The 68,932-nt window shown below is 46.7% G+C and overlaps 4 protein-coding genes across 5 annotated transcripts; 3 read left to right on the top strand and 1 right to left on the bottom strand.

Moving 5' to 3' along the window:
- The first annotated feature begins 12,095 nt into the window (after nucleotides 1-12,095).
- GTPBP8 (GTP binding protein 8) lies at nucleotides 12,096-17,288 on the top strand. Its single transcript, XM_068417491.1, has 7 exons — nucleotides 12,096-12,409; nucleotides 12,841-12,939; nucleotides 13,453-13,583; nucleotides 13,935-14,034; nucleotides 14,460-14,578; nucleotides 15,041-15,167; nucleotides 15,788-17,288. The coding sequence occupies exons 1-6, from the start codon at nucleotides 12,119-12,121 to the stop codon at nucleotides 15,123-15,125; spliced, it is 825 nt and encodes a 274-aa protein (XP_068273592.1). The 5' UTR covers nucleotides 12,096-12,118; the 3' UTR covers nucleotides 15,126-15,167; nucleotides 15,788-17,288.
- Nucleotides 17,289-19,499: 2,211 nt separating this feature from the next.
- On the top strand, nucleotides 19,500-22,149 carry TAF13 (TATA-box binding protein associated factor 13). Its single transcript, XM_068417476.1, has 4 exons — nucleotides 19,500-19,652; nucleotides 19,932-20,010; nucleotides 20,546-20,643; nucleotides 21,553-22,149. Exons 1-4 carry the CDS (start codon nucleotides 19,626-19,628, stop codon nucleotides 21,721-21,723), a joined length of 375 nt encoding a protein of 124 aa, XP_068273577.1. The 5' UTR covers nucleotides 19,500-19,625; the 3' UTR covers nucleotides 21,724-22,149.
- Nucleotides 22,150-22,547: 398 nt separating this feature from the next.
- Nucleotides 22,548-28,646, bottom strand: NEPRO (nucleolus and neural progenitor protein). Of its 2 annotated transcripts, XM_068417421.1 has the most exons (9): nucleotides 28,543-28,646; nucleotides 28,201-28,355; nucleotides 27,412-27,488; nucleotides 27,172-27,303; nucleotides 26,750-26,827; nucleotides 25,474-25,835; nucleotides 24,654-24,712; nucleotides 24,001-24,251; nucleotides 22,548-23,541 (listed from the first exon to the last, which is right to left on the bottom strand). In XM_068417421.1, the coding sequence occupies exons 1-9, from the start codon at nucleotides 28,631-28,633 to the stop codon at nucleotides 23,145-23,147; spliced, it is 1,602 nt and encodes a 533-aa protein (XP_068273522.1). In that variant the 5' UTR covers nucleotides 28,634-28,646; the 3' UTR covers nucleotides 22,548-23,144. The 2 variants fall into 2 exon arrangements, with proteins under 2 accessions (XP_068273522.1, XP_068273523.1); XM_068417422.1 differs by lacking the exon at nucleotides 28,201-28,355 and having other exon boundaries at nucleotides 28,543-28,618.
- Nucleotides 28,647-30,416: 1,770 nt separating this feature from the next.
- Nucleotides 30,417-46,245, top strand: LOC137673038 (protein spire homolog 1-like). Its single transcript, XM_068417525.1, has 15 exons — nucleotides 30,417-30,657; nucleotides 31,465-31,496; nucleotides 31,970-32,134; nucleotides 32,864-32,989; nucleotides 33,275-33,340; nucleotides 36,241-36,402; nucleotides 38,512-38,580; nucleotides 39,057-39,186; nucleotides 39,633-39,757; nucleotides 41,099-41,174; nucleotides 41,715-41,866; nucleotides 43,058-43,189; nucleotides 44,538-44,602; nucleotides 45,449-45,497; nucleotides 46,228-46,245. The coding sequence occupies exons 1-15, from the start codon at nucleotides 30,417-30,419 to the stop codon at nucleotides 46,243-46,245; spliced, it is 1,608 nt and encodes a 535-aa protein (XP_068273626.1).
- Nucleotides 46,246-68,932: the final 22,687 nt, after the last annotated feature.

The following is a 68,932-nucleotide window of genomic DNA, read 5'->3' as shown; positions in this document are numbered from 1 at the left end:
AAACACTAGATGTTAAAGGATCCTGTCTTCTGTGTGAAAGGTATGCTGCCCATTAATGGCTGGAAGGCATAGCCAAACAAATTCAAACAGAAAAGCAGGCACACATTTATTTTTCTCTTTAATTCTAAAGTAAGGCTAAAGTTAGTTCTAGTATTAGTGTTTTCCAACAGTCCTGCTGGTGAGGACTGTTCCCATAGAAACTCTGAAGAGGACACATTTGGTCTCTTCTGTCATGAAGGAAAATATCTACTATCCCTACTCCAGGAGGATCTGTGGCAAAATCCATACTTTTCTTTCAGTAAAACGTTTCTAAAAGACACGCTAACAAAGAATTGTAGTTAAAATACATTGAACTAGGGGAAATTTACTTGCTTTCTAGAATATGAGCCATTGTTTTATTTCTGCAAATAAGGATGAGGTAAAACCTGGGTTCATGTTTGAAGAAGAAGAAACAAAAGCAAAGATCTGATTAAAATAAACTCCCAGATTCTAGAGTTACATTGCAATTTCTGTTGCCTCAAGTCTCAGAGGCTGTACTGCTCTTCAGAGCAGTATAGGGAATGACTGTAAAAATAGAGGAGTAATTCACCCAGGACTGCATTCACCAGCATAATGCCTAATGCTACGTTAATACAATATTTTGCTGCTATGTCATGAGCAGATGTGAAGAATAATTGGGCATCTAGGTGAATGTGAGGGGAGAACTGCTCTTCTCTTCACCTCCAGCCTTTGCTCTGATTCAAATGTGGACTGAAAATGCTGTTTTGCATACATTCCCATGGGAGTACATTTATTGATATGCCTCCAGATATTTTTTAATCTGGTTATTTATATCTTGGTGCATGAGACTTCATAGACTTGCTAATGTTCTTTCTGATGTGTTTGTTGTGTGTGAAACCAAGGTAACAGTTCTGAAATATACTATCTTCTCTTTAATCTCCATTTTATGTGTCAAGTAGGTAATAAAATTTACCTTTTAGGGTGGAATGAGAGTTTTACCTGAGCCAAAACAGCACTTGATCATTGTGGGGATTTTCTGTGCATTTTTTATTTTTGTTAAGACTTCAGGGAAGACTTAAAGGTTTCTAGATGTTTCTAGAATGTTTCTGAAAGAATCTCAATGTTTCATTCTAAGGCTTTTTTGGCTGAAGTAAACTGAGGCATTCAGAAATTCAACATCCATCATAACTATATTCTCAGCTCTGCCTTTGGTACAGGATTCTTGTCTGGTCTCCTCTGCACTGCATTTTCAGTTGTAACCCTGAGTGGGTTTGAAGTGGGTGAATATCTGCTTTATCTGGTACCCTGAATTTTTTGTGCAAGGATGGAGCATTGCAACAGACATATAAGCATTGCTGTGGAAACCACAGTGCACACAACTTCTTTTTAGCCAGTCTCCTCAAAACACAGGAATAATCCAGCTCCTAAATATGTGGGGTTTGGTGGTGGATTCTTTTGTTTTGTTGTTGTTTGGAAATCATGGTGACAGGTAATGTTTTAAGTGCTTCAAGGAAGATAATGAGATACTTCTCTGGATTTTTGTGGCTAGCTGCTCCAAAGGGTGAAGGAGAAATATGGCAGAAGGCATACATTTAGCTGCTGTGAGAGGCAGTGGCAATTAGCATCCTCAGCTGATCAAAGCTAAAATGCAGCTTCTTTCCCGTGAACCAGAGAAGTGCTATGGAGATGAGCCATAAAGGCCTTTCTTACATGTGTTCCCTTTCCTAAATACCCTGTTCAGTGCTTTTGGGGAGCTGTTCTTATTCTGAAAACAGGGAAAAGAATCATAGAATTGTTTTGGTTGGAAATGACCTTTAAGATCATCAAGTCCAACCATTAACCTAGCACTGCCAAGCCCACCACTTAACCGTGTCCCAAAGCACCACATCTATACACCTTTTCAATAGCTCCAGGGATGGTGACTCCACCACTTCCCTGGGCAGCCTGTTCCAATGCTTCACAACCCTTTCGGTGAAGAAATTTTTCCTGATATCCAATCTAAACCTCCCCTGGTGCAACTTAAGGCTGTTTACTCTCGTCCTATCGCTTGTTACATGGGAGAAGAGACCAACCCCCACCCCGCTACCACCTCCTTTCAGGTAGTTGTAGAGAGCCATAAGGTCTCCCCTGACCCTCCTTTTCTCCAGACCAAACAACCCCAGTTCCCTCAGCTGCTCCTCACAAGGCTTGTGCTCTAGACCCTTCAGCAGCTTTGTTGCCCTTCTTTGGACTCTCTCCAGCACCTCAGTGTCTTTCTTGTAGTGGGGGGCCCAAAACTGAACACAGTATTTGAGGTGTTTACTCCTGTTTCTCTCAGTGCTGGATAACTGGCTGCTGAAGCTGAGGTTATTCCTAACCTCCTGGGCAAAATTTTACTTCCACTCTCTGACTGGTCACATTGGTACTTTCTTTTCCAATTATATTGTAGCTTCTGCAGGGAATTTTCTTCCTTCATTTTTCCATGCCTAGCCTGATGCCTAGCCATGGGTACAACAAAGTTAAGAAGCAATTGGTGTGTGTTGCCATGACCTCCAGCTTTGACAGCTACTTGCTCCTAAAGGGTAGTCTGTCTTGGCCATTGCTCCAACAGCGAGCAGCATGAAGGATCATGCAGTCCTTCCAACAAAACTCTTGCCAACAACACTTGTTTTTACTGCTCAAGTGGCTGTCTTCCTTGGCTGAGGAGGACCTTGTCACTGTGCTCTCAGTAGTCAGCATTGCTATTTGCTTGTGCCAGTTCACCCTGGCCTGCCTATTCCTGAATGATTAGCTTCTGGAGCTGGAGATCGCCCCCTCCACAGCACCAGGCTTCCTCTGCTGTCAGTCTGGGAAGGCATGTGGAAATAGATAGAGTGACTATGCCCTCTGTTTTTTACTTCTCACACAGCTGGGTGAAGCTAAATTTTACATTAGATGTTAGGGAACTGGAGGAAACATGTTCTACCTCCAGTACTGCCAGGGTGTTAGCACTGTCTGGGCATGACCTCAGCTTTTCCCCAAAGCAAACTAATAACCTGTTCTCATGGTTTAAAGCTGGGCCGGCTATTAAACCTGTGGCAGATGCTCTCTGTTAACCCTCGCCCCGCCCCCCGAAAGGAAAGGGAAAGGGAAAAGGGAGAGAGACATATGGGTTGGAAAGTTAAAACAGTTTTAATAAACTATAATAATGAAAAAGAGAATAATAATAATATTGGAATAATTAAATATATACAAAACCAAGAGCGAGCTCCCCCGATGTTGGCCATGTCAGCACCGGCACTGCAGGGCAGGCTCCAGGAAGGCCCAGGCTGGGCCCAGCGACGGCTGAGAGCTGGATTCAGGGATGCACGGATCGGGATCGGGGGCAGCAGGAAAATGGACAGAGTCCTCCTTGGACACTGGCCAAAGTCTCAAGCCAGTGCTCTGCCAATTTGGGCACTTTAGCACACGTGTTACTTCATGGACATCAGGGGACATAGAAGCAAAAAGATGCAAATCCTTCATAAGGGTTTCTGAAGTAATCCAGTCTTATTCTACCTAGAGCAGGTAGATTTAGAGAAACAAATATGTGCCACTTTCTGCATCTTTGTTCATGTGTTTATACACATGAAATAAGAAATCACTGTGAGAAACACATTTTCCTGTTCATTTTCTCTTGCTGTTTCCACTTGTATGAATCATAGCATGTAGAAGAAAAGCTGGATGCTCTACACGTTGGTGTGATAGCTTGTCAGTGGGATGACATGGGTTTTGTATCCTTGTACCAAGCTTCAGAAATACTCTGTGAAGTGAGAGCATCTTTCAGTCTCACAGTGTTCCTGTTCACCATACTCAAACAGCAGTAGTAGGGATATGAGGAGACTTGTACTAGGGACTTGTAACACTGAAATAGTGGTAATGTGGAAGAGACACAGCTGGTGATGCTGGAGCATCTCTGAGATCATTCTGCAAGTGAACAGGATGTGAGAGGAGTTTTGTGTAACCCTTTGGGGCAGGCTCACCAAGTGACAAAGTCTGTGGTCAGTCTGCGGTCTCCCAGTTGTGCGTGCATGCTGGGGAAGGACTGAAACTTAGAAAAGTCAGTTCTTATTTAGGGATGGAGGGGAAGAGAAAAGTTAGTGCAGTCTCTGAATTTGTTAGAATGTTTTTGCCCTACTAGTGGTTGGTAATTTTTTTTTTTCTTTGAGAAGGAGAAAAATAGTTTAGAACCGGTATATTAAAAAAAAAAATCCTGTAGAAAGGCAAGCAATCTTTTCCTGCTGTCATGGTTTAATCCTGGCCAGCAACTAAGTCCCCCCATCTGCTCACTGCCCCCCTCGGTGGGGTAGGGGAGAGAATTGGAAGGGTAAAAGTGAGAAGACTCATGGGCTGAGATAAAGACAGTTTAATAGGTAAAGCAAAAGCTGTGCACATAAGCAAAGCAAAATAAGGAATTAACTTGCTAATTCTCATGGCAGGCAGGTGTTCAGCCACCTCCAGGAAAGCAGGGCTCCATCATGTGTAACAGTTACTTGGGAAGACAAGCACCACAACTCTAAAGTTTCCCCCCTTCCTTCCTGCCCCAGTTTTATTGCTGAGCGTGATGCCATGTGGTGTGGGATATCCCTTTGACCAGTTGAGGTCAGCTGTCCTGACTGTGTCCCTTCTCAGCTTCTGGTGCACCCTGAGCCTGCTCGCGGGTGGGGCAGGGTGAGAAACAAAAAAGGCCTTTACACTGTGTAAGCACTGCTCAGCAGTAATTAAAACATTGCCCTGTTATCAAGTGTTTTCAGCACAAGTCCAAAACATAGCCCCATACCAGTGACTACAAAGAAAATTAACTCTATACTAGCACATTCTCCACCCCTTTTATTCCCTACCATTTACGTCATGCTCAGGACACACACATCGAATACATCCTTATTAACCACCACCCCTCTTCACATCCTTTGATATATACACACAGATATCATTCCCCTAGTTTGTTGACCAACCCCCTGTAAAATGTCCATAAAATGTTCACTGAGGTCATTTAGTCCATGACTTTGGGCTCCATCTGTTATGGTGGTCACTCAGGAGAGGTAGTGTGCTGCCTGGAGTTACTGGGCACCAAAGCCAGCTCAGGTCGGGTCACTGCTGCACGTGCTCTGCTTCTTGTAAGGCTCATCCTCCGTTGGTTCGGGTGGTTCCTGCTGTAGTACTTCCTATAACATGCAACTCAAATCGTGGGTTAGAACAATTTAAATGTATATCCATTGCAATCTCCACCACTGGTATCTTTAGACCAGACCATAGGGTTTAACACTGCAATGAGCTCCTTCCCATTACCCTGCTCTGTCTTGGACTTATCCACAGACTGCAGTCCCCTAGGGGTATACCTGCTCCAAGTGGAGCCTTATCTAGGAGTTACAGTCTCTTCAGGTGTATACATGCTGCAACATAGACTTATCCACAGCCACAGTTGCTTTGAGGTGCACCTGTTCCAGCGTGGCCTTATCCATGGGCCACAATCCCTTCAGGAGTGTACTGTACCCATGGCCACGGTCCCTTCAGGGGTGTACCTGCTCTGTCATGGACTTATCCACGCCCACAGACGCTTTGAGGTGTTCCAGTATAGCCTTATGCACAGCCACTGATGCTTCAAGGTGTACCTTCTCCAGCATGGACTTATCCATGGACCACAATCCCTTCAGAGGTATACCTGCTGTGTCATGGACATAACCACAGCCACAGATGCTATGAGGTATACATGTTCTGCCATGGACTTATATATGGTCACAGATGCTTTGGGATGTCCTGCTCCCATGTGAACTCATCCACAGGTTCCAGCCTGTCCAGTACAGCAGCACAGAAACAGCAGCGATGCCCTGGCCATCTGCCAGCCCAGGCGCACGGCCGTTGCTGCTATCAAAATATTCCCAGGCACAGCAGAGTACGATGATCAGCAGTACAGCAAGCAGCGAAAGCAAAAAGCAGCCACTAATGAGCACTAGACTCTAATATACAGTAAGGCAAGCAAGCCCCATGGCAAGCACAGAAGCCTGCCGATTAATACCTAAACAGCTATAAATTCCATCTAGCACATTCCAATCAAATCTGTCATTATCATGTGGTGAACATGCCAGTAAGAAGATGACGGTCCAGTGAGAGAAAGGAAGAAATGTTCTTATTTGCTCCAGTAGTTGCCCAGGAGAGTGGGCTGAAACTCCAACTGTAGAAAGCTTGGATTGCTTTATCCTCCCTCCTGCAGAAGGATCTGTGGTGGCTTTAAGAGCAAATAGACCAAGGAGTAGGGGCAAGGCTGGTTACAGAACCCTGGGGACTCTGGTATGTGAGTCTGATCTCTTTTATCCCTGATGGAGGATAGAGAGACCCTGAACCATGAATGGGAACTACAACAAAGGACATGAGATATTTTTCTTTCTGGCTGGAGACCTAACCAATATGGAGAAAAGAAACACAGAAAGCAGAGCTCAACAAGAACATGTCCTGAATACTGCCGACACCGGTGGGCTGTTGCTAACCTAGGGCACATCTTTGTTGGCATCTCTGAAATTTTGACTTGCCCTGCAGTTTGTGAAGAGAGGAAAGGAAGATGAGTATTCTTTGTGTACTCCCTTTGTAACATACTTAGTAAGAGCCAAGCAGAGTTGCAGCTTTGCAGATGGTCTTAACGTAAAATGAGACTGCTGGTGGAGAAGCTGTGTGTTTGCATGTAGGTTTGTACGTGCAGGTGCTCAGTGCTTGCTTAGCTGCTGCAGAGATGAGATGTAGCTGAGTATGGCTTGCGTGCAGTCAGTTGACGTGCATTGTGGAAACTCACTTACCAGGACAGCTACAAATACCAGCTAAAGTCAGTGTGGTTTTCTGCTTGCTGGCCTTTTGATAAAGCAGTTAGGTTACCACAAAGAATTAGCGGTAATTTTGTTACCCTCGGGATTGTTTATTCTTCTAGCTCTTGTCTCTGAGGTCATTAGTGTTGTGTGTCAGCTCTGCAGAGTTCAGACTCTGTTGTGACCCATCAGCCACATGTGACAGCAGATGGATGGGATGGGGCTGTGGCTGTAACCGTGAGAGGAGCAGTTGCACAGTGCTGTGCCAGCAGAACCATCGCCTGCATCCTGCGGGTGTCATTCTGCAGAAACTGCCCCAGGCAGTGATTTACACCAGCTCATCTGCTGCACCAGGAAAGGGTGAGGGGAGCTGGTTGTCCTGCATCCACCTCTGGCACAGCCCTGGAGCTGGTTTTAAGTGTCCTTCAGTGTTAGGTTGTTTCCTCCTCAGCTCAGAAGACTCCTGTGTTTTGAGTGGCTGTTTTACTTGGAAGTCATAGAGCACCATGAACAACTGCACGATATTCTGTTTCCTTTGTGTCGTGTCTCACTTGCCACCTTACTTTTTTTAGCCACTCTGCAAGGGCCCTGGTAAGGGGCTCTGGATGTACATCACACCTCTAGCAGAGGGACTTAGCCTCCCCCTCCTGCCCCCCAGTCACTGATGTACTAAATGCTGGTTCTAGCTGCCTTTCCTGGGTGTTTCAGAGCACGCAACTACGTGGTTGCTCAATGGTTATTAGTGGCTCAGCCCTCGGAGAGCACAGTTTTGCAAACGTTGGCTTCATGCTGCTGTGCAGTCCCTCTGCGAGGGCTCCTGCCAGCGGCCAGGCTCTGGCTGCGCTTTCCTCCCCATCTCCCGGTCACAGCAAGCAACAACACTCACCTTGAAAAGGTTTGGTTTTTTTTTTTGAATGATTGTATCACGTTCAAAACAAAACATTTTATTTTCAGGGATGTTCATTGTTGCTTTCTAGTATTGATGTGGTAAGTTTTGGTTAACTTTTAAGTAGAGCATTTGTGATTCCTGAACTAGGGCATTTCCTTTTGGGAGCTGAGAGGAAGGTGTTTGCTGAAGCTATTTCTGGATTTAAAAATTATCAAATGAACACTTTGCCTGCACTGGAAATGCTTTTGGGCCAAATCATTAGAGAGTATTGTAATCTCAGCAAACATGTTGTAGATCTGCAAGGGACGGAACAAGACAATCACTACCAGCCCTTGCAATGGGAAACTCAGGACTGTGCCCTACGTGAGCCATCACTACCCCTGAATTGTGTCGCGTGATGGTCTTTGGATGCTATGCCCACAAAAACTAAGGTATGCTAAAAAGGGCACCCTCAAACTGATGAGCTAATAAGATTACATTTCTAGGTGATTATTTTAAACAAAACAAAGGTATGTGGTGGGATCTCAGCCACGTGACACTAGGTTCTTGCATAAGATGGTACTTTGCTTGGAAATTTGTAGCGGGAATTATATTGTCTGAGCCTTTTTTTTTCATGCCACTGCACTGTTTTAGCACAGATACGGATTGTACGAAGGCAGGAGTTTGCTGATAAACCTGGTTAAGGATGTGGAGTACAGAAGTGTCCTCACATAGCTTTGTCTGATATTCTGAATGTCTCTGCAATAAAATCACTGTATGACGTGAGGCACAGCAAGACTGGGGAGGAAACACATGAGACTGTCTTCCTTCTTTGCCAATTCCTTTATTTCAAGATTTACCTGCTGCTGCTGTGGTCCTGGTCATGGCCATAGCAACCAGTGTTAAGGAAACAAAAGTTTATCTCAAACCAGTTCTTGTGGGATGGAGAACCATATAATCTTCACCGATCATGGGGAGCTTTTCCGTTTCTCAGTGTCCTTTCCCATTAATGAGTATTTAAGGTTTGGGTTTTTTTTACTTTTAAATTTGTTTTTGTCTCAGAATGTCCATCCCTTGAGAGGTTTGTGGCTTTGAATTCCTTCTTGAGGAAAGAGACACTCCCCCACTCCCCCAATAGAATAGTTTGCATAGAGGAAAACACAGTGCTTCTTAGTATTTTATACAAGTAATTTAGCCTTTTAAACTGTCTATTCTAGTAACTCCAGTTCCTAAACCACCTTCCAAGTAGAAAGAATGTAGGCTGTATTTTAGGAGAAAACACAGATTTGGACACAGTCAGTAGTGCTCTTCATGTCACAAAGAAAGCAGAAAGGTTGGTGCAGCCACTCACGTCTTTTCTGGCATGCTTCCTCATGGCAATATTTTGTCTCAGTTCCTCTTCTTGGAAATGAAGCTCAAAAACCCAGTTGGCTTTGGCTCACAGGACCAGAACTGATGGCCCCAAACGCACAAGGAGCCCTCACTGCTCTTCCAGAACTCCATCTCCAGCTGGTCTCACAGCTACTCTTCTCCGAGAGGTATCTGAAATGAAGGATGGTTTGACCTGTTGCACAGTGCTGGGGTAGACAAGACCAGACCAGACTAGACAACTGCTGTCACTACTTCCTTCCAGCTCCACGCGCTTGACCATTCTTTGGGATTTAGGTCAGTGTCAATGGTTATAGATCCCTCTTTCATACTCCAGAGGAATGATTGTCAGAGTTTTTAATCTGGACTGAATTATTTTTGTAGTCATTCCCTAACATCTGAACTACTTAACCCACAACCAAAAAGAGACATCTGCTGCAACAGACATAAGCCACGGACAATTTCAGTCTGAGTGCCTAATGTTTGGCAATAATATACAGAATAGAAAGTAAAGTCTTTCAGGGGAGATACAAAGCAGGCTTAAATGTTGATATTTTACCAGCTCTGCCCACAACAACCTGCCATTTCCAGTCTCTGTTCGGTCTGCCCACAGAGAACCTAGACTGCAGGTTGGTCCAGGAAAAAAAAAAAACACACCTTCCACTGAAATGCACAGTTCTGATCTTGAGGCTTTAGATGTGGGTCTACTGGATGCTCTTGTTTATCCAGCCCTTTGCTAAAATTAGAAGCATTCAGAAAGCCCTATGCCATTTCAATTTGTTCCTGTCACCTATGTAGGTACTGTCACATTAAAAAGGGAGACTTAATTAGTGGCTAGGGCACAAGCCTGTGAACGGGGCACCTTTGTTCACATCATCACGCCTGCAGATGTACTGTTAAATGGGCCCATCGGTTTCTCTGCTCCCTTCCCTCCTGTCTCTGGCCATCTGCCCTGGAGAGTAATGTGCTGGAGAACATGTGCCCAGTAAGGGTAACTACTGTAGGGTAATTTCAAGCAGGCAAGACTGCTGCCAGCAGCGGTGAGCTGTGTGGGATGCTGAGGCAAAAATACCTAAGAGCACTTGCTTTGTTTTGCGTGTCACAGTTTGGCACAGAAATGTGGAAATCTGCCTACTGGAGTGGTTACGAGCATCATCTCTGGCCAGTGTGGGTTTTCTGTTGCTAGATTCACCACAGATTTCAATTAAATTAGGTTGCTGCATTGCCACCAAAAAAAATTAGCAGTGTTCCTCAAGTAATTCTTGAGATGTTTATTCTTCTGCTTTTTTCCTCTGCATTTACCTACGGTTATTTGCACCACTGGGGGTGACAGGAGAGGCCTGCTCTGTAGGCTTCAAACTGGTTTGCAACAAAATAATGGTCGTAGATGTATTTGGGAGCACTCTTCTAAGCTTGCACCTAGCAGCCAGTGATTGTGGTCTGTCTTGGGCTATGTGCATTTGAGCTCTGTCTTGCTGCGAAACAAAGCAGATTTTAAGAGGACTTCATTTACGGGACAAAGGTAGAATACAGGCTTTTTTCCCTACGTTTTCACTGTTAGCCTAGCTCTCACCAGTAACTGCTTTCACTGATCATAAATTTGAGAAGCAGCTTATGCATTTCAGTAGAAGCTTGTCAAAAGATCTGAAGATGTCTCTGAGAAATACGTAGGTTGCTGGCTGGCCTTTTCTTAGGGGATAGAAGTTCCCTCCTTATAGTTTCGTAACTGGGCTCAACACAAGGCAAGTAGGATATAGCCTGTGTTATCTTTTAATGGTCCTTCCTGGCCTTAAAATCTGTTAATTGTAATAATAAAACTTTCCAGGTTTGCAGGGCTTTAAACAGAGGACTGTGACTGAAGAAGAAAAATGGGTCTCTGTCTCAAAGTGTTACCGGAAAATAGTAACCAAGAAAACTCTGTAACCCAAATGATAAATTTAGAAAGCCGACATTGGTTTATTGCAGCGCTGGGTGCATGGGGGATCTCTCCTCCTGGCATGCACACCTAGGAACAAAAGCACACTCATTATATACATTATAGAAAAATGAATATTCATACAATTCCAAGAAAAGCCCACCTATTCCAAGAAACTTATCCATATGCTAATACATTATTTAATTGTCTTTGCACATGTGTATTAAATTGGGGTCTGGGGTGGTCTCTGGGGGTCTCTAGTGGTCGGAATCCCCCCATAGTGATGCTGTCACTGTATAACCCCGCTTCAGCCCAAGCGTGGTTGAGGCCTTTCTGTTATCACAGGCAGGTAGCTCCGAGGAGAAGATCCTGTTCTGATTCTTACAGGATTTATCTCTATTCCTGGCGCCAGAGCTGTGAATCAAGTCAGTTAAGGCACTACAAAGATGTTGTTCACAGTCTTGTTTATCTTTGGCCCTTCTTTGTAATTAGTGAGGAATTTAACAGAGACCTTGGATTCTCTAAGACTGAGTGCAAGCAAGAGTCAGTGATGACTATAACTCTAAGTGTTGTCAGTCCCAGAAGCAGACCCTGTGTTCAAAACATGCCGTTAGCTTCAGAACGTGCTGTTATTTTAGCTGAAAGGAAAATTGCTGAAAGAAAAGTTGATTCTGTCTAAAGGTTTCACAGAGTCGGCCTTTTAGGGCCTGCTTTGAGGCCTGCTTTTACTAAACCGTCTGGTATCAAAAGGAAGGGCAGCTTTCCCCAGGACCCTCACGCTTGCCTGGGCGTAAGGTCGAGCACCAGAACAGCCCTTGGAAAACCGATGGTCACAGCAGAGGGACCGAGTGTGCCGAAGGACGCTGCTGCTTCGCCCCGTTTCGTGGCCAAACGTAGGCACACAGAGCCCTGGGCAGCGCAGCCATGGCCCCGGGCTTGCTTCTAGTCCACGGAGAACACAAGGTGAGCGGGAACGGAAAATACAGAGCCGGGGCTCGGCAAAACTCGCCGCGCCCCCGCGGCCCGGTGCAGGCTGGCGGCGGGCGGGCAGCGCACCGGGCACGGCCGGGCCTGCGCCAGCGCCGGCCGCGCGGGGGCAGCAGGGGGCGCCCCTCTCCGCCCCGCCCCCGCCGCCCTCCGGGGCCGCGCCGGGCCTGCGCCGCCACCGCCGGGGTGATGCTGCCGCGGGCGGCCGGCGCGGCGGGCCGGTTACCGCCGCCGCTGGCCGCGCTGTCCCAGGTGCTGCGGCTGGAGCGGAGCCGCCGCACCGGCGTCGTGTTCCCGCTGCAGCGGCTGGAGCGTCACCTGGCTCCGGGCACCGACACGGCGCGGTTCCGCCTGTTCCAGCCCGGCCTGGCCGCTCTGCAGCGGGCCGAGGCGCTCTTCAGGTCCGGCCGCCACCACGCCATCGACTACGTGAGCTCCGCCGTCCGCATGGACCATGCCCCGCCGCCGGCGCTGCCCGAGGTCAGGGCGAGCCCGGCCCCCCGCGCCCCCCCGCCGGCGGGGCTCTCCGTGCCCTTCCGCTGCAGGCCGCGGCCGTGCTGCGACAGCGGCTTCCCCCGCCGGGGCCGGCCCCGGCCCGGCCTGAGCTGCCGGGGATAAAGGGGTGCTGGCAGCGTTTGCGTAGCCCCGGGGGCGGCGGTGGCTGAGCGCTGCACAACGCGTGGCGCGGTTGTTGTTGCTTTTTAAAAACCATTTGTTTGCTGTTGCTGCCCCCGTTGTGCAAGTCGGCGAGCCGGTGTGTCCGGCGGCACGGGGCATCGCTGTCCTCAGGCGTGGGCACCGAAGGCAGGCTGACTGCAGCAGGAGGGGCTACCCCCTCCCCAGACGCGTTGGATGCGGGGAGACGGGTGGGTGTAGGAATACTAAACCCCCCTCTGCCTCTGCTGCTGCAGGTGTGCTTCATCGGCCGAAGCAATGTGGGGAAATCATCTTTAATCCGGGCCCTGTTTTCACTGTCCCCAGAAGTGGAGGTCAGAGTGTCAAAAACTCCGGTAAGTGACATTTTTAACTTCCCTCCCTCTTGGTCAGGAGCTGGTGCTAGCCCAGACTGAGAAGGGCGGGAGGAAACAAGCTCTTGGGTAATTTGAAGCAGCAGGAGAGCATGCCAGCCATGGTGGCCACCAGCTGACTGCTGGCGCAGGCCTTGCTCTAGCAAAGGAGAAGGTGGAAAGAGCCCAGCTTAGCTCTTCAGCCAGAGCTGGCACATGCGCCAGATAGAAGAATCGTACAATCTGAGCAGACGTGTTGTAAAGTCCTTTGGGAAGAAGCACACACAGAGACGCGGGAAGGCATTTTTAGTCGGTTTTAAGGATAGAGCCAGATAGGATTGCCCCAAGGGTAGGAGAGGAGGCAGCTTAAAGCAAGAGTAGTACTTGTGCAGCCTTCTCTGGGGGGGGGGCAGGGTATGGTACAGAGGTGTTTTGTGGCGCATGTCCTAGTCCACTGCTTAAAGCAGCTTTGTAAAACCACCCCCTTCCTTCCTCTTACCTAAATCCTCTCCTCAGGGCCACACCAAGAAGATGAATTTCTTCAAAGTAGGGAAGTACTTTACTCTGGTGGATATGCCAGGATACGGCTACCGTGCCCCGCAAGACTTTGTGGAGATGGTGGAGGCCTATCTGCAGGAACGGTGCAAGTAAGGGACTTCACTGTACCTCCACAGAGCAGTGAAAGCCGGACATTTACATACAGCATCGTGCAATTAGGTGAAAAAATGCGGGAGGGGTAGCTACTTCCAGTGGTAGCATTGATTAGGTCTGACGTCATTTCCCTGGGAACCTCTGTGGTGTCACTCATTCGTGCTTAGATTAAAAGAGCAGAAGAGACTGAGGTGCTGCTCCATACTGACCCTCAGCTCCCATGCATGGTGTTTCTTGGCTCTTCCTATCCCCAGATCTCTTGTGACTTGTTCTTGCTTATGAATTTGGAAGTAGCAGAGCAGGCATGAAATAATGGTGGTGATCACTGTTGCTTGTATTTCTGGCAGCCTGAAGAGGACTTTTCTGTTAGTCGATGGTGTAGTTGGACTCCAGAAAACAGATCATACTGCAGTAGAGATGCTGGAAGAGTTTGGGATTCCTTATGTGGTAGGTAACGCTTCGTTCTTGTGATGGTTATAAACTACAGATAATCTGTAAAGGTGTGTACCCTCTACCTGAGTTTATGCAAGTTGTCCTACCTAAGTAGTAACCCCCCCTCCCCTTTATTGTTAATAAAATAGGCCTAAAATGTGTTGAGGGGTGCGGGTGGGATTTAAGAGATTTTTTGCTTGATTTATTAAATGGACACTTTTTTTTTCAGTGCTCAGCTTGAGGAGCTTGAAAAGGTCCACTCCTTATGCAGGCTGGAGAAGTGTTTTGGTGCACTGTATTACACCATTTTGCCCCCTAGATACGACCCAGAGCTTTCAGCCTGCCTTGCAAGATGGTCCAGGACTCTTACAGATGCCACAGGCTAGCAGCAAAATAATCTTCTTTTGCTCTTCTAATCCTCCTTTTCTGGATCCATGCAGATGGTGTTAACAAAAATTGACCGAGTTTCCAGGGGACTGTTGTTAAAGAACGTACTGGAGATCCAGGAGTTTGTAAAGGAGAAAACTCAGGGCTGCTTTCCTCAGCTATTCCTGGTCAGGTAAAGCTCTTCTCCATTGCTGCCGTTTCCTTTCAGGTGATGATTTGCAATAAGGCAAACTCCCTGACATGGGTCTGTCTCCTCTAGAGGTGGCACTTATCTGTGCCCTGAAGATGGAGGGTGGGCTGCTGATGGGGAAACGCCCCTTTCCTTCTTCCCCCTCCTCTGCAAGTGAGTGGAGTTCGGTTTTCAAGGCTGCTCTTCCTTTGGTCTTTCTCCGAGGGGGGCAGCAGTCCTTGTGCTGCATGCTAGTGGGCTTTTCCCACTATTTTTTATTTTATTTGGAGTAGTGTTAACAGTAGCAAGCTGTAGGTGTTTTACATAGCTGAAGGGCTTACTCTTACCAAGGTTGTACTGCGCAGTGGGAAATGTAACTTAGTACAGCCCGTTGCTGAGCTCACTTGTGTTGCTCCAAGACGCAGCAGCGTCCGGCACTGAACATCCATACCTTTGTTTCCACAGTTCTCTGGAATTCTCAGGGGTTCACTTGCTAAGGTGTTTTGTAGCCCATGTTACTGGAAACCTGCCTGCTGTAGAGGCCAGCTGAAAAGTGTGGCTCCTGATCTGCTTGGCTCATCCAGAACAAAAGGTATCATCAAAACTAGAGGTCTGGATTTTTGTTGTAAATAACCCAAGGTACTAGAATTTATTTTTGGATAACCTTGTATAAATTTTTGGATAAATTAATGCTTGTAAGGGTAAGTTTTTTTGTTTAATAAATTCATCAGTTCAGGAAGTTTGCACTATGAATGAATCCAGGTTATTATAAAACTGTTTTATAAAACCTATATGATTGTGCTAAGGAGAAGAAAGCAAAGAGAACCTCCAAAGAGAATCGAAGCGTTAATACAGTATTTCTTCTCCCTCCAGCTAAATGTTCAAAAAGCTACCGCTGCATGCCTAAGCTCTGCTGTATTTAGGATACTAGAGATGGTCTAGTAATCGCATTAATAAAAAGGCATTTAGTTTAGAAAAGAAGAACTGTAGCCCTAACATTAAGCAAATTGTACTTGCTCAGCTGAACTGAGCGATACACAGAGGTTTACTCCTCTCAGTTTACGTAGCGGGGGCCAAAAACTAGCACCTGTGCAACCTGCCTGCTCTAAGGTGATCGACAGTGGAAATAGCCAACACGTTGTCTGTGAAGGTGTGTTTAGGAATTCTTGCGTATTTTCCTTTTCTAACTCTCCTGCATCGTGCGTTCCATAGGTGCAGCGTGATAGCACGCCTTGCTTGCATACATCCAGTTGTCCCTGTACCAGGAGGATGAAGGAAAGGACACATCTGTAATGGGGTCTACTTTTTGATCACTGTTGGCTTGAAAGAGAGTGGAATAAAAGACTGACACCTAGGGGAACTCTTCATCTGCGCTTTATCACCAGTCAGTGCTGCATCTACCTTCTGTTTCAAATCCAGCATCAAGTTCTGCAGCTGCGCCTGGATGAACTGCCAGAGATGAGACACATTGTCCATTATCTGCATCTGAAGCGCAATACTGATGTCCCGTGCTCTTTAGGGGCACTGTAGCAGCTCGCAGAACCTTGTCCCACAGCAGCTGTGTCTGGCTCAGAGCACCTGAAGCTGTCCAGTTACAAGGTACAGAATGGGACACAAGGACTGCCATCAACAGCAGTAGTTGTACAGGAGAACTTAGGCCAAAGCTATTAAGTTGCCTATGTCAAACTCACTCAATCTTGTCACATCTTAACATTGCTAAAGGCAGGTTTGCAGTTGTCAAGTTACCTACGTGAAGTGTTTAAACCTCAAGAAAGGGCAGTTCTTTTGTGAACCACTCTGAGGGTGAGAAGGTGGTATTTCTAGTGTTTTCTTTCATGATGGAATTTCTTGTAACTCTCAGACTAGACATGAGGTGAGGTCTGTTTTCAGCATAGCTGTAAGAAGTGGGAGGTGTGAGGAATGCAGGAGAAAGATGCGGATCTCTAGCTTCCATATCTTAGCAGAGATCAAACCTGTAATTCTCTAGTATTTTACCTCTAATCCCAAAATTCTCCAGACCAAACCAGCCCATGGGATGCTTGATCCTAGAGGAAAGTGCAGTAGCATCTAGACAGGTGGAACAGGTGTAAGTGAACACTTCAGGAATAATCTTTTCTTAGTATCTTAAAACCAGGATCTTCCAAAAGCATCAATCTCATCCAGGCTGTCATTTTCAAGGCCTCAGCCTTGACTGAAGAGCCTCTGAAAATACGCCTGTATACGTAATAAAAGTGAAGTTCTGTTTTCGGTCCCTCTTCAGAACAAAACCCCTTACAGTGCTAGGAAGTCTTTTATTAACCACTTAAATAGATTAAGTATGTCTGGTAAATCCATTTGTATAAGAAGTGCTTTGAAATGGCAGCAGACTGTGAATTGGACCCCATGATCCTTGTGTGTGTGTGTGTACAGTTGCCTTGTGGTGTCCTTAGTGGAAGCCAGGTGGAACTAGGCCATATGTTTTCTTACAGCTGTACTAGAAACAGTAGTAGAGTCTTATCCTGAAGAACCAGCTTTACCTCTGGCCGTATCTGGGTTTTCTGCTCTGTTGGCCAAAAGATCTTCATTCACAAATGCTTCAAATACGGAATAACTCTTGCATTTTGCTTAGTCATCTGTGGGAGAAAACACCACAGTTTGTTACACGCAAGAATCAGTGCCCCTGTGACAGGTTAAGACAGTAAATAAAATCCTCTCCTTCACTTAAACATTAAAACTTAGATCTAAGTGCCTTCCTGGGAACGTGCTTTGGGTAAACGGGTGTCTGACACACCAGCAGACTTCCTTGCCAAGTTCTTAAGGAACACGCTGTGTTGCTGAGTGAGGAACTGTGCTTTCTCAGGCCGGGGACACATGAGCTCTCCCTTTCTTTTCCCCACGCATTGCTCAGTGCTGGGCCTGGCAGCAGGCTGAAGTGGTAGAGATCACTTCAGTTTTAAATGCTTTTGATGTCCTAAATTGTTTGCAGTGCAGACACCACACTGCAGCCACCCAGCATTACCTTGTAAGGCTTTGCCTCTTCTGCACCAGCCATTTACAGAAGTGTTGTTGAGTACAGGCTTTTACGGAAAAGGATTTCACCTTGTGCATCCTCTCCGGTCTTTCAGCAGTACTTTCTCCTTTTTCTTCCTCTAATGTGTGTGGTTTAGTCTGTCACCGTAACCCTGGCACTACACAGCCAGTATTTTGAGCTTATTCTTGCAGTGTAGAATGCATTTTAGTAGGCACCTTGACCAGATACAACATCAATAATTCTATTAATATTAGTGAAGTGACCTAAACATGTTTCTTGCGTGATTTTCAGAAGCGGAGGCTTTTTTTAGCAGGTAGACGTTTCAGATTTAGCCTTTCTGAGGCATTTACACAGAGAGGCAACATGCACTAAGGCAGAAAGAGCTGTGGTTTGCTGTCACTTTGAAGGTTGTTTCAGTGTTGCCTTCTTTCACTCTTGTCTGAAGTCCTGCTGCTTGGGCTTAGCATTGTTTTTATACTGTGCTCAGAGCTAGGATGTAGTAGTAGCTCTTTGGTACAGCATGAAACAAATTTTGGATGCCAGATGGAACATACCAAGAGTTGAATACAGACAATTCATTTTACATTAAGTGGGGTGGCTGCCCATGAGAAGCAAGATACTGCTACCTCAGCTATCAAAGTTTCTAGCAAGAGAGGTGTCCCATGCTACAAAACTGGGCACATTATGAGGGGAAAGGAACAGAACTAAGAAAAGGCAAACTGATCTTACATTACATCCCAAAATAACAATTTATGAAGGATGTAAGCTATTGTACAATTCAGAAGTATTCTTTAACAGGGCAAAACAAATGCACTCAGATCAAGGCCCACGTAGATTCAGTAGGGCTTCAGCACCACAGCTGTCTTTGTGCTCACACTTGATAAAAAACATCGCGCTGATATTTAGAGATTCTTTTTTCTTCAAAAAAAAATAGCTGTAGGAAACCTGGTACTCAGCCCCCAATTAAGAGAGACATGTCAGAAATTCTAGAAACTGATGATCAAAAAAATAAACTAAGGAATAATACCAATCCCTTGCAAACCTTGGGGAAGAGTTGACAGGTAGATCTGTAAATAAGCCAAACACGATGACAGTGTGCACGCTGGCAGAAGGTACTGCTGACTGCATTGGCCCATAACAGCCAGGGTTCAGGTGGCCAAAGTATTTACAACCTTTGGGATAAAGGAATAGTTTTGGATGATTTTAAAAGACCACTCTCGTAGAAAAATATTTCTTTTATTCCCTCCTTAGTGGGTCCCCAGTGTGACTCCCAAGGCATAACTAAGACATTTGTTCTAAACCTAGTACTCCAAAGGAGTAGTTCTAAGAACTTCACCAACAATTTTAAGACTACAGTAAGCAACTTAAAAATAATGCTATAAAATAACAAGAAACTATTTTTTACAGTATAAAACATTTCAGTGCTAGAAGTTGCGTTAAGATGTTAAGAAACACTAACGGGTGTCCAAGCTGATGAGGATAAATCTTGTCCAAGCCTTATTAAAAAAGAAATTACAAGAAGAAAAGGATGCTCATAGCATCCCTGCTTCTACAGGGACAGGATTTTACAGGATTTTGTGTCATGGGCAAAGATGCTTTACAGTTAGTTATGCAGTCACTAGCGATAGTTATCGATTCAAGGTGAACCATCCCTGCTCCGGCTTCTCCTTGCAGTCCCCAAACTGCCCCTTTCTGGGCCAAGGCAAGTGCCTGTCCAGCCCAACGCCAAGCTGTGCTGGCGGGGACGCGTCGCCATGGCCGAGCGAGCGGTAACGCGGCCCGGCAGCCCGCAGCCCCGGCAACCGCCGCCGCGCTGTGCGGGAGCGCCGGGCGCGGGCCCAGCGAGGCGGCGACGGCCGCAGGCCCTGAGCTGACACCGGGAACGTACCGAGGAGAGCAGCCGCGGGCGGAGGGGAGGAGCGGGGCCGGCCCAGCAGCGCCGGCCCCGCCCGCACCACAACATGCCGGCCCCCGCCGGGGCGGGGCGAGAAGCGGAAGCGCTCCCGGCGGCGAGGAAGCGGCTGGCTGGCTCCGGCGGCCATGGCGGATGAGGAGGAGGATGTGCCGGTGAGAGCCGGATCGGGGATGCTGGGCGGGACGGTCCGGCCCGCATCCCCACCGCAGCTGGGCAGCCCTCGTGTGCTGCGGGGGCGGCTGGTGGCCGGGGCGGGAGGGGAGAGGGAAGGGGGAAGGGAAGGGGGAAGGGAAGGGAAGGGAAGGGAAGGGAAGGGAAGGGAAGGGAAGGGAAGGGAAGGGAAGGGAAGGGAAGGGAAGGGAAGGGAAGGGAAGGGGTCCCCTGCCGCCCTCTTCGCTGACGGCGGCCTCTCCTCTGCTGTGCCCGTCTAGTTTGAAGAAGACGCGGAAGAAGCCGGCGGGGGCCTGGACGGCGGGCAAGGCAAGAGGAAGAGGCTGTTCTCCAAAGAACGTGAGTCCAGCCGGGCTAGAAACCCCTGCCCGGCGCTGAGGGGTCCCTGGCTGCAGGGAGCCCCGCAGTGTTGGTGCTCCCCGCGGCTCTTAAGGACGATGTCCTTCCCCCAAACACGGCTGAAACTCTGAGTTCCAAAACTCAAGTTTTTCCTTAGCAAAAAAGCGGCTTTCATTCTGTGCCCTGGCTGGAAGTGCAAAAAGCCATCATGTAGACCCCCAAAAATACTGCTAATGCGTGATCTGAACCTAACTGTGCCAGAAGCCAGTCACACTGTCAGTCAGTGATCAGTACTTGTGCATATTTAAAGAGTCTGTCATCAGAGATGCTTTCCTGTATATACAGCACCAGGCTTTTGTTGGCTTCTGTCTGCCTGCTTATTTCCTCTCTGTTTGCTCAAGAATTGTCCTGCCCAGCAGACGAGTGTGCCATCCTGGTGCATGAATGCGTAGGCTGGTGAGCTCTGACTAGGTGTGTGCTGCTGACAGTGCTGAATGGACGAAAGAAGCCTCACGCTGAGTGTTTCTTTCTGCAGTAAGATGCATGATGTACGGATTCGGGGATGACCAGAACCCTTACACAGAATCAGTGGACATTCTTGAGGACCTGGTAATAGAGTTTATCACAGAAATGGTAAGTCAGCTCTAGACAGCATGGTCAAAACATGCTCACTAACACTTCAGTCTTCTGAAGGTTAATGCTTCTGACTCAAATACTGCATTATCCCAGGCCAAAAACTCTGACGCTAGTAGGAAAAAGCTAAACTTAAGACTTTGCTCTTCCAAGATTAAGGCAAAATTCATGCATCTTGCTCCAATGTGGATTTAGAACACTGTCTGAAGTCCTTAAGTAGCAGTTAGATTAGTATTGGTGGGGGGGGAAATACATAGGTGACTTTAAGATTCACTGTGGCATCACTGTATGTGCAGCTGACTAAAGACAAGGCTCAGCTTTGAAAGTTTATTGACTTTTTGTCATCTCTCAGTGTCTTTACATGGATGGGAATATAGCTCTGCCCTACAAAAGAAATGCAAGCTTCTGGGGCCTGAAGCTGTCGCTCTTCCAGATATTTGAACACTGTTTGAAAGGGGTTTTTTTGAAAAAAAAGTTATTCCTACTGTTTGTGGATCCCCTTTCCTTTGAAAGGTTGCCCTTGCCTTGCCTCATCAAAATGCCCTAAACCATCCTATGATACAGGGACTTCATATTGCTTCCAAGATCTGCCTCATGCTGTTTATCTTCAAGCACTTTGCAGGCTGGGGGTCCTACATGTAATCTGGCTTTAGTTTTGATGTCATTACTGTTACATGTATACCCAGGGGTATGTGCTGGGTGTAAGTGACAGGCAGCTGGGGACAAGCAGAGCAACAGTAAGTCCATGGTTTACTGGGAAGTTCTCTTGTGACTAGGATGATGGTGCCCGGATCCTGCAATTGCTTACTTTTTGGTTATAAAATGACAGAAAATAAAGTGGAATGGAGAGCTTAAAAAAAAATTATGGGGTAAAGGAACCCCGCTGACTTTCCTCTTTTCCTCCAACAGACGCACAAGGCCATGTCAATCGGGCGGCAGGGTCGTGTACAGGTTGAGGACATTGTCTTTCTAATCCGCAAGGACCCCCGGAAGTTTGCCAGAGTTAAAGACCTCCTGACTATGAACGAAGAGCTGAAACGAGCCAGAAAGGCCTTCGATGAAGCAAACTACGGATCTTGATTCCGTGCACAGGGGCATTACTTGGGCACTTGCTGCCCAAATGGAAGGAACGTCATGTGTGTTGTTTGGGGGGGTTATTTAGGATGGAGGTCGCTGCCGGGATGTCTGCCCTTGCTCCAGCCTTTTCTGAAAAGCATTCAGAAAAGTCATCTGACTGTATGTGGTATACTTATGTATTTTTATACCAAAGTTCCTTGTAATGGCAGGCAGCCTGTTTGAAGTAGGACTACGTTGAATCGGGTATCTAGAGGGCTAATGATGGGTGATTCTCTACAACTGTTTCAGTTATCACTAGGTATTCTTGTGACAGGAAACGTAGAACATGGCTCTTGGTTCACTGGACAATGTCTTCAGGGCCAAACTCCTATAGAGGTTTCTGCTCTTTGCTCCGTCTGTGCTCTTTGAATAAAACATTTTAAGTTTGTGCCCCTCCTCGTAACTAAACTTACATTGAACAATTCAAACAAGGTGCATAATACAGATGTTTTAGCACTTAATTGGTTATTTTTTCTTCTGTCCCAGTAGGCACAGCTCTTTTGTTTTCTACCAATATTAAGCCTAGGAAATTGAAGCTAACCTGTTCCAGATTTACTTGCACTTACAGCCTTTCCTTACCCCTACTAGGCAAGCGCTCTACAATGAAGCAGATTTCAGTCTGAGACAATTTTTTCTTAGTATTTCCTGGTGATCCTGATCTTGGGACTTAGTTACAAGCAAGAGCCTGGCAGAAAGCACTAACCACATTGCTTGTTCTAACTTATTTCATTAATACATGTTGGAGTAGCTGTGCCTTGCATTGCCAAGCAGGCAGAAATCGCACTTACATTAAAAAGATTTCAGGACAGTGAGAAACATATTCACCAGTCAGGAGTTTACTGTGTGACAGAGTTTGTATGCCTTAAACAACTTGTTTGACAACGCTGGCTGGAGGAGGGGATGGGTGCTACAGAGGCCTGCAAGTCTGGCAAGAGATAAGTCAAAGCTGTCCCCTGTGCAAGCAGCACAGAAGGAAGGGTATAAGACTACTTCCTTGGAAAAGTGGCAGCAAGTCTTTTGTCCTAAGCAGCAGTAAGTGATCAGCTGCAGCCCTCCACTGTGGATGGTAACTATTTGCACTGTGGATTTGACAGCAGCACTTAACATGTGGTCCAGCAATAGAGAAGGGACACAGAGTAAGGGTAACTCAAAGTCACTGTTCCTGGACAAGGCTAAGTGAAAGGATGAAGACTATGCAGCTGTTTGGAACACCCTTCCATAAAAAAAAAAAGAAAATAAAAGCTGTTACAGAAATAAAATAGTTGCTACTTTCATAGCAGAATTCAGGGTGTAAATTACAAAGACACCATTAGGGTTTTGAGGGTTTTACTTAAGAAAAAAATAACTGGAATGACTTGACCTCTTTCCTCCTTGCGAGTCCAGGGTCAGACACCCATTGCTGCAAAAACAGAATCAATATCCATGTTCTCAGTAGCTTCTTTCCACACAGGGCCAGGGCTTCCTTCCAGCAGCAGCTGCTTAGGGGTCCCTGCTGTGCTTAGTTTGACAGAGGCTGTACCACCATTGGAACGTCCTTCCCGACTCGGAGGCCCATCCTGGTAAGCTGGGAGGATGAGTGATGCACTGTTCTCACAGACCCCAAAAAGCTGAGAAGGTTTTTGCTGAACAGCCTCCAGAGCTCTCTTTGCACGTGTGGATGATTTGATCCTCCTTCGACAGAACCGTCGCCTGAGGTACTGCTTTGGCCAGCGTGCACCATGTGACCCGTACAGGAGGTATTTACGGACAGATGTTTTGACACAGCACAGTTTTTTCTTCAAGCTTAAGGGGAGGAAGGTGCACAAAACAAAACTTTATCAGCTGCTAAAGTGTTATTTTATTTGGGGTTTGGAAAGATCTGGTTATTAGCCTTCTCTACCGTTTTCTTTGTCGCACCAAGGAGACACAACAGCACCTTGTACAATAGTAGCCAGGGCATTCTGAAGAATGATGCCACCCCTTGCATCATATAATTGTTACCATTGAACATGTACATGATTTAAGGTGCGTTTTCATCCTCCTCCTTAAGTATCTGTGCATTTGTTAGCCTTTTAAATCCTTTCACAAATGACTGATGCTAAACAGACTGTTCATGTCAGAGCATCCAATGACCTGAACTAGTGTTGCCATTTGACTTTAAAAAGAACGGGTTAGACCACTGCGTTTCTTTACACCAGGAAAAGACCTAATATTAAAATGTAAAGTGTCAGATCCAGAAACCCCACACCTGTGCAAAATTACCTGCATCCTTGAGCCTCCACGTGGTGCAGCCGGTTGCTTTTCAACAACTTGTGACGCAGAAAATAAGCTGCTGATTTGAATTTGTTGCCTTTGCACCACAGAATAGCTTTTCTGAGTGCCTCTGACAGCTCCCCAAATGACGTAGCTGTTTGGACCATCTGGACAAGAGATCCAGCATGCTGCGATTTTGCTATGTGAGAAGAAAGTGATGCTGATTTTGGTTTAAAAGGTGTTGATGCAATGCTTATACCCTGAAACAATAACAGAAATATAGTTAGTCTTTTAAAAGCGTGACACTCCTGATCCCCTCTGCTGGAGGCAAGCAGAGCACTGAGGTTTTTGTGAGAATGATCCTTATTTCCTAAGAAGAAAGTGGAAGAGCAGTCTTGCTTTGTGCAATACAAAAAGAGGCAGCAGATAATTAGAATTTGTATTCCTGCCTGGTCATTTCACTTGACATACCAACAAATGCTCAAATTTGTAAGCAGAAATTAATAGTGATTTTCAGTGCAAAGCTTCCATGCCAACTTGGGTTGTTAGACAAGCAAAAATAAGGCAGGGAAAGGGGACATTTTCAATCAAGGATATCATATTTTGAGTGTTAGGGTCTTTAAAGTTAAAAAAAAAAAAGTGTAAAATGGTGCCATACAAACCTGTTGTGTTAGAGGTCTGGATGGTCTAAGTAAACTCTTCACATCAAACCCCAGGTTCCCTACAAGGAGAGAGGAGAGTTCCTATTATGAAGTAAAGACAGTTTTAAGTCTTTGCACAGAGACACTGCAATGCTTTGCCCTGCTGAGCTCTCAGATCTCCTGCCGCCTCAGCAGGATCACACCTGTACTCAGCATTTCCAGGCAAACTCAAGGGGGCTACACTCATCTCACATGGCAGCTGGCAAGGGATGAAGAGGATGCAGAGATTTACACATGGCTGCAAAGGAGAACTTCATGGGTAAAAGCTTCATGCAAACACCTGGATGCCTGCAGTCACTGGCCATAGCCTTGACTGCAGGGGAAGACTTGGGCACAGGCCAGAACCAGCGAGCACAGGAAAGTTCCATCCTGTACTTACAACCTTATCTGCTCTTGTACAGACTGCAGACAGTGCTCTTAGCTTCCCTCCCTATCCTTGGGCCCCATCTACACAGTGGCAGGAAAATACAAATGACTATTTACAGGACCTGTATACCACATTCATTACCTGCTTCTCTTCAGGCTGTATCATGTTTAAAAAACAAAACAAAACAAAACAAAACAAAAATACTGACATTTTCCTCACAATACTGACATTATCCACAGCTTTATAAAGGCAACAGTACATGCAGCATTCACCTCCTCTTCCAAGGCCAGGAGAGGGGAGCTTGTACTAGAACCGCACTCTCTGGGTATCAGAAGTGCTTGGCTCTGTTAGACAGAAGCTGTGGTCAGTCTCTGGGATATCAGAGATCAGTAGCACTGTGGCACAAGGCTTTACCTCTGCTGGCTCTGGTCACCAGAACTGGCTCTCCGATGTCTGCAGGGCATGGGATGCTACAGTTTTTCACAGCACTCATGCAGGTCGCAAACTTTCTCTTTTTCCCCACCTCTGACACTGCTTCTGGCATTGTTGGGAAGAGCTTCTTCAGCCAGCTGGTAGGTTTTTTTGTTGTAAGCATTCTAGCCTTTTGCTTCTTCACCTCAGAAGAAACATTAACTCCAAGGAAGTTACTGATATCAGAAGGGAAGGTAAACCCCTTGATATAAGGCATCTGTTGGGTCTCAGATACCAGATGAAGTGATGTCGACAACACGCCATACAAAGAAATGAGGCTCTGCAATACACACCTGTACTGAATCCTGAAGAGAGAAGACAGAAAGGTACGGAGTCTCCTCTAGCAAAACCTTGTGCCTTCCACTCAAGCAGAAGAGCTGATGGAACAGATTCCAAGCTGCCCTTTCCCTATTTGCCCTCAATACAAGTTTATCTTTTTACACTCCATCACCGTGCTTTCCTTAGTATTAGTCTAAGCGTTAAGGAACTGTTCAAGATCAGAGCACAGGAGTGACTTGATTAGTAAATCCCTGATCAGGAGCCCCTCCACTTCCTTAGAGCTTTGTGGAGTGCCACACCTGGGACTCGGCATGTTCCCAGGTCACATTCAAATCATTTGACAAGAGGTCTTCCCCCAAAAGCAACCTGTACCAACTCAGGACAATGGTACTAGCACTGCTGCCGTAAAATCGCCTGCTCTGCGTTTACTGGGGAGACAGATTCCTCGTGCCAAATAACGTTTTACCGAGTTCTATGCGATGCTGTTACTCCTTCAGCTACAGACAGCAGTTACTTTCTCGGTGTTGCTCTGAGAGAGACTAGAACAATGATCCCCCTGGAAAACTCAGCAGTATGATAGAACAACTTTATCCCAGCCTTTCCATTTCAGCATGAGGCAGGACTTACTGCTTGCTGCAAGGAGTTCCAGATGTTAGCGTTTGTTGCAGGCTGGCATTAACACTGTGATTTTATTAGTCTTACATGAAATTACATGAAGTTTGTTATGAACCAAGAACAAAGCCTTCCAAAACAGCATGTAAGAAGTCTCTCTCCACTTACACAACTCTTCAGGTGCTAGAATCAAGTCCAAAGGGATGGAGGGACCCCCCTGCTCCTCCTCTCAACTGAATAAAGCTCACTCAGCAGCAAGGCCTAATTAGAAGCCCTTCTCCCTGACAGGCATGTCAAACAGACAAGACAGACTTTTGAATACACAAACCATAGCCGGCTCAACAACCCCGAAGCCACCGTGTTCAAAAGTATGAATTCTTCTGAGCAGAGATGTCTAACGGACAAACTGAAGATTACACCAGTTAAGGACAAAAAATAAACACCACGTAATGAGACTTGCTGAAAACACCAACTAGAGGCAATTCACAAGGCGATATCCAGGATAATTGGGGAGATGAGTATCCAAACTTTGGGTTGCTCAAGGCTGGAACAGCAGCCAGCCAACAGCCTCAGGTTCCTACATAATAACTTGAAAATAAGATGTCTGGCTATCAAAGAAACTTCAAGCTGCACGTATGAACTGCACAGTGAAGTCCTTCAGCAATACAGGGCCTACAGCAGACTTAGTTTTGGTCTCATGAGGTGCTGCTGGTGAACTGTACGGATGTTTTCATGGTGAAAAAAGGATACAGAAAAGCTTTACAGCAACAGTCCAGCAGACGCAGTATGAGCTTGCAACCTCCCAACACCTTCAGAGCTACTGTTTCCAGCATAGGCTGGCTGGGAACTAAGCACTCTGCAGGGGCTTGGGATGTATCTTTCCTGTGTTGATACAAGGATGAGGAGATGGTTATGATCTAGCATTTCCCCTCTTTTAGCTCTGCAGACTGAGTTAAAGGATAGCATAACATATGGGATCATGACACTTACTTGGGAATCAGTCCTGCCAGAGTTTCAATGCAGCCCACCAAGTTCATTTTCCATAGGCGCTTCAAGCATTGCTCTACCTAGAAAAAAAGAAAACTCCTTTGACTGGTGTTTTGAGAGACAGCAGTGCCTTGGTTTAAGAACTGTCACTATATTAAATGACACCTTCTCCTTATCAGTTTGACAGCACAAATTGCAGGTTTGCGTGATGGAATGTTCTGCTATGTTTCTATATCTGCACTATGATGAAAAAGATCCCTTTACACAGAATCACAGAATGTCAGGGATTGGAAGGGACCTTGAAAGATCATCTAGTCCAATCCCCCTGCCGGAGCAGGATTACCTAGATCATGTCACACAGGAACGCGTCCAGGCGGGTTTTGAATGTCTCCAGAGAAGGAGACTCCACAACCTCTCTGGGCAGCCTGTGCCAGTGTTCAGTTACCCTCACTGTAAAGAAGTTTTTCCTCATATTTATGTGGAACCTCCTGTGTTCCAGCTTGCACCCGTTGCCCCTAGTCCTGTCAATGGATGTCACTGAGAAGAGCCTGGCTCCATCCTCATGACTTACCACACTCCTGTGAATATTTAGAATTAAGTGAAGGGCTGGAGTAGGCCATTGTTAATTGGTGCTGCACGGTTTCTCCTGCACTATATAATGGCCTTTGCTGTTGGCTTTCAAGAAGAAAATGTACAAACAAATCAAGAAGGTAAGAATGATTCCTGTTCTATTTCAAAGCAGTTATTGGGGCTGGGGCCGGGGTGCAGAGACCAGTCGGGGCCGCTCCTCACCTGCTGCAGGGCCAGGTAGGGCCGGTGCCGCAGCAGCCTGCTGTGGTAGACGTAGAGCACGGCCCGCAGGACGCGTCCCTCGGCGGCCAGGCCTGTCCCCGACAGCCGCTTCCCGGCCACGTCGCACCGCCGCCGCAGCGCCGGCAGCCCCCGCACTGCGGGGGGGACACACCGCCTCAGCGCCCGCCGCCGGGCCCCACCTCCCGCGGCCGGCGAGCACCGACCGACCGCCGCCACCGTCCCGCACGGCGCCCGGGAGCGCCTTAAAACGCCCCCCAGCCCCACCCCCGAGCCCGCACCGCGCCCCAGCCCAGCCCGGCCCGGCCGCACGGCCTGGGGGACCTGCAGGGTGTTTAGCCGCCAGGGCCACCGTCGCGCTGGCCGCGGGCCACGGCACGTCCAGCCGGTTCCACGCCGCCTCGGGCGCCGCCATCTTCCCGGTGCCGGGGCGGTGCTGCGCAGGGCAGGACGGCGGCCGGACGCGGGCGGGACCATGTTGGCGGGCTGAGGCGGGGGGGCGCGGGCCGGACCAAGTCACCCAGGTGGGGGTGGGCTGTTCCCCGCGGCGGGGCCTCCGGCCGGCAGGCCAGGCGGAGGTGGGCAGGAGGCGCAGGGCTCCTCGCCCTGGGGCTCGCAGCTGGGGTCCGCAGTGCCTGGGTGCCTTCACCCCTTCCCCACACAACTCACCCCACCACACGGTCCGGTGACGCCAAGGAACACCGGCCCGGACGCCTCTCCAAGGCCCGGGGCCTGAGTCTGGTGCGCTGCGTTCCCAAAATGTCGTGAGAAGGGAAAGAAATACGAGTGTTATTCACACTTTTTAAACCTTGCAGTTCTTCGGTGTCTGCCTCGGGAGGTTAGGCTGCTCAGAGCCAGCACAGCAGGGGCTGAAGACCCCTGCGATGGGCTGCAGGTGCTGCGGCAGCAATAGAGTTCTTCAGGGGATGGCCCCAGTCACAAGGTGTGCGACGTTCCAATGTCTAATGACCCTTTCTGAGAAGAAATTCTTCCTAATGTCCAACCTGAACCTCCCCTGGAGCAGCTTGAGGCTGTGTCCTCTTGTCCTATCGCTAGTTGCCTGGGAAAAGAGGCCGACCCCCACCTCGCAGCAACCTCCCTTCAGGTTGTAGAGAGTGAAAAGGTCTCCCCTCAGCCTCCTTTTCTCCAGGCTAAACAATCCCAGTTCCCCCAGCCGCTCCTCATAGGACATATCCTCTAGACCCTTCCCCAGCTTTGTTGCCCTCCTCTGGACTCGCTCCAGCACCTTGATATCTTTCTTGAAGTGAGGGGCCCAGAACTGGACACAGTATTCAATGTGTGGCCTCACCAGTGCCGAGTACAGGGGGACAATCACTTCCCTAGTCCTGCTGGCCACACTATTCCTGACACAAGCCAGGATGCTCTTGGCCTTCTTGGCCACCTGGGCACACTGCTGGCTCATGTTCAGCCAGCTGTCCACCAATACCCCCAGCTCGTTTTCCACCGTGCCGCTTTCCAACCACTCTTCCCCCAGCCTGTAGCACTGGGGGAAACACACAGCCCAAAGCAGAAACAAAGCTGGGAAACTTACTTCACATCAGCAGCAATTCATATCAGGTGGCCTTGCTGCCCTTTCCCTGGGTGCCCACCCGGCCTGCCTGGTCCCTGCATGCCCCAGCTGTGGGGATCGACTGTGGCAGGGCCAAATGGTCAAGGCCAGGCAGGAGCAGGGTCTGTGGTGGATGCAGGTACCCCTGCTGTAATGTATTAGTGATCCCAGAATGGTGTCCTATCAAATGAATTGATTTTTTGCGGCCTTCTGTGAGTTCTACCCTGAGTATAAGACATTACTTCCTGCCTCCTTCCCTCTCTGCCTGAACTTGAATGTACTCTTTTCTTACCTGCCAACGTTAGTATTCCCCCTCATATATTTATTAGAAACAATGGAGTTCAATTGAGCATGAATGTTGTACAGTCTTACCATCTCTTTAGATTCCCTTTTGTTGCATACTTCCTCTTTTCTTTGAAGGAGTCTCATGCAAATAACAGGTTCAAGTGGTGTCCCTTTAAAAAAGTAGAGCAAAATTGGCATTAATGGTTGCACCTGTAGGGAAGAGAGGTGTGAGAGCAAACCAGGAGGCAGACTGATAAAAGGCTGCTATGAGCACTTGCCTGCCCTGGGAAGCGGGGTGTTAAGCTTCCTAGGTTAAGAGTAGAGATAAGAGGTAAAAGTGAAAATGGAGTCTCCACAGTGTGAGCAGAGAATCCCAAAGGCCTCTCTAGTTGAGATTCTGAGGTGTTTTGAACATCCTATAAGTGAGGAGCAAGCCTGGGCTATCTGCTTTCAGTGTTGCTGTAAGATGGAACAGTTGGCTCAGGGGCTGTACCCACCACTCCATTCTGCATTCATAAAAGGTCCTGGAAGCATCTTCATCCATGCTGATGGTACTGCTTCCTTCAAGGTGTACCACAAGTCTGGTAAGAGCATAAGTAGCTGTGCTTGCCAAGGGCTGTTCCTGTAACAGGATGAAATATGGGGGGGAAAAGTGGGGAAATTAATTTTTTTTCCTGCCTTTTTTTCTCCTCTCTTTGTATGTTGTTATGAGGCTATTCTGCTGCATATACTTAATTTCAAAGGACTGTAGATGAGTGGTAATATACACATACAGCCTACTAATTTTTCTAATAGTGCTCTAAGGAGTCATTTGGTTCTAGGGAATAGCTTGGATGAAAGTTTGTTACCTGTTATGTTATTTGAAATAAATACTCTGAGGCTTTGTTATATGTCCTGCTCTGTTCATCTTCCAATGTATAGTTCCTTTGTTATAGTAACTCTCACGACAGATCTATGACTGATGGTTTCCCTTTTTTGTCACTATGTGTAGCCAGCAAGTGGCAATAAGCTTTGTTTTTCGCACTGCTTAGTTGCACTGCTGCAGAGGTCAATGCTAGGCTGACTCTTCAGGGACAAAAGTGGGTAATAAAGAATGAAGACAAAGATCTAGTGCCTTCCTGGTGGTTAGACACCTATTAACAAACAAAAAAAGTACCCAGCAGCAGTTAGCTTGGGGATAATGCTCCCAGTAAGAAGAGTATCCTGTGTTGCTTTCCAGGAGTCCCCAAATACAGGCCTACTTTCCCCAAGTGGGACTGACCTTAGTCAGAGGGGTTTGTTTCCTTATTACCAAGAATTCTTCCTGTTTCTTTCTAGACAGGGATTCTAAAAGCTGTTTATCAATGCCTATGCAGTTATCTTTCTCCCCATCCCCTCTTTTTCCCTTTTAGATGCTGGCAGCATTCAGCAGTCAGAGGACAAGGTAAGCCTGTGTCTTCACCTTCATATGTGTGCAGATATAATCCTGCTGTAGTAAAAGGCCAGCTCGGGAGATGCAGATGTCTTTGGAAACTAGCAAGGTTGTTAAATTTGCTGTTCCCTGTGAGAGCGACCCTGTTCCCTGCAATCTGGAAAAAGAACCAAAATGCTAGGACTGAACAATGGGATTGGGAAACAATGTGCACAGATGCTGCCTTCTGTGCAATAGCCCACAGTCTTTTATTCTTAATAACAGGTAACTTAGAGGTGCTAAATAAGGCCATTTAAAAATCTTAAAACAGCTTGTTTAGGGATTATCTCAGGCAATGAGCATCTAGCTGCCTTTTGGGCCCTTCTCATCCTGAGAGATGTGCTCACTGAGGGGCAGTGGAGGGTATGCGCGTGGCTGAGAAGTGAGAGCTGGGAAGTTCTCCATAACACTTTGTGCTGCACTGCTTCCTTGGTCTCTGTCTGCAGCTGCTGGAGTACTTGGGAATGGTGATCTATGAAGCCCTGGACTGGGGTATCGACAGCCAAGTGGAGCGAGAACTGAGTGATCCTTTGGAGAAACTGCTGTGCCTTATGTTGAAACTGGATGATGAGGCAAAGAAACCAGCAGTCACCCCACAGGATGTTATCAAGGTTTCCTTCTTCCCACTTAGTAAATACAGCAGCTTTAGAGGAGTTGGTGGAACAATGCTGTCAACCAAGGGGCAAGATCATTTCTGGGAAAAAGCTGGGTAGCTTGTTGGAGGACATAGAGGGAGCACATGGCTTTCCCATCAGAGGGAAAAGGCAAAACTGTATTAGGTGTGCACAAGTGCCTGTGGAAAAGAATTAAGAAGGCAGACTGAGCATGGCTCTCAGACAGCTGTGTCTATGAAGTCCTTCTCTACCTAGCCTCCAAATTTGATTTTGAAAAAAAAGTCACTTGTCCATAGTATTCAGTTTCTGCAAGAGCTGAGATTTGGACATCTTAACTCAAACATTTTCCTCTCAACCATAATTTAAAGGTATGAGAAACTTCCCATCCCTCAGTCTGATCAGGGCAGGGGAAAAGAACAGGACAAGTGACTCCACCTGCTGTGTTTTGTTGTGCTTTTTCTGCAATGGACGCTTTCCTTTCCAGGTACTTATTTCAAAGCACACCTTATGGACAATGAGATATATGAATTACACATTGTACATATAAGATTGAACATGTTGCTTCTTTGATCCTCTTCATCTGCAATAGAAAAAAAAAAAGGATAAAAAGGGGCTGTGAGGAAGATGTTTTTTAACCATGGATTGAGAAAACTGAATCTTGCTTTATTCTATCCTACCATGTTCTTTCATTTCAAGATCTCTTTTAAATAGCTGCACTTCTTTCAGGCCTGTGAGGAGCACTTGTCCAGGCCTTCTGAGGCTACCAGCCATTATGAAATGACCTGTAGGAGTCTGTTTACTGAATATATGGAACTTCAGAAGCTTATGACCATCATCCAGACCTCCAAAGAGGTACATTTGGGATCACCCCTTAGCTGCTATTCCTTCTACCTTCAACACTCACTGTGTTCTAAAGTAACATTCCCATTGCACTAGAAATGGAGTATGTAGCTGAAAGTCTATTTTCACAATGTGAAAGGCTACTGTCTCTGCACTGTATTAGTAATTTATTGTAGCTTTTGAAAGTTTGTGTGTTTGGGGCTTCTAGGTTTTCAGATTAGCATTAGGAATTTATACTGGATAGATAGGGAATTACTGAACAGTGCAAGGTAATGACTTCATGTGCTTGCTTCTCAGAGTCTGAGAAGAATGAATGTGGAAGATTTGGTAGAAAATCCCCTTCAGAAGAAGGAAAAACTCTGGGTAAGGGATTTAATTCCTTCATTATTGGGGGGGGGGGGAGGAGGTGTCTGTCTTGGCTCTCTGAGACTTTCCATTGACTGCTCTATGAGAAGTAGAGCTTGAACACAAACAAAACTTCTTAGGTTGTTCAAGAGCTTAAGTAGTTAAAGACTTTGCAAAACAAGCTGGGGAGTGAACTTGAAGTTAAACTATTTCATGTGTTAACCTCACGTGGCCATTTATTCTACACAAAGAGTGTCTTTGTGGTTCAACTTAAACCATTTCTAAAAATGAAGTTGGAGGCAGTCTTTGGAATATGTGTCCACAAGTAGTTACTCAGGCTGTTTCTTCCTGCAAATAAGCCCCAAACTCCAGCTCTTGGCAGGAACTGACACCTGCCAAAAGCAATCTGTTTCTTGTAGCTGGACTGAAAACTGCAAGAAAACTCTTCTGTTGGTGGTAGTACTGGAATGGACTAGTTCACTGTTATTATGTGGGGTCTGTGCTGGTTCAGGGCTGGAGGAGACTGAAGGTCAGTAGTTCTGTTTATCTTTGTGGTTGCGTAGCTCCAGCAGCTCAAACAAAGGGGTAAGGAGGGTGAGGTTGGAGATGTAGCTCCTACCTTCTGCTCACTGCCTTTCTTGTCCTTCCATAGATCTTGGACTGTGTGCTTGGGGCACAGAGAAAGCAACTTATTCTGTTCTTTTCAAGGCCCTACACAGTGAGGGCTCAATCGGAAACAAATAGCTCTTCTGGCTGGAGCTCTGCCCAGCATAAACAAATGCACTGTAGTCTGGAGTCTGTGGAGACAAACGGCAAGCCCCGAGAGACTCGTGGACTCGCTCCCTTTGTCTAAATAGCACTCGCTTTGAAGCGTGCTCAAACTATTCGTATGAAAATGTTTGTGAAATGTGTGTTTGGGCATATTCTCAATTTTGTGATCTATTAAAATAAACTGGCAAGCTATCTCAAACCACAAACTCATCAACTGCTATAGCTCTTTCCTGCAGGGAATACATGAATAAATACATGGGCTTTGCCGTGTGGCCTGAAGACCAGTGTATTTGGCCTCTGCTCCTTCAGGAGTCATTAATTCCAAAAGCAGGATGTCTGTTGCAAATCCTCTGCCTCTAGTTTCCAGGTCCCTGAGCACCAGTTGACTGCATTGCTCTGACAAACTCTTGAGTTTAAAATAACCAGGATGCCAACTTCACTGGGATCCAACAGATTAGAGCTGACGCCTTGAGTGGTGCCAAGCTGCCAATGCTCTCTATGGACCGTGTTTTTTCATGTTGACTGCTATGAAACAGGCCGCCTGAAACACAGACCACAGTCTGATGGTGTGCAGGGTTGTACAGTTTTAGCAGAGCTTATTTGTACATGTCACAAGACAATCTTCACTTGGAAATCTAAGTGGTGAGACCCCTTAGGAACACAGCTGTCTTACCACTCATCTGTTGAACTGAATGCAATGGGTTTGGAGTGCTGTAGCATCTTGTGTTGTATTGCACAGGTGTGTGAAGTTTATGTGGAATTTGACAATACAGGGGATGGCCCTAGCTGAATAATTGCAGTGAGCCAGTCAGTAGGGAAAGAAAAGTATGAGTGATAATGATATTGCTTACATCTGAAAAATGTTTTGGGTGTACAAGTTGCTCTGAAATGGCCAGCTGAAGGCAATTCTTGTCCTGAAACTAACGTGGCAATATTACAGTACAGAAGTCTCTCTTCAGGTCGTATCTTTCAGTCAAGTTCTGTCACTATGTGAGATGCAACTCTAGAAAGTGCAAATGGCTCAGGATAAGCTATTAAAGGTTTCTAATACTGACCAGTTTGCCCAGAGACTTTTGTGTGTTCTCCAACGCAATAAATATAGCCCAGGAGATACAGCTAGTACATGGTCACTCTCTGACAGTTCTAGTTTTCTGGAGTTGAGGTATGACTGTACCAAAGCCACGCTAAAACAATCCAACAAAAAAAAAAAATATCTGTCTCCTTGAAGGCAGCCATCAGTCAGAGCTTGCATAAGACTCTTCTGATATTATACCAAGATATCTGAAGGGATAAGTTGAGAGAAGATGCTTCATATTGTAAGTGGAAAAGGAAGAGGAGCCAAAGTCAGAAGCTTTGTTCTGCAGCAGTTTTCTGAAATGTTTTGCTTCCCTTTCTCTGTTTATAATACAATCACTTGTTCTTACCCAATTTGCCTTTGGGATCCAGATAAGCTGTTGACTTAGCACTTCCATTACAATGTTGTCTAAACGTGCTATTGAGCTGATTATTTTTTTTTCCTGTATGTAACTTTTGTTGGGTTATACTGCATGCCTGAGCATCCTCAGATATTAATACAGGAACAAGATGAGCAGATGTCAGTTATCAGCTTGCGTCTCCAGGCTGAAACTGCTAATGTACGCTGCTGTGAAGGTTAAAGTATGAGGTCCCTTTCCCTTTGTATTCCTTTTTTGTCTGTGGGCCCTTCAACCCTTGGTTTCTGAAAATTCAGAGGATTTTAATGGTAAGATTTGGGATTTCATTCCCAGTGTTTCCTAGGGTCCAGTAATATGAAAAAACTCTGGCACCTGGAGCACTTGCAGGAAGTAGGTATTCAAGAAAATGGGTCTAGCTACCTGGCAGCAGAAGCTGTGTTTTGCTGAAGTACATTTATAAAGTTAATGACAAAATTTGGGAATGAACCTGGCGAGCCAGATCCCTCATTGTAAATTAACTTCTGCAAAGAGAAGCAATTCTCTGTTCTGGTGCTGTGCCCTGATCTGCAAGTGAGTTGAAGGGGGTGTTAAGGACACACTTCTGTGTTTCTGAATGACTTCAGTTGCTAAGTGTGCCCTGTTACATGGAGGGAGGGAATGCTGCTCCATGCATCCTAGCTAGCTGTTGACCTGGCCCTCACTGGTTTCTCCTAGTCACCCCTGTGGCCCAACGTTATCCGTGAACTGCAGAATGGTGTGAGGCTGCGCAAGGCCTCTGAGCGACCACAGCGTCATGCGCCTCCAGCAAAAAGGATCCGCTCTCCCTATGAATTACTTTTGGATGATATTCAGCACAAGAGGTATAACCTTCGGAAGGTGAGTGACCAGTCAATGGACAACTCTGAAACCACGTGTTCTACCTCATTTCTAAGCAATATCTGTTGAGACCTCTTCTCCAAAAGCCTGTCTTTCTCAAAGGTACTTTGAAGTCCAGAAGTATCTGGTCTCCCTCTCAGCTGCAGCTCAACATTAGATCACTGTGTTTGTCCATCCAAGTGCTTCATTTCCAGTAACACTTTAATTCAGGGATAGCAACACTTTCATGAAGCTGGAAGGTAAACTTTTCCCCCCCTCCAGGGGTCAGCCACTCCCTTCCCTGGAACAATTACACTTCCTTGCACACAACAGTTTTATGAAACAGACCCTTGCCTGCTTGTGCTTTCCACCTTGGATGCTTGTGACCTCTCAGGCCGCTTAAGCTGAGCTGTGCCTGGCATTTCTTACTAGTTTCCTTGCCTTCCCAGATGTTGTGGGATGTGTGCAAGTGCAAAAGCACTTTTGAGCAAGTCCTTTGCTCAAGCCTCAGGCGGAGGCCCCTAAGCAGTGTATACAAGCTACTGCAGGAGTTCAGTCAGGGTCAAAAAAGCTGAGCCCCTTCCAGGGGCAGCTGCTGTGCTGACTCAAGTGGTGGGGGCTTCGAACAACATGGATGGTTGGTGAAGATGACCAGACACAAAAATGTCTGGGGTGCCTCTAAAGGTTTGTGACGCTGTTCGCTTGCTGCAGCTTGAGCCGGGAATGATGAGCAGATCTTAAACGTTGGCATAAGGCTTTGTGGCATTGGCGTGCTTTGCAAACAGACATCTTGGCAGAAGATGAGACACAATTCTACTTGTAATAAAGAGCGATATTTTTAAAAGTGAAAACTTTGCATACCACACAAGACATCAGCCTTTTTCTGCTTGATGGTGCTGCTAGAGTGCAGGGGGTTTAAAAGCCTCAGCTAAACCATGCACCTCTATAAAACCCCAGCTCTTGCTTTTCTTAACTGTGGCTCCAACCTTCAGATAAGGCTATGGCATTTATTTGGAGATGATATCTTGATTGATATATAAATTAATAGTAGTGGAAAGGAGGTAATACATCATAACTACTTGTGTTCCTTGCAATGTACTGTGTATTAACGCACTGTGCAGTACAGAACCGTAACTCAAGGTGGCAGGATGAACTGTGTCTTGATTTTAGTTTTTTTCTTTCTTTTTTTAAAATTTTTTTTTTGGTGGTCGACAAGAAGCACAAACATGTTGGAAGAGTAGTAGTTAGAAATGCTAGAAGAAAGCATAGGGCGCTACTGCTCAGGTCTTTGTGAAGGCTCTTAAATGAGGATTTCCCCATCTGCAAAGCTATTTTAAAGCTCCTCTATCAAACAGTGGTCTAATTTGCAAATGAATGAAAGCACAGCTATTGTGAGAAGCTGTAGTGTTGTTCTACCTGCACTCCCACCTGTTCAGAAGTTGTACTCACAGGGAAAGTAAATGGCATAGCCTCAAAGTAAGAATAAGTGAACAAGGCAGCTGAAGACATGCATGTGCAACTTGACTTTTGTTACTTCTCCCCTATGCAGCAAGCACAGGGCTCGATGAGGGAGGCAGTCTGCCTCACATGAATACCTGCCCTGCAATTCTGTCTTGCTATTGTTCCTAGTTTATGTAGGGCTGTAAGCCAGTCTCTGGGACTCTAGCTTATGCATACAGCTGCCTGCTGCTACTGTTCTTGTTACAGTCTTGTTAACCCATTCAATTACTCTCCTCCCTGGAGCTGAGTTCTCAGTGATGAATGTGATGTGACCATGGTGCTTGTCAGGATCACTCCTGACATTAAAATCATAGTGCAATGTTTTCCAGTGGCTCCTCACAGCAGTTCATGTGCTGCTGGGGCTAGAAGGCTGTGTGCTTCTTGTGCAAGCCCCAAAGGGCTGTGCAGTGCTTCTGATTGCCACTTGGTTGCCACAGGCAAATTTGTCTCTACCAAAAACCCATGTAAGTAAACCTCATCATTCTGTACTTCCCAACTCAATTTTGTTATGCCTTCCCCACCTCTCCCATTCCCAATCCTGACTTGAGTTATTCACTGTGCCGCTGAAAGGGAGGGTGTACCAGGAGTAGAGAAAGAACTATTGCTTAAGCATCATTTCTGCTCTTTCAGGTGATCATCGAGCAAAAACACAGGACCCCCAAAGTGGACGTAGCTGTGCCCAAGCCTCATCTAAAACCTGTAGGTGACCTGGTGCTGCATCTAGTGATAGCAAAACAAGATGATTCTGAAGTTGACAGGACAGTTTCTAGAAATATAAAGATACTGGTTTGGATTTGGGAGGGGCATATATTAACTATTCTTAACCTTTGGGCAGACCCTCCTGCCAAAACATAGGGTTAGGAAAATAGAAGGTGACATCTTTGTAGGATAGAGATGAGCAATCTCCCTACTTCCTCTGCTGCTTCTTCCATTTGGAACGTTTTGCGGTCCTGAAAGTACTCCTGGAGTTCTCTGTTTCAAATTTCGGAGCTGCTAAAGTATTCTACTGTGCATGAGCTAAAGGTTCTCTCATGTGTCTCTTGTGTGCAAGGCCCACTGCCCTCTTGAGTGAGAGGCACTTGTAAAACAGTGCCATTGCTGAAGGAGTAGTTCTGTCACTGGTGGTCTCCTTGCTATATCCACTGGCTCTTTCTGGTGCTGTGCTTTGTCTGCAGGTGCTGGAAAGGAAGCTGAAAGACTGTGTGCCATGGGAGTCCAGCTGGCATGAACAGCTCATGGCAGAAATAAAACAGCCACAGAAGCTTCTGTCATCAGCAGCAAGGGAAAATGGGAGCAGGCACAAAGGTACCTGCTACAAAGTAACCTATCAAGTGTGCAAATGAAGTCAGCATTAAGTAAAAATATTGGATGGCCTTTGAAATGAAAGCCCACTTATCTCTTTCATAGCATATATAATGCAAAGGAGGTGGGAATGCAAGTTTTGTGTTGATAGAGCTGGTATGGCATAAGAATAGTTCTTTCTAGAAAATCTTTGTGGCTTATTAAGACTAAAAAGATATCTCAACTTACCCTTTTTTTTTAGGGATGTTCAAATTTGTCTGTCTACTTAAGTGAAAGAACAGGATTTTGACCATCACCTAAAACTAAAAGATTATGTAACTACCAGGACAAAGTCTAGCCAAATCTCAAATTCTGATGTGTGGGTATCAAATTTGTCATTTTCTTGTTGCAGCACAATATCTTATCTTGTCTGTGTGTATGGGATGTTTTGTTCTCCCTCTCCCCTGTAGAAATGCTTGTGACACCAAATATAGCCTTGAAATCTCCGAGCGATAGTTTCTTAGCTCTCCAAGATGCCAGTACTGCGTTTAAAATTGTCAACAATACAACACAGCAGCTGGGACCAGGAGTTCAGGTAAGGCTTTAAATGAAAGGACCCTGGAGAGGCACAAGTACTTCAGGCCTTAGATCTGCAAATGCACATGGCCTGGAACGTCAGGTTCAAGTCCTAGTGTGGGCAATCTTGTCTCTCAAAAGTGAATGAATGTGGTACTATTAGGTTCACTGAAGTCCTTTCCTCTATGGAAGCTCTTACTGTATTTAAACACTTATTTTTGTGGCATGACTGCAGCCTATAGAACTAAGGTCTGCTCTGGTCTCTTAAAACTAGATTCTGAAGAAGTTTTAATATGCATAGGAGTTTGGTCAATACGGGCCAGAACTATTCCCACTCTTACCTCACAGTGAAGCATTTGGTGCTAGATGTATTTGCATTTCATGTGGTATGTGAGCTTGTGGAAAGAAAACTTCATGATTTATTTTCAGGAAGCCACTTTACTGGTGAATTCCCACTCTTCTGCCTGTGGAGTAATTTCAGGAGCACCATTCTTCAATAAACCATGATACCTAGTCTTCAGGTTCTTTAACTCCTGGCTTGATCAAGAAAAGCTTGACTGCTTGGTTCTGGGATTCAATCTGAGCATATTCAGAAATTCTGTGGAACAGAACTCAAGCCCTAACACATCATGTCTAGCACAGATGTGCTGGCATACAAACAGGAATCTGTTTTCTGTAAACATTTCTGTCTGAAATGCAGTTGCTTAACTGAGGAAAACGGATATGAATTAATAAAAGCAGAAAATCTTAGCTATATTTACACAAGTCTGTTCCACTTGTAAGAATGTTCAGCATTTGAGAACCTTGTGGTTGATGTATTACTGCTCAACTAGAAGGACCTTCATATGGAGACTAATATAATCAAATTTGTGTTCTGGTTTTCTAGAGAAGCTAGAAACAATGCTGTCAGCATTGGGTTTGAGTTGGGTTAGTGGGGCACAGTCTCTTGAACTGTTCTCCAGTGTTGCTACATGTGAGGTAGAGCCAAGAAAATGGTTCCAATGTACTCTGAGAGTTGTGTAGGGAGGATTTTGTGAAGTTGGTTCCTGAACAGATGAAACTTTGGGACTAGTATCTGCATGGAACTTGAGTGAGAGAGAGAACAGATGAATTTGAAATTTCACTAGCTTGGCTGGAGCTTCCTGGTTGCAGGAGGAATAAACTTGCTGTTACTTCTTGGAATATAAAGTTGCTAAATGTACCACATTGATTTCTCTCTCCACTCCACTTTTGGCTGAGCCTTGAATATTTCTGATCAGTCCTGGGTATCCTGGGTTTTGTTTAGCAGCAGCACTCCTGAGGAAGTGGGCTTGGTGTCTCTTGTATGCAGCTTAAGAATATCCTGTCCTCTGGTCTACAGGAAACCACTCCCAAGCTGCCTTCCAGCGTCTGGCTTGCCTCAACCAAGTCATCGGTAGTATCCTGCAACAGCACAGGTCAGTGTACTTCTAGCTGCACATCTAAACCAGGTGACAAAGTACAGTCAGTGGCCTGCTGTGTTCCAAAAGCCTTAGGTTGGGCTCCCTGTACACATTCTCTCTGGTCACCTGAAGACACTTTACAGGAGAAGCTCCAACACTAAGTAATGAGTCTGGGAAGGTGCCCTTAGAAAATCATTCCTCAGCAATTGACTGAAGCTTGTATAGCTCCTGCAACTTCAAAACAATGATAGTATGTCCACAAAGGCCGAACTGGAATTCACAGTAAAAGCTAAATGGTGTTTTGGGTGTTCAAGTAGAAAGTGCACCACTTGATTTTATTAAACTAAATGGTGCTAATGAAGCCTCATCACTGCCTACTGACAAGATTACTGTAACCTCTGCTTTTTGTGATCTGAGCTGATGGGATTGAGAGGTAGCACTGCCTTGTTACCTTCAGAAGGCAGTGTAGTGCTCTTGAATATTCAGCTTTTGGGGTGGATACTTAGAAGATGCCACCTAGTTTTCTGCACCCTAAAACTCTCTCTTCCTATCCAGGTCTCGCTGCAAATTGCACGTGTCCTCCCATGAGTGCACCCATACTAGGAGACATTAAACCTAATGGTTTCCTGAATGCTGGCCAACAGCAGCTGCCTCCTTACAGAGGAAGGTCGAAATCTTTAGAGAAAGGCCTTCAAAGCAAGGAATTTGTAAGTCTGGCATGTCAGCTAGCAAGCCTGGTCTGATACATCTGGTAATGACCAGAGCTTGCACCTTCGTCCTTGTGCAAGCAGTAAGCATGTTTGTGGTTTTTATCTTAGGCCATATTGTATACTGATCTTAAGTTGGGATATTATTGTCTCCTTGGAGACAGCTTAAGAGAAGACTGGATGCTGTAGTGTCCTTGTAGAGGCTTTCCAGTTTGAATGATATGAAATAAAATTTTTCCCCATAAAAGAAGAGAAAAATACCGCTGCATTACTTGAAACTATCTGTCAAAGCTTCCTCAAGCAGACTGTAGCTGGCAGTGGGACTGTCCTGCTTTCTCCAGTTCCCCTCATTCTTTCTAGACTCTGATAGGTTCACAAACCTCTTTTAAGCTGCAGCAAAGGGAACAAGTGGTTGACAAAATGTAGATAGCACAGCATCAGTGCATCAGACTTCTACATGTATGCAGTACTGAAGTCATCGGGCTCTGAATGACTGTTGTGGGAGAAATGCTGGGCTTTGTGCACTTCTGTGCAACCTTCTGAATCATGGCCTTGCCTTGTTCTGCCCTGACAAGGTGTGCTATGCCCTTGCCTCCTTTCCTTCTGCATCCCTCCCTGCTGCACCCCTGGCAAATCTCTAAACCAATCACAACTTTGTGACCTCTTTGTTCAGCAGTGTGGTGGGGGATGCAGATGGGTTTGGCTCCCCACCTGGGGGTAAAAGCACTGCTGTCTCTCCTGGTTGACCACCAGACCATAGCTGCCATTTGTGTGGGGCCAGGGGGTCTTGGGAGAAAGAAGGCAAGAGAGTGTTGTGCTGTGGAAAGGGATCCTGTAGCTAGGAGGGGCCAGGGTGCCATGTGTGCGGTGGCCTGTACCAAAGGGCAGAATTCCCCAGAGACTGGCTCTGGAGACCGTGTTAACTACTGTGGTGACCGAGGGACCTGTTTCCCTAATGAGGTGTCGGGAAGCTGCTTGAAAACTGTGGCAGCCACTAAAAGCCTTGTAGTTTCTCTGCTAGCATTGTCAAGGAGTCGACTGATACTCCCTATCACTGGCAAAACTGAGTTTTGGGGACAAATGCTCCTGAGCCTTTTGGGATCCAATTTTGAGGATGACACCCCCCCCCCCCCCCCCCAAATATTTGCTTCCTTTAGCTTTCTCTGATGCTTAACTTCTGTCTTTCAATAGGGCTGTCCCTTTCCTACCAAGAGGCCATCACCAACCATCGCTGAGCTGATTGGAACCAGATATGCAATGGTGGTGCTGGAAGGGCAAGGCTTCTTTGAAGGAAGTAGTGATGGTGTCTTTCCAAGAGCAAAAGTATGTTTCCTCTCCTTCTCTCTGAGCTGTCTTTGCCTTTTCAAAAGCTGGCTGGCTGCATGGCCCTCAGTGCTGAACTGCTGAGGTGCTCTTTGCCTCAGCTCATGTTCATACAGCTGATCTGAGATTGACCCTGGGCTGTAAATATCTTGTAATACTTGTGTGGTGATGGCTTCTAATCAAGCTTAAACTGTGTAAGTTGCCTAGAAAGTAACCCAGCCTTTGCTTGGTACTTCTTGTCTGTTGTTTCCACACTAGGAGAGCTGACTACCGTGATTGTTGGCCAGCTCTGAAATCATGAAGTAATTGACTGGGACTTGGTACTGCTAAACAGTGAAGCAAAGGCTCTTAACTCAGACACCCACACCTGAATTGTGCTGACTCAAACCACTCTTGAGTGGACACAAAGGTCGGGGAGATGATGGGGACAGGGAATGACCAGCAGCACAGGACTGTTGGCTGTGCACTCTGCTTAACTGCTGGCCTATTCACCAAGTGTCCTTTAGAGGGGCTGTTGCAACCAGCCCCTCTAGAGCAGATGCGAGTGAGTCTTGTGAATACAAGCCCTTTGCAATACAGATGTGAGGAAGACTGTGCTACTTGGCTTAGGGGTCAGCTTCTTGCCCTCACTTATTTAGCAGTACAGACAGAGCCAAAGGGTTCTGCTAGCAGAGTTATGCTACTTTCACAATCTGTCTGATGCTCCTGAGACTGAATCCTTGTTTTTTTCTCACCTTGCTTCCTACCTTGCTTTAACTTGCCTGCTCTCTGCCTATTCTAAAATGGTTCTCTTACCCCCTTTGTGTTCTTGCTGCTGAAGTTTTTTTAGCTTTCTCAAGCTCTCCTTCTCAAGATAATATCACTTCTGGCTGCCAGCTGTGTATGAATGTGTTCTTTTTTATAAAGTTCAAGCGACTCATCAGCTTCCTTATGACTCATTTTTTGCTTCAGGATTGGATTCAAATTTGCCCTGACTTAATCTCTTTGGGATTGCTGCAGTCTACCTCAAAGAATGTCTCTCTTCTTCCCTCTCTCTTAACTAGCTACTGTTACACTCTTGCACAATACAGCTATTGTTTGCTCAAGAGCCTTTTTTAAAACTCCTGTTGTCTGGCAGCTGCCCCAAACCTATGTATCATAAAAACACTGGCCTACAAGTAAGACTTTTTTTGCCTTTTTAGCTTTTAATTCCTGTGTCTTTGCTATCCTTTATTGGATCTCTGTTATTGTATGTGAATCTAAAGCCTTTAGAAGGTTGGTTTATGTGCTTGCTCTTTGGCAGGCAGTGGATGCTGTTCGTACAAAGATATTTCCCACTGGCATTCACAAATAACTTTCCTTTCCACAGATCTGTTTCAGCTGCCACAAGCAGATGTTTCTTAAGTGGCCTTACAGCTGTTACCTCTGCAGCAGGTGAGCTGGTACAAAAGAATTGAATGAGGAGGGACAAAGGAGTAAAAGAACAGGACTGACAATACTCAGATTTCACACAGTTGCAGTATTGGGTAGGAACAGGTTGCTGAGCCCTTCAGTTTTGCCTTACTACACAAGCCAGGCTGAAGTGTCCACAGCTGCAAAGGATGTGGAAAAACTTGCTTCTGAAGTGGTATCTCAATTTTAACTCTTAGTGTTAAGCTAGCAATAACCAAATTTACTGTGCAAGTGTTAGATTCGATTTCTCTTGGAGATCTCTCTCTGCATTTTGCTATAGAGGTTGGATTTAACTTCAGTCAAGGGCTTGAGCAGGTTCTGGGAGAGGCTCTTCACCAGAATCCTCTGTTGAGGACTGGAAACGTGAACTCCAGACCCTGGGACTAGGAAAGGAGTTGGGCCTATTTGTATCCAATTATTTGTCAGAGGTTTTCTGTTCATGAGAGAGGAAAAGAGGAACTGGAGGCTCATTAAGGCTCACTTAAATCTATTTGAAGCAGTGGTGAAGCACTGAATTGATTATAAGCAACAAGTAAACAACCACTGGGAATTGAGTAACCGTCTGGTGGTAGTCCTGGGTCAAAAGTAATGGGCATTTGCAGATAATGCCTTCAAGCTATGGATGCTGACACATTTCGGATGATCTGCACTAGCATAAATAGGAGGGTTAGCAAACTGAATAGGGGAGTTCTAAGCTTGCTCACTTTGCCATCAAGTGATTGTGACACAATGACAAATTAAGACTTACTTGGGAAAGTCACCCTTAGCTGCAATATTGGTAACTGCTGAGCTTTGCTCAAATAATAATGCTGGGAACTTTTTTCTTAGTGTTGTCTGCTGTGACTGCTGCATCAAGGCAAGTCTAGTCTTTAACACAGCATATGGTTTTTCTACATTTTCTATTTTCCCTGCACATCACCTAGTCATAGGAAGCTTTCCTTCGCCTCACTGGTACCTCAAATCTACCCTCTGGCTTGTTTCTAAGAAAATAGGAGAGGGAATATTGCAAGGTACAAAAGCAGCCACGGTGCCACAGACATCTCTTGTCGTACTCTGCTAAAACAACTCTGGTTCCTCTTTCATCCTGTGTAAAGTGGTTGGGATTACTCTGTGCTCTATTTATACAGGGGTCAGGAAGTTCACTGCATTAATGTCTATCTTCTAAGTGCACCAATAAATCAATTGCATGCCAAGCAAACTTTCCTGCTAAGAAGGAGGATGTGTTTCCCTGAGAACTCAGGTGACTTGTGTTGTGATTCTAGATGTCCATGCCCTTCAGAACGTGTGTACATCTCCCACTTCACTTCTTAAAACTTTTGAGACTCTCCAGCGAGGAGGACCCAGCTAGTCAAGAGCAGAAGAGCTCAGAGTTGCTGCATGAAATAGAGCACTGGGAGTGTTTTGGGTAAGCTGGGACAGGGATGTTCTGTTTTCACCTCAAAAGATGTTACAGTTACTTGTATATGCAAGTCTACAAACATGCAGACAACAGGATGTAGTATTATGCTGGTCAGCTGAATGTTATGCTGAATGACTGGTTTAGCCACTGGTCTAACTAGTCTACAGTTCTCTAGAAGTACTGTGGGTTTTACATGACCAAAAGGGAGGATATATACATGCTCTGAAGTCTGTTTTGCTTTTTAGCTCACAGATTCAGAAGTGTCCATATTAGCCCAGATAGAAGGTTCCTTATGACAGCTTCATTTGTATGAGAATTTACAGACCCCATTATATTCTATCCCCCATGGCTAGTGGTAATCACTACAACCCAGGAGCAGCCCCTTTATACCTAGAAATATAATATGCTAATGGTCTCAGATATAACTGACTGAAGAGTAATGCCACAAATGGTTTCTCAGTCCCTCCACATACATACAGACACCCTTTCCCTCTTGTCCCCAGAAAGGGAACTATTTCAAAAAGAGTTCTGGGTGGAAAAGACAGACCTTGTGGATATAAGTGCAATATCTAGGACTGGAAACATACATTATCTGTTCTCTTCTTTCCAAATCAGTTACGTATTCCACTTGGGGAACAGGTATCTTTTTTTTTCCCTGAAACCGTTCTTTAATGTAGCCAAAATAAAGTCACAGCAGTTTCTCATTCAAAGGCTTGTACTTCAGTTGCCAAAAGTAAGGGGCAGGGTTCACTACTGAAGTTAACTGTGTGGGGCAGCGGTTTGGTCTGTTTTGATGCAGGTGCTGCAGAGGAGGTCTGAGTGACTGCATTACTGCCATACTTCAGGATAGCAAAAAAAAAAACCACCCTACAGCATAAGGACACAGCCATAACCTTGATCAACCACAGATACCCATTAGCCCTTTGGCTGACATACTGTCAATAGAGAAAAGGTGTCAGTAAATGAAGCTGTTCTGGTGCTTAGTATCTTTCCAAAGCGGAGCTGACTGCTCTGTTGAACTCATGTGTTTAGCTAAATCACTTAGCAGTATTGGATCATGCTTGGGGGAAGGGTGGAAAAGCACTGTAGGATCTAACAGAAACCTAGGTCAGCTTTCGTGCTTTTCTTTTTTCCCTCTCCCACTCCAGTGTACCCGTTACTTTGGAACCCCATTGCCTAGCACAGCCTCTGTGCTGTTACACAAGGACCATGGCAGACTGGCTGACTGCAGACATCTGTATGCGATGTGAGCAGTATCTGTTGAGCATAGCTTCCAGTCAACAGCAGAGCATCCCTCTCAGGAGAACTTCCTGGCCTTCAACCAAACTGGAATGACTCTGCCACACATTTCTCCTGTCACTTGTTCTGTACCTGAAGTAAATGAAACAGCTTTATGCACCTACTGACATAAAGGCCTGAAGAAAAGACCTCCTGCTGGTTAGTCTTAAGCAGGAAGCACAGTTAGTATTTATGTATTGTGAAGTATTATAATGCATTGTGGTTTTTAGAACTGTTTTAATTCTTTTATGTGTCTTGGGGAAAATAAATGCTGAAGCACTATCATGCCTCTAGCATTTCCTCCTTTGCACCTGCAGTTGTCATTGTTCTGTGGCACTGTTTGCATTCACTGCTGAGCCGACTTTGCCCTGTGGAATGAGTATGGGGAAGCTTTCAACCTAAAACCTCTCTTCCTGAGAGGCCTGGAAACTGGAGCTCTCAGTTATGTGATCACATCACCATGCATTTTGCAAGCACTCCTTCCTCACAACTCACTAAAAAGCACTTAAACTCACTTCTCTGATTCATATAATGCTGTAGGGATGTCTGCCAGGCAGCCTGCTCTGTCTGCTTGTTTATGAAGCTAGCTCTTGGTTTGTTTTTTGTCTGTGCCCTGTCTGTGCTTTGCCACCAGAGCTCTCTGGTGCTTGTCACTGGAGTACCTAGTATATCTCCATGCCGTCATCACCTGAGGGGCAGAGGGTTGTTCTGGAGAGATTCTTGCTCTTTGTATGAGCCTTAGGTTTTGCCCTAAGGTCAACTGGACTATTACAACATGTGGCATTGTGGAAAAATAAAGAGCGTTTTGGAAAATTCTTTGTGCGGTTAAAACAAACAAACAGGGATAGGTGACAGTATACCTGTTTCTCCCAGGAAATGCCTGTGTGGAAGGGGTGTGGGTGCTCTGATGGAGTTCTCCCTGGTGTGTTTTGCAGGGCCTGGATAGACAATGTTGAAGGATACAATGGACTTATAGTTGGAATGAGTCCTGCTGAAGAAAATAATGGCTAGGAAGGGCCAGTTCTTCTAGGTATAGTGGAGAAGGGAAGAAAGACATGTTTGAGCTGAGCCCAAGGTCTGCATCCAAACTGCCAGAAGGGTCAATACCTCCAGCTGACTTGTGCTGGCCTAACTCTGCTTCCCCTAAACTGCCTGTCTGCAAGCTGATGCCTACTTGCAGGTTTGGGCAAGCTCTGCAAGTAAATGAATGTGGCTGGAGCTTGTGCTTCCTTTTGGAGCAAGTTCAAGTGTTCCTCTTCCTTCAGTCAATTAGGAGGGGTGCAGCCTGCCTGCCCAGGTCTTCTCCTGCATGTGTTAATCGCTGGTGCTGCTGGGAGGCACATCAGTATGGGGCAGGTGGGCTCCTTGCAGGCTGCAGGGAATGGCAGCCAAGCCGCAGCTGCACTTGCTGGCAAGATGGGCACAGCGTGGGGCCGGGGGCATGAGGTACTCTTGGGTGCCTGCTGAGTGAGGTAGTTTAGATTAGACAGAGCAAGAAATGAGCTGAGATCAGCCTGTTTTGATTAATCTGCAAGCCCAAAGTGCCTCTCAAAGCCTGGGTGCAGTGGTATGGAGAGAAGCTATCTGTATGGCACTGAGGTAGACTTCAATTTACCTGGAGAGCAAAGGTGGTTCTAGGTTCTGTCTCTTGCACATCTGCTGTGGTGCCACATGGGCTCTTTTTAGTGGTCTCCCCCTTTCCTACCTTGTGAGCATGAGCAGGGTGAAGAAATGCCCTCACTGCAAAACAAACAGGCAAGGCTGGGGGGGGGGTGTGGATGCTAAGGGACAGCCTGACCTTCCCTGCCTATCCCTGATCTAGTGAGCTGTCTGGAAGACCTGTGTTCCCATCATTCCTCTTTACTAGCCCACTTGGGGGCCAACACAACCAGCACAGTAAAACCTCTGTCCCCTGTACAGGAATGACCTCAAGTCCTCCTTCAACTCTGGTGTGCAACCATTGCTCCTGACCATGGCAAGTCATGACAGCTTGTGGGGGGAGGCTTACTAGAGTGTATGTCTGTTTAAGCAGAGCAAAAAGAGCCTGGTCATCTCCTCTGGGCTCCTTCCTTTCCCTGGCCAAGAAGAGCCCTTTGGAGGGAGCAGAGACTAGGCTTTACTGGGGAGCTGTGGAGTGCAGGCTGGAGCAGGCACAGGCAGCACAGAGGGAGCCTGAAGCCAGGGTGCAGAGTGGGAGACTCCCATGTGGAACAGATCTGGGACCAAGAGCAGCACTTTCTTGGGATGCAGAGGTGTCTGTGCAAAACCTGTTCTGTTCAGAAGCCCCTGAAAGGTGATGGTTTGAAGGAAAGCATTCCCTCTGCAAGCACACAGCAGCATTTAATATGTTTTCTAGTATTTTGCTGGTTCCTCTCATCATATGCACCAGAGCCTTCCCTGCTCTGAGTCGACCGATTCTGGTTATTAGTGTGTTCGTGTGAAACTTGCCTTTGGACATGGGGACCTTTTGGTATTCTTCCACCACTGCAGAAAGCAGTCTACCTCCAGGCTCTGGCATGGGGTCTGTCCCTTCCCACAGCCCCTAATACATTACAGCACAGCTGTGATCTTTAGTCCTATCCCAGTAGCGAATTATGACTGAAAAATGGGAAGTCTAATTATTACTACTGGTAATGGCAGGAGCCTGGACTGGGGCACTGGGAGCCGAGGAGGAGATCTGTCTCGGTGAGCTTACTTTCATCTTGTTTCCTCCTCTGCTCAGCTCTGTGTTTGCTGACCTTCGAAGCCAGCGAGGGGCAGGCAGGACTGAGCGGGGACACCTTTTATTTCAGCACGAGGCCTCTGAGGAGTGACCCGCTGAGCGTGGCGGCTCCTCCCAGCTGGGCGCCCGGGTACGGAGCCGACGAAGCTCCACGCCTCGTCCCCCCGCGCCTGCCATCAGCACCGGCGGGCAGGGCCCGGCTGCCCCGGGGAGGCGGCCTGAGGTGGGAGCCCGCCTGACGGCTCCGCGGGCTCCGGGCCCGGCACCCCCGCGGCAGCCGGCCGTCCCTCCGCCCCGCCAGGGGGCAGCCACGGCCCGCACTGCCCGCCGGGGCCGGGGCCGGGGCCGGGGCCGGGGCCGGGGCCGGGGCCGGGGCCGGGGCCGGGGCCGGGGCCGGGGCCGGGGGAGGCGGCAGGGTGGTGGTTGCTGGGCGGGAGCAGGTGGAGGTGCGCGCTAACCCCGCCGCCAACCTGGCGGTGCTGAGCTACCGGCTTCCTTATTGCCCGGGCCCCATCCTTAGCCACTTCTAGGAAATAAAAGATATTTTTACCATCCTCATTTATTTTTATTTTTATTTTGCCTGCCCCGCAGCACTCCCCCAAGCCCCAGTCCTGGGAAGGTCCCAGTGGGCATTTCCCACCGGCAAACTGGGCCTGGGTGACCGCGGTGGGAAGGTGAGGGGTGGCTGGGCGAGGGGGAGAGGGTGGGTGCGTGGGCCAAAGAGAGCTGGGACAGGGGCACAGCAAAGCAAAACGGAGGTGTTGGGCAGGTGGGAGAGAGGTGGGAAGCAGGAGAGAGAGGCCTGCCTGCAGTGCCCTTGTGTGGCTGCCAAAGCTGTTTGGTGTTCATGCTTGGAGCCAGCTGGGAAAACATGCTCCTGTGGAAAACAGGTACAAACCGACTTGAATAACCTCACGCGGTGCGCCACTGCCAGCAACATCTTGTTCAAGTGAAGGGTGGTTTGGAGTGGGGTTTCACCCTCTATCCCATTCATTTCGGCTTAATTTTTTTTCCTTTTGTTATAAACGATAAACATAAGGACATCGTATTTTATGCATGAAATAAAACGGTAGATGTGGTGTTGGTCAGGATTAGATTTTAAAACTATGTGGGCAAATTGGGGAAGTGGTCTGGAAGAAGCAGGAGGCAGTTGAATAAGGGTAAGTGGAAGGTCGTACACTGGAGCAGCAACATGAACTCCCCAAGTACAGAGGAGGGAGTGGTGGGTAAACGAACAATTCTTCAGAAAAAGGATCAAAAGCTGAATGTGAGTCAGCTATGTCATGGTGTTGAGGTGATGGAAAATAAGTTGAGGGGAGATGTAGGGTAATTGGATCCAGCCCAGTGGAGAGCAGGGAGAACGAGCGGAAATCGAGAAACCATTACCTACCGGGGAAGCCTGAAAGAACTGAAATTCTCTAACCCAAAGGAGGAGAGAACCGAAGGCTTTAAGCACATAAAGGACATAATCTTTACTCCTTGCCTGTAATGGAGAAGAGGGGAAAAAAAAAAAAAGAAAAAAGGCTTAAGTCACAGCAGGAAAGACTCAATTTAGATGTTAGGAAAAACTTTCTAATGACAGGGATAATAAAGAATAGACTGCCTGGGGAGTGGAGAGCTTTAAGATCAAGTTAAGCAACATCTGTCAGGGATGTCCAAGGTTTAGGTGATCCTGCCTTAGGTTAGTGGGACGGACTGGTCTGACCTTTCAAGGTCCCTTTCAGCCCTAATTTTTCAGTGGTTCTGTGGGCCGACATTAATCTTCTTAATGGTATTTAAACAGTCAGCAGCTTCTCTTAAGTAACTGCTAGCAAGTCTCTTCTCTTGCCTGCGGTTTAAAATTAAGTTAATTTCCATGCATCACTTTCACCCTCCAGCTCCCAAGTCCTGCATAGCCAACCAGCAACTGAATTCCTTGACTGCTTGTCAGTACCTTCCTTGCGGCTCTGTAGCTGTCCGCAATGGAAAAGAAGGAATAGAAATGCTGAATATTGGTGGCTATGTCGTCAGAGTGAGGATGGCCTCCTTTTCTGCGTTTATATGTAGGAGATACAATGCCTCTTCTTGTGATAGCTGGATCTCATATGTGGTTATTCCATCTTGTGTGCTCCAGGGACCTGCCTTACCACATTGCCTGCAGCTTTCTGAGGGAGCTTGTTGTGCCCTGCCTCTGGCACTGGGTGAGGAAAGAGCCACCCCTGGCAAAGGCTGGCCTGTTTCTGAAAGGTGTCATGTCAGACCATGGGTCTTCACTGTCGGTTTGTCATAGGTCAAGGCTTGAGTGTCCAAGTCCAGACACTGCCCAATGTGTGTGGCACTTGTGCGTAGTGATGTGTGCAACAACAGGAGTTGTAATTAACACTTTGTCCACAAGCGATCTCGCTTCAAATGGGGCAAACTCCAGAAAGAAGGAGTCTGTGGTGTAAAGTTGGCCCTTGGTCTGGGAGCGTGTCCTTCCACCCCTTGAAACTACTAATGAAAGTGCATTAAGTTTTTCATCTGCTAGCAACAGAGTAAGAGGGGGAGAAAAAGCCAGGCTGTGACGAGCAGTATCTGCAATCCTTGTCTAGTGTCCTCGGAAAACAGGAGAGCCGGTGAGTGTGCTCTGAAGGCAGGGTGTCTGCAAACTTCTTAGTTATTTGCTTAAAACAGAAAAGATGGCATTTCCATAGCTGGGAAAAACTGTCCTTAATGAGAGAGGGAACCACTGCCTGTAAGTCCTCACCTTTGGAAAATAACTCCCTGCCAGGTGCTGAGCTGCACCTATGGACTGTGACTGAGGTGACACTGCTCAGTGTGACGATGAAGACTGAGTGGGTCTGGCACCATGAGGATCAGTGACCCCATGTCACAGCTAGGAGATCAGCAATAGGGGAGATATCCATAAATAAAAGCAAGTTATCCAAAACTGGGGAAACCTGAGGCTTCCAAACCTTTGTTGCATCCTCCTTAGTTCTTTACCTAAACCAGAAAAGATATTTCTATAGCTGGGAAAAATCATCCCTGATGAGAGGGGGGATACCACAAGTATCTTATCTGCCCACAGAGAAGCAGTCGCAATTTCTCCCACTAATCTTCTCCAGTGGTTTTAACCAGCCAAGATAATCGTGGGCCAGACACACAGGCCTTCACATTTGCTTTTGGTAACAGAGCAAGATCTACCCTATTGCTGTGTGATAGGTAAGTGTTAAGAATGTTATTTTATACATGGCAGTAACGTATAAAGAATCGAAGTGGCCACCGCAGCAGCAGGTTGGAACACAGGGTCTTTCACTCTTGGCCCTGAGCTCCTTCTTCCAGACCGTGCTGCCAGCTCTGAGATGTGGTGGGGTCGTTATTTATACACGTAATAAAACACCACCTGAATGCAGCTGGAGTCCTACCTTTGAGCAACATTAACACGCTTGTGACTTCATTTACAGCTATTTCACTTTGCCTCTCTTGATGCTGGGGATGAGAGTTTCAGGTGTGCTCCCCTTTAAAAAAAAACCCACCACTGTGAAATATGGATATGTTACAGTTGGTTGTGCTTTTGTGGAGCCTGTATCCCAAACTGTACAATAGCCACATTGTGCACAAACTGTACAAAGGCACAGTTCCACTCCAATGAAAATGTATTTATCAGAACTGTGACAGCATGAGTCCGACTCATTAAATAAGACCTCATTTTTTTAAGGGAATGTTAGGAATAATACAAATACAGCAACCTCGTAAGGGTCTCGCAAGGTAAGGGTGAAGCAAGCTTACTCTTTAATTGCTGTGACTTGGGAGAGGTTTTTTTGGAAGTGCTATAAAGATCATAAGCTTTCTAGAGATATTCTGCACACTGCTGTACCCCACAGGATTCGGGGGAAGGGAGAAATTAGCCACCCAAATGTAAGTTTATTGGAACGAAGCAATTGATACGAAGTGCAGTGGGATATTTCAAGATAAGAGGAAATTGGGACCTTTTTTATTTTTTGCCCAGACACAACCACCCAGGGAACTCAGGTCCAGCTACACTTGAGCACCCTGCGTTTCAGGCGTTGCAAACTCAAAGGTTTCCCATCTGAGCAGTGTTGCCAGCTGCAGTGAGCTTGATCTCTGCTCAGCTCCAGAGCTGGAGCCAGACTGCATGCTAACACAGTATGGCTGCAGGCCTTTTTGGTGTTTTTACTCTGTGGAGTTTTTATGAGACCATATCTGTCAAATGTATGTGTGAAGATAAATCAAACAAGCACAGCCACGGCTATTAAATAAATGTGAAATCTGAGTGGCTTCCACCAGCCCCTCAATCCCTCCCCTCCAGCTGCCGTGTGTGCTGAGTGTTTTACAGAAACAGGACGGTGAAGGATGGCTGGTTATGAGAAAGGGAAAACAGAGGGGAGGCAGCTCCTAGGGAAAGGAGTGATTTCCTCGCAGGGGGAAGCAGAGAGCTGCAGGATGGGTTTGGGGCTCATGCTGCTGAAATATTTGGGTCTGGAAAGAGCCTGGTTTGGATCTTGATGACTTTTGAAGGAGGAGAGACTCAACAAATTCCATCAGGGATGCAGTCTGACTGCTGTCATGACATTCGAAGTGCAATGAAGATGGGGACTCAGCAGAGGAGGCAAGAAGGGGCTCCATGTACAAGTGTAATGAGGTAGTCAATCTCAGACCACGTTTGGGGCTAATGCTATGTGAGCGCCATGAGGTTGCTGAGCCATGAATACCAAAGCATGAGAAGGACATCAGTCTTCTACATGCCTCACAGCCTGCCTTCTGGAAAATAAAATAATCTTGACCACTGAAATTTTCCCCCTATTCCCTAAACTGTTCTTCCCCCAGGAGAAGGGTGGTCCTTCCAAGGTCAGGGTTGAGGTTACTGACAGGTCAGGGAGGGCAAGGTCAGGCTTGAAGCTGACTGTCTGTACCAAAACTGTCCCACATAGGGAGAGGGCCTTGCAGTTTCCAAAGCCATCAATCTCCTCCCGACTTTCACCAGCTATTCACCTCTCCCAGTTTTAAGTGGAAGAAAATATAGCCAACCTCTTCAAGCCCTTGTGTCGCGCCTCTGGGAGCTGCATTCTTGCTCTCGAGTGGTCAGTCGCCGAAACAGAATAGCCAATATATCACTCCCAGTGTCTTTATTTGGGGGTTGAAGTTGGATCAATGTATCTGAAGGCTACTGTAACCAGGAAATGATTCTTCTGATTTCTGACAATGGGGCCACTTCTACCACCAAGGAAGCATTTGTCACTTCTCCCTGGCTGCACCGGGGGTTTGGCTGAACACGCTTATTTGCCCCAACACACAGGGAGAGCATCCTCGCAGAGGAGATGGGCACCCGACAGGAGTCAAGGCTAACAAATCGCATGGTAACAAAGAGTTTGGTGCTGGTGCCAAAGGTGAAGCAGGAGGGACAGTGCTATGCCATGTGTCTGGACATGGCCTGTAAGGCAGGAGTGTGGGACAAAGATTATTTGACCTGGCTGCTACGTCTGTGAAATTGTTGCACCTCCATTGATTTTTAATGCTGATTGACACTAGAAGAGGATTTGACCCATAGGAAAATAGTCTGCTGCACATAGTGTGTTGTGACATCTCTTGGTCCTTCTGTGTATATCACCAATGTTCAGCTGAATGAAAATAAATATTCAGAGATGATTTTTGCCAGTAAAAACATACAAGGAAAGAGAAGGCTAATGTACTAGCAAGTGTGTTTTTGTTGAGTTGCTAATGCAATGCAAAATACTTAGTAGTAATAATTAGCAATGCATGTGAGAATACCATTGAACAAATGATCTGTGAACACCCAAAAGGCCAGGAAAACCCTTAGAACCGATCTTTCTTTGGAGGTAAATCGTTTTCTGATTCTGTGGGCTCATAGGGCCAGGTTGCTTAGTTGATATGCTGGCACTGTTACTTTCAATGAAATCTAAATAAACCAATTTACACAAGCTGAAAATTTTATCCTAAGTTTTCTATTGTTCATCAGAGTCATTATTAATGTTAAATATTTAAGGGTCTACCTTTTCATTCAGTGTTGGAGTTGGTTTTTTTAAGAATGTGCTGTGGGTCCTGGTATATAGCGTACATACACGGTTCAAAGTGATTCAGTTGCCACTTACCAGCTGAAATGCTGAGTCTATACCATCATGTCAGTTTGGGACAATTTTATTCTGATCCCAAATAACAAAAAGCACAATTCAGAGGTCCTGAAGTGCTTGGTTGTCAGGGCAGAGCATAGGGTGCAATTTGAATTTAGAATGGCAACACAGAGGAAAAGGTGGTCGTGGCTGATGGCAGCGATGTGCCTGCAACTTATTTGTCATATAAACACCTAACAACCCCTACTCTGCCATCCAAGGATGATATACAGGTTTATAACATGTTTTACTCCTGAAACTGTGCTTCCCTGTAGTGCAATTCCATTCACAAATCCAGATTTTTGTGGAACAGAAGTAACATAATGGTAACTTTCAATTCTCTGGTCTTCAGTTTATCCTACCTATCTCTCCTGTGGTCACCAGTCATCTTCTGTTTGCATTGCTGGCCTGTAACCAGGGTAAGAACTTTGCTAAGATCAGGCTTAAGATGCAGATTGGCTTTGGTATCTGCTGTACTGCCTGTTGTGAGAAAAACCCCTCACACTGGGATCTGTAACGTGCTGTAAGGCACAGGCAACATGGGCAGTTGCCTTGGGTGCCAGACCTGCAGTCTTTCGCTTTGCTTAGGCCAGAGGTGCTGGTTGCTGCCGGGGAACCATGAAGGCAAACCATTGGTTTCTCACCTCCTGCAGGCATATCCCTCTGTTCCTGTCACCACCAGCGGTGCTGGCTGTGGGGATCTTCCTTTTGCAGTAGCAGTAGCCATTTCCCCATGTCGTCCCACCAGTGGCACTGGGAGCAGCAAGCCCTACCACTGAATGCTCCTAACAAGGCACTCCACTTGCTATGGACCCTTCCCAGCCCTCCTCCTCAGTCAACCTCCCCCAGAAGAGGTGCTGACTACCCCAAATCTCTGTTCCCCCTCCAGATCCCTGTGGCAGGATACCTCTGTCATTCCTGACAGCTATCCAACCTGTTGTTGAAGCTCTCCACTTAGGGAGGCTTCATGCCTGGACACTTTATTCATTGCTTCCATCTATTTGCCCTCATATTTTTGTAACATCAAGTTTGAATCTTTCTTACTGCAGTTTAAGCCTGTTATTATTTCTTAACCTCTCTGTTTTGGGCAGGTAGAACTGACCAGTGCCTTTCTTGCCTTGCTGCAATCTTTCATGAACTTAAAGACTTGTTGTGCTTATCTTTGGTCTTCTTTTCTTAAGGCTAACCTTTACCAAGTCTTTCAGATTTTCCTGCCAGATCATATTCTCTAGACCTCTTTTTCTTGTTTTCTTCTGGACTGTATCTAATTAGACCACATCTTTTTTTGGCTTTTCCAAGAGTATGCACTGATGACAAACAGTTCAGTTTTCAATCTGCGCTAAACCTCAGCTGCAGTAGTTCTATATCCATATTTGTGCAGTCAGTTATTCCTCAGTGTGGAGTCTCGCATGGATTCCTGCTGTGTCCTTTCTTTTTTTTCTCTGACTGTTTCTTTAATATGTCAGGCTGTTGTGTTGTTTTGTTTTGTTTTTTTTTTTTAATTATAATCTTGTCTTCGATGTATTTGCAGATCCTTCCAGCTTTGGGCATCCTGCAAATTTAATCATCTTTCTTCTAGTTCATAGTCCAAGTCACTAATAGATTGGAGTTGGAGATGGAGAGAAACCTGTATATCTCTGTTCAAAAGGTTCCTCTATGTGGAGAGTAAAGTCCTGTTCACAGCCTTCTGGGTATCAGTGCTGTGTCTGCTCTGCAGTAGATAGACCACACATTCCTTGCTGGTTTATGAGAATTTCATGCAAGACAGTGTCAAAGGACTTACTCAAGTCAAGATACTGACATCTGCTTCTCCTTACTGGCCTGCGAGGTCTGTCTCCTTGTTTTAAAAGGAAATTAGATGGGTTTGTCAAGACTAGACTGTGAAGCTAATATTGGTTGTTACTCATCCCATTGGATTCCAGTTCCTTACAAACAGCTTTTTTCATTATTCATTCCAGAATTTTTCCTGTAAGAAATTAAATTCATTAGTCTATAATTCCCCAGCTCCTTTTTTTTTCAGACTTTCTGATTTTGACTTTCCTTGCTTTTGCTATGCTTGTATAGTAATTCTTAGTAATCCAGCCTAGATTTCACTCTCTATACATAACCTTTTTATGCTCAAGGTCAACAGCAGCAGTCTAGTCAAGCTATTCTTTTCTTGTACTCCTTTTTCTTTCTCTGCACTGGTGTAGAGCTTGCTTGGGCAAACCATGTCTTGCTGCCTTCCTGTCCCAGCAACTAGCTGGGTGCAAAAAATCCCTCACTACCACCAAAGCCTGGGCTGTGGTTGAAATCTGCTAGTTGCTTCCTGGCTTGATGGTTTGCAGGAGACTTGTCATGATGATGAGGCCTACATCTGGTGACCTGTAGGCCACCCTACACTGTATTCTCCTTGAGCTATATTAGCTATAGCATTTCACCTGGCAGATGCTCTGGGCCACCCACCTCAGCATTAGTGCCACCTTCCTTCTTTCTTTTTTTTTGGTGTTGTCAGAAGTGATTGTCATAGATGAAATGGCCACATCTTCAGCAATGACCAGCAACTACCCATTCCAGCTACTCTGCAGGAGAGGGAAGGGATGCTGAGCACCCCTGGCAAACTAGAGCTCCTCCACCCCAATTACTTTTCTTAGCCTTTGAAGGCAAGGTTAGATCTGCATTACCATACTGGCAGCGAAGTCCTAATTCAAACCATCTTTGGATAATGTTTGCTCAGGTGTAGTATCTTGGAAGTGAAATCATCACTGCTCCTTCCCCAGAAAAAATAGTCATTGTTTGCCACATTTAATTAAGTTTTCCCCTCTGTTCACACAGCCTCCCACATCCAGATCTGAAGTTAGTTTTATAGTTTCCTCTCAGCCTTCTCCTTTGATCCTAAAGTAGCTGTCACCTCAGTACCTACAGCCCTTCCTTTCTCACCTTGGCCAGCATAAAATGTGTTTGTGTGTTAATGGCTTTCTCCTCGGGGGCTGCTGACTCTTTACTAGTCAGCTGGATGCTAGATGAAATAATTCTCTCTGCTGGTTCAAGTATGTCACGTATATATATTTCCCCGCCTGTGTTTTATGTTCCATCCCGACTTCATACATAGGAAATGATTCTGTTTTAGTTCATTTTGTTTTGGAAAGTGAATCCTTTGCCAGGAGAATGCGAGAGATTTCCAGAGACCGGGTCCAAATTTAGTGCAGGAAGGTGCTGCACAGACTTTGCCACACACAGCCTCCTGCTGCTGCTCCTTGCTCCTGCGCTGCAAGAGGCTATTCCCTCCTTAGAGCCTCCTCAGCACCAGCCGTACTCAAACCGACGTGTCTTAAGTTGTGTAGAGTCTCTGTACAGTAACCAAAGCAGGGCAGGAACAAGCCTTCAGGTTACAGTGAAGAAGGCTTAAGACAGCTAAAAAAAAAAAAAGGCAGCTTGACATAAGTGACAAAATAACCCTGTGCTACAAGATGTGAGTGCAATTATGAGTAGTACCATTTTTAGACTGTTTGTTGGGATAAAGTTCTGCAACAAAAGTTATTAATAAAACGCTTCACCACGAGTGTCGCTTCAATAGCGTGACTCAGAAACCTCAATCTAACGACAGCTTGTCTGCTGTAGAGCCTAATTTGGGTGCTGCATTCAGCCATGCCGCGGCAGGCTAGATTAAAAATGCTCAATTAATATGCTTAATCCAAAGTATAAAGCAGACTGCACGTTTTCTCCGGTGTGCCGTCAAATCAATGCTCTTTAGCTTTGGTACTGGGATGAAACAAGAGGATCCGCCTCACAGGCATGTTGTATGAAGAGGGCTGATGGGGGAGAGGGCTGATTTGAGGAGGGTCTGGAAGAGTAAATCTAGAAGGGAGGAGTGATGGCATGTGGAGTGAAGTGCCGGAGAAGAGATGTGTGCAGCTAGATACAGGGACCCCAATCTGCTTTCCCTCTGTTCCTCAGAGGTAAAATCTTAAACTGCTGTAATCAGTGACAGATGCCAGCTGCTAAACCAGAGCTCTGCTCCATCTCAAGAGAGGGAAGTGGAGAAGAGGGCACAAAAGATGTGTGTTAGAGTGGTATGTGAGGAACTACTGCAGATTACACTCTCCGAAACTAACAAATGTTGTTCTCTAGTGTTTACTATAGATTAACTTTTAATAACAAAGTAGCCACACCTGCAAAGAAGGTCTAGAGAAAAGGTCTGTGATTTTTGCTCTCTTTTTTTTTCTTCTTGGTGTATTACTATGTCAGTGAACTTATTAAATCTTACTTCTACAGATCATTTTCAAATTCATGCTTACATTATGACCCAAAAGAATGAAGGAAAAAAATACCTCTGTCCAAAAAACGGCTGGCAGAGGATGAACAAAAAGTGTGCTTTGGAAACGAGCACTGTCTCTCCCCCTCTCATACATATGCACACATACCGTTGGTGGGCAGATCACTGCTAATCAGGGTTACTAAGAAGAGTTAAGGCCAAATCTGGAACAAGGGAAAACTGTGAGTAGAAACAGCTCAGCAGATGCACATTTATTACATTCACTGCAGCAGCAAAAAAACAAAACAAAACAAAACAAAAACATTTCTTGGGGCCTGTGTCTGATTTGCCTGCGATGACCTCTCTTTCCTTCAAGCCAAGTCCTTTCTTTCTGCAGATCTCCATGTATGGTTGGCATTCCACAATTAGGGAGGCATCAATAAATCAGCGACAAACAAGCAAGGACTTCAGCCTTCCCTAGAGCTTGCACTGCTAAAAGTTCATCCCCAAGTGCTCCCTCTTCATTCCAAGCAGCAGTCAGGGTGCTTAGGGTTCGTGAACAGGAACAGCATGGGCTCAATGCTGGTCAGGCTCTGAAGCTGGAGTCGGAGGGGGTGGGGATGCAGATAATATTGGGTTGCACTGAACGCCGTTAGATATTGGACTATGCAGCGAGCCAAGAACTTGGGTGGTAGCTATTGTTGTGAATCACAATCGAGAAATGTTGTTATTACATAGTGCTTTACAATGGGTTGAGGCCTGATGCAAACAGTGGAGATCCAGCTTTGCAGAACATAAAGACCAAAGAAAGGCTCACGGGGCAAAGGGACAGAAATGCCTGTATGAAGAGAGTCCAGTGTGGTGGAGAGAGTGCTGTATGAAGCACCAGTGGCAGGGTTCAGTTGCATAGGTGGCTTCTGTGGTATTTACAGTATACCTATCACAGAATGCCTCAGGTGGGACAGGACCTCGGCAGGGCTCCAGCCTTGGCCCTTACTTGGAGTAAGGCTATTTTCAAAGTTAGATCATGTTGTCCAGGACTCCGTCCAGTTGAGTTTTGAAAATCTCCAAGGATGGGGAATTCACAATCTCTCTGTGTAACCTATTCCAATGCTGAAACATCCTCCCAGACAAGATTTTTTTCCTTAGCTCCAATGAGCACTTATCTTGTTGCAAGCTGTGCCCATTGTTACTTGTCCCCTCACTGGCCTCCTCCAGGTGCAGTTTGGCTCTGTCTTCTCTTTAACCTCATTTAGATAGCTGAAGACTGCAAGTAGATCCCCCCTTAGCCTTCTCTGCTCCAGGCTAAACTGGTCTCTTTCTCTCAGCTTCTCCCAGTATGCCCCCTGTAGCCCCCCACATCTCTTAGTGGGAAGTAATTTTCTTCTGCCTCGTTTATTTAGACAGTAAGGTCTTTGGGATGGGTATTGTTATTTAGTACAGGCATGGCAATTTGAGCCCTCCTGGATCTCTCTGCTAGGGTCTCACAAGTCAACTGCACATAAATAAATAATAGAGCACAAATGAACTTTGGAAACCCACTGAGAATTTGGGATGTGCAGAGGGGCCTGAGGAGGTGATGAGTTAGAGTGGGGAGGCAAGGGCGATGGATGATCACTTTATGGTAAGTTTTCTCCTCAGGTAACACCATTCCCTTTCCTTGCTGGAAGTCAGAGAGGGACTGTAAGTAAAGCTGCAGGCTCACTTGGAGAGCAGGACAGGGAAGGAGTACACCATTGGGTGCTTGGTTATGGTCTCACAGATGCCCCCATCTTCTGAAGCAAGGTTGGCTATACCTGAGCCATCCCTGACAGGCGTTTCTCTGGCCTCCACTTAAATTGTGCCTGTGAAGGAGAGTCTGCAGTAACCCTAATCAACTCCAAAGCCTCCCTATTACTGCTCTGTTGGCCTAAATGTTTGCTGCAAACCAACCCCAGTTCTCCTCGTGCTCCTCCCTTGGACTCTGTTGTCTTTAGGACAAGCCCTTATGTATTGAAAGGCTGTTATGTTCTCTCTTAGTTTTCTCTTCTGCAGACTAAACAAACCCAATTCTTTCAATCTGCCCTCATAGATTATGTTTTCTAAAGCTTTTATCGTGCTTGTCTTGCACCTCGGAGCACTCCCCAGTTTGTTTACCCAGTTCAGAGAGTGCTGTGCCCGGCGTCCCCAGCTGAGGCGTCCCCAGGGCCAAGTGGAGCACAGTCATTTTCTCCAGTGCCTGGCCTATGAATCTCTCATTAATGGATCCCATCAAGAGACTTGCCTGTTTTGAAACAGCAGGACAGTGTTGACTAAGTTTTTGTCTGCGATCCCAGGAGCCTTCCCTGCAGCGGTGCTCTTCATCCAATTAGTCCTCGTTTTGCATTTGAGTTCCAACACCTCGCTGTGGTATTTTGCGCTCACTCTTGTGTGATTTCCATCCTGCTGATTTGAGACCAGTTCTCCAGTTTATCATCTAGATTGTTTTGAAATCTGCTGCTGCCTTCCCCTCCACACAGACCCCATGTCTGCAACTCCTCCCAGCTCAGTGGTGTACATGAATGTTATCCTGATTTCTCTGCAATATCCCTGATGTTGTGGCCCCTATTTTCTCCATGCCTGTGGTCAGGCAAGCTGTCGAAGTGCGTGGGACCTGGGGCAGAAGCCTGTTTGCAGCAAATGCGGTCGCTAACCTTTTGGGAAGGTGTTATAGTGAGTTGCACACCTGCCTGTAGGATGATTTCACCCACCCCAGGTTCCTGGTTGTTTACGAGGCAGTTTTCCAGCACATCAGAGGGCACTGGGCACTGCCGAGCTGTGGTGTCTCCTGATGGTCTTCTGGGAGCAGCACTGTTAAGTGCTAAGCAAAGGACTGGCAAAAAAAAAGCTACCTTGTGGTCCACAGCTGTGAGGAACTGAACTGTGAAAAATATCCAGAGGGAACTTTTAGGCAGAAGGATGCACTGAAAGGTCAGGCAGACTTCCCTTTCTATAGCTCCATAAATACCTGAAATACCTTGGCCAGCTGGGGAGAGGGGGGTTATCCCAGGGTCCATCCTTGGGAGCTGAGGGCTCGCACCAGCCCTGATTTGGCCCCGTGATCTCTCGGCTGACCCCAGTGCCCTGGGAAGCACCAGCTCATGCCCCGGGGCCGGGGTCTTCCCCAGGGGCTGAGCCTGGAGCGGGACTTGCCAGCGCCACAGGGGCTTCCCCACACTCCCCTCGGTGCCTGGCTGTCTCCAGGCCCTGGCCGCCAGGCTGGGATGTGGGTTAGCAGATTTTTTCCACGCTGTTTCTCCGAGATCCCTGACAGAGCCCATCAGAGCTGCCTTTTATCAGCACTGCACGCCTTGGTGAGCCTGTCATGGCTCACACACAATGTGCTCTGTGCCGGATTAATCCGCCCGGCTTTCATGCTCAGGATGTGGGCGACGGGCAGGGTGGGGGGGCACGGGGACAGATGCAGGGCTAGCGGGGGCCCGGGAGATGGGCAGACATGAGGTCCCTGAAGTACTGAGGAGGAGGATGTCATGTCGAGGTGATCTGAGGGGGCAAAGAGAGAACAAGCCCAGGGGCACGAAAAAGAATGGAGAGCAACAGGTATGTACACTGCCTTCCAGCTGCAGATACTTGTTGCTCTCACTTTTTAATCAGAGCCATGCCAGAGAATCGTGTAGAGGTTTTCAGCCCCATCAGTGAGTTTGTTTGCACTGCTGCACCGTTAGCTTCACATCATCCTCCTTCCCGGGAGCACCAGTGTTTGCATCTGTTGGAGACAGAACGGGGAGGCAGCCCTTGACACACAATCATCTCATGTGACCTCTCGGGTCTCACCAGCTCCTGGTGCACTTGTGTTATTTCTGCCACCAAATCATCCGCTCAGCCAACAGTAACCTATCCCCAACTTGTAGGATCCCATAGGAATAAGAAAGTTTGGGGAAATCCACCTATTGCCAATTCATGGCACCTGCAGCAGCCTCACACTTGTCGCCAGGACTTTTCAAGGCTTGTTTTACCCGTTGCCCGTTTGGGCTGAAATGTATCTCTGGCCTCCAGGAGCCCCCCTCATAGCTTCAGGACAAGCGGGTGGGTGTGTGGCCATGCTCCACAGACTGGGTCACAGTTTCCACTGATGAATTTCTTCTCTTGACACTGCTGCACCTGAAAAAAAAAATTAATAGAGTGCCTTAAATCGAGATTTTCTATGCTCTGCTTTTCCAGAGACCCAGTGTGTTGTTGGACCAGCTGGGATCGTGCCTGTATGTTGCTGCAGATACATGAGAGTGTAGTTTGGTGTTCACCCTTGTTACATAACTCTATACAACCCTAAGAGAGAGGGAGAGAGGGATTTGCAAATACAATATTTGCAACAGCATTCTTTAGAGCTGCTAATACTTTTGATTCAGGTATGACATTTCTTTGAAGCATAAATACACCTGTTGAAGCAGATCACTCATGGGGGCTTGCATATCTGTAAGACAGGTATGCTTGAAGCCTTGGTCCATGAGCTGAGGGAAGACAGTGTTTGTAGCTCACCTTTTATCTTTTCTGGACTGCAATTTCAAAGTAATTGCAATTCTCAGAGATGTATTGGTTATGAAATGGATGTCTTCAGAAAGGGCTGCCATGACAGTCCTCCCTGAGACGTGGGACAACCTTGAAGAAAACTGCTCACTTTCATCCCATAGTTACCTGCATGCCATGTCAATTTGGGATCTCTTTCGGCTTATTTTTGAAAATTATTTGCCCCTGAAATAAAGAACTGTGAAGCTGAGCTGAGAGAAAGTGTTATTCATACTAAAGGTAGAAAATATCCAGTAATTTATGTTCCCTGCATAAGCAATTTCTGAGTCCTTCATCGTGGGCATTTAGCGTGTCTTCTAAATCACATCCAGACCTCGGTGATTCAAGAGGAGTAAAGAGAAGTCCTGTTTCTGTCTTCCAGGCTCTCTTTGGAGCAAGCATCCCCGTGACATGAGCTGCAACCTGAAAAGCACCTTTTGGTGATGGTCACAACAGCTCAGCTGGGCATGGAGGAGGGAGCCTGACCTCCTTGGTGCTGATGCACTTTGTAGGGCAGCGTTACAGGCGCTGCCACTGCCTTCACTGCTGGCACCTACCTAACAGGAACACCAAAAGGGGCTGGGCAAATACACCTTGCAGTGCCAAAGAGGGGGCTCAGGCTATTTTGGGAGTCTTGCTACAGTGCATCACATCAGGGTTTGGGGCTATCAGTCCAGCACCTGGTTAAACGGCCTGGTTACTTTTTATTTAAAGAGGTATGAATTTGCTCAGAGGGACTGGATCTGTACTGACAGCTTGGTTAATGGTTTAGAAGTATGGAGAATGGACATCAAACATTACCATGCCTTTTTGAACAAAGACATATGTTTCATATCCTATTCAATATAAAGAAAACCCATACCTGTAAGTCATACCTCTAACAGTAAGGTGTGTAATATATCACCACATATCTCTTTTTCATTGGTTGATTACTCCATCTTCAGCCACTAAGCAATGAGGATTTTCATGCATCTGCATTAAACCCAGAATCATTAATAATTTCCTAAAAGGGTTCATTGCTCCAAAAGCCACTCTTCTGTTCTGCTTTGGCAACTTTTTCCTTTTGCTTTCCTCAGGTACAAGGCCCTGACTTAGCAAGGCATTTAAACACCTCTTTAAGCTTAAGCATATGATTAAGTTTACACCCAGCAGCGTCTCTAAGCATGCTCTTAACCGTGCGCTCCAGTCGCAGCGAAGTAAAGCGAGCAATTAAGCAGGTGCTTTGCTGAAGCAGAGCCTAAATGACTACTTCAGTCCTTTGTAAGAAGGAGCATAAATCCTCCTCCTGACAGGGGTGGGAGTGGGGATGGATACATGTTATTATCATCCTCCTCTTTAAAGCTTGACTTGGTCTTGCAGGCTGCCCCGGTCCTTCCCCGTTCTGGTGGCCAGCTGCTAAGCGGCTGTCACCTCTCTGAGAGCTGTGACCATGTAAGAAAAATTCAGATTTACAGCAACATTGACAAGATCATCATCCCTTTTACAGGAATGCAGGCTGGTGGCAGGGGAAGGGATGTTGGGAGCTGGCTTGTGTTAACCCAGGCAGGGTGAACACAATGGGGCTGCCCCGGTTTACACCTGCTGAGGATGTGGGGGGTGGCGAGGGAGGGAAAGTTTTGCCCTGGTTTCATTTTGCACCGTGCTGCCGTCTTCCCGTGGGGGCTGCAAAGCCCTTCTGCCGTCACCATGCTGCTCGGAAAACGAACACCGTCTCTGTTTAATTTTAATGCAGCCCATTAACTAAGCTGCCTCGCTGCACTTTGTCCATCTGGGTCGCCCTGTGCACGCCAGAGTTTCCCTTTCATATTATTCCCCGTCGATTCAGGAGGCCCTTTTGACTCACCCCCCCCGCCCCTCCTCTCCCCAACCCATCAACATTGTGTTGCTCAGCCCTGGCTCATGAGCCGTGGCCCTTCCCCGCGTCCTGCTGCCCACATGGAGAGGCACCAACCTGTGCAAAGATAAGTTGCACCTACTTCCCCCCCCGCCCCGGCAAAATGAAAGGCTTTTCTTCCATAAGAAAGGGAATAAGCACGATGGAGGGAGGGATCACACCTATAACAGTACACATTTGTTAACCAGGAAAAAAAAAGGAGTGGGGAGGAGGAGATGGAGGAGGACAGACATAGCTACAGCAGGGGCTTCTGCGGGAAGGGGGCTGGGGGTGAGGGAGTCAGCCAGACAAGTAGGGTACCTCCGCTGAGGCCATCAATTACAGGGCCCAGGGCCTGGTTGTTGCCGTTGTTGGCTGTGTGAAGGTTGGGGTTTTCTTTTTTTTCTTCTTTTTTTTTTTTTTTTTTTTTTTGGTGAGGTCTGGGCTGCAGCTCGGCAGTGGCGGGCTGGGGGCGGGGAAGGAGGGGTGAATACAGGATTTTGCCCAATCCACTGACTCTCAATGGAGGCTCCAGGCGACATTTGAGGGGCTGCAAGGCAGCACCGGCCCAAAGAAAAGGGACACTTGGGGGCTGCGGTGGGGAGGGGGGCGATGTGAGCATCCCTCTCTGCCAGGTGAGCCGGTGTCTGGCCGCTCTCCCCCCCACCCCAGTCCCATTTCCACATCAAACATTGAGGATGCTGTGGAGATTTTGGCCCTAGAGCTCGGGCTGGGCGCTCGTGCAGCGCTTTAATACTGCAATGGGTAAATAAATAGACTGTGCGGAGCAAGCAGGCCTTTGGCTGGAGGGATGCTGGTCTGTGCCAACAGGGGCTGTATGTATGAAGCTACACATACACACATGTTGAGAGAGAGAGATATATATTTAAAACACACATTCCCATGCACAGCGTGGGCTGTAAGGCTGGCAGCAGCCGCTGCATTTCTCCAGCCTGGCCCCCCAGGGTCCCTGCCCAGAGCCTGCCGTCCCTGGCTAGGTGATATCATCCCTTCCAGGAAAACATCTGGTCTTGATTTCAGGCCTGCCGGTGACCGAGTCGCCGCTGCCCTGCGAGGTAATGTGCCCTACAGATTAATTACTTTCACAGTTGAAAACGTGCACCTTGATTTTCAGTCTGAATTTGTCCGGCCTCAGCTGACGGCAGCTGGTTCTCATAAATGCCCTTTTCTGCCAGATTAAAGAGCCCTTTGAAATCAGGAATCTCTCGCTCCCTTGAAGTGCTTGTAGATCAAATCGCTCCTTGGACGAAGTGGGGAGATGATTGTGCCTTTTTGAATTGCACACCATAGGGTGGGTTCTCTGGACTTCAACCCCTGATCCCACTGAAACCTTTCCAGATTAAGCCATGTGGCATTAAATATGGCATGCACACCTGTTCCTGCATCCCCCACCTGCATCCCAGAGGGCTGCCTGCCAGCCCGGGATGCTCCATGCCTTTGAGACAGCAGACACGGGCATGCACAGACAGGCAGAGGAGCAGAGACTTTGGGGGAGACCTGATGGCCGCGTTTGGCCATGGAGGGGCTGCTCCTCATGTGTAAAAAGATTGATAAAATGAAATTTGCTGCCATTTTTGCTGCTGAGAAAGTCGTGACGTGCTGAATGGGTCATGGCAGCTAGTGCGAGGGTGGGAGGGAAGTTTCAAACTGGCCAGCGCATTGTGTACCAGAAGTCTTGGAGCAACAGACTCATCTCTTGGATCAAAGGGTGTTTAGCCCCAGTAGTTTATAGATGGGAAAATAATATATTTTTTAAGAAAAAAGTTTTTTTGATTGTTGGTTTGCAACATTTTTTCAGGTTTTGACTTTTTGTGGTAGTATGGCACAAAAGAAGGAAAGGTTTTTAATGAAGCGTCGAGCTCATGAAGTGTGAGAAATACTTTCCTACCCAGCTTTGCAGTAAATGGATGTCTGTGTCAGAGAGGGACGCTGCAGAAGCTCATCTTGTCTGAAATGGAGAGGAGAGCCTTGTTGTATCCCCATGTTATTACATTTTATATTTTTTTGTTGTTTGTAAGCTCTGCTGCCCACTATTTCTCTGCGTTTATTAAGCCCAAGACTTGTGTAGAGTGGCACATGGGTCCCACCCAGATTTTAAACACTTCTCTACTTCTAGTGTTCGTATACGTGGTCTGG

The sequence above is a fragment of the Nyctibius grandis genome, chromosome 23 (genome assembly GCF_013368605.1).
Source record: "Nyctibius grandis isolate bNycGra1 chromosome 23, bNycGra1.pri, whole genome shotgun sequence".
NCBI classification, from domain to species: Eukaryota; Metazoa; Chordata; class Aves; order Nyctibiiformes; family Nyctibiidae; genus Nyctibius; species Nyctibius grandis.
This window is presented reverse-complemented; position numbering and strand designations above follow the sequence as displayed.

Coding starts and splice junctions, on each gene's coding strand:
- TAF13 (XM_068417476.1), top strand. CDS start 19,626: ATGGCGGATGAGGAGGAGGATGTGCCG. Junction 19,653..19,931: donor ATGAGGAGGAGGATGTGCCG/GTGAGAGCCGGA, acceptor GTGCCCGTCTAG/TTTGAAGAAGACGCGGAAGA. Junction 20,011..20,545: donor GAGGCTGTTCTCCAAAGAAC/GTGAGTCCAGCC, acceptor TTCTTTCTGCAG/TAAGATGCATGATGTACGGA.
- GTPBP8 (XM_068417491.1), top strand. CDS start 12,119: ATGCTGCCGCGGGCGGCCGGCGCGGCGGGCCGGTTACCGCCGCCGCTG. Junction 12,410..12,840: donor CGCCGCCGGCGCTGCCCGAG/GTCAGGGCGAGC, acceptor CTGCTGCTGCAG/GTGTGCTTCATCGGCCGAAG. Junction 12,940..13,452: donor TCAGAGTGTCAAAAACTCCG/GTAAGTGACATT, acceptor TCCTCTCCTCAG/GGCCACACCAAGAAGATGAA.
- NEPRO (XM_068417421.1), bottom strand. CDS start 28,633: ATGGCGGCGCCCGAGGCGGCGTGGAACCGGCTGGACGTGCCGTGGCCC. Junction 26,828..27,171: donor TGTTGCTGTAAAGCTTTTCT/GTATCCTTTTTT, acceptor TGTAATCTTCAG/TTTGTCCGTTAGACATCTCT. Junction 24,252..24,653: donor CCAGACCTCTAACACAACAG/GTTTGTATGGCA, acceptor TTATTGTTTCAG/GGTATAAGCATTGCATCAAC.
- LOC137673038 (XM_068417525.1), top strand. CDS start 30,417: ATGGAGTCTCCACAGTGTGAGCAGAGAATCCCAAAGGCCTCTCTAGTT. Junction 31,497..31,969: donor TTCAGCAGTCAGAGGACAAG/GTAAGCCTGTGT, acceptor CTCTGTCTGCAG/CTGCTGGAGTACTTGGGAAT. Junction 41,867..43,057: donor GCCTTCAAAGCAAGGAATTT/GTAAGTCTGGCA, acceptor GTCTTTCAATAG/GGCTGTCCCTTTCCTACCAA.